General features: G+C 44.1%; 1 protein-coding gene across 1 annotated transcript; it reads left to right on the forward strand.

The window, feature by feature from the left end:
* The first annotated feature begins 14,335 nt into the window (after window positions 1-14,335).
* TMEM233 (transmembrane protein 233) lies at window positions 14,336-52,160 on the forward strand. The gene is made up of 3 exons (XM_004753335.3): window positions 14,336-14,698; window positions 41,768-41,904; window positions 50,156-52,160. Exons 1-3 carry the CDS (start codon window positions 14,513-14,515, stop codon window positions 50,160-50,162), a joined length of 330 nt encoding a protein of 109 aa, XP_004753392.1. The 5' UTR covers window positions 14,336-14,512; the 3' UTR covers window positions 50,163-52,160.
* Window positions 52,161-53,985: the final 1,825 nt, after the last annotated feature.

Genomic DNA, 53,985 nt, shown 5'->3' on the forward strand with positions numbered 1-53,985 from the left:
AACAGCTTCTAGAATTAGTCAACTAATTCCATTATAAATATAAATGGATAAAAAAAGGTCCCCAGACATTCAAGGTTGAACAAACAGCACAGCTGACTTAGAGTCAAAAAATATTTTAAAAATCTCTGAAATTATAATTAGTATCTTCACAGAGATTCAAGAAGACATTCACTTCTAAATAATATTATTAAATATAATAATAATTGTAGGCTCTAATTATACTGAAGTTTTCAGTAAATAGTGAGGAACTCTTAGAATTTAAACTTGAGGGGCATCTGGGTGGCTCAGTTAGTTAAGCATCTGCCTTCAGCTCAGGTCATGATCCCAGGGTACTGGGATCGAGCCCCATGGTGGGCTCCCTGCTCAGTGGGAAGTCTGCTTGCCTCTGTCCCTCTGATCCTCCCCCTGCTTGTGCTTACTCTCTTTCTCTCAAATAAATAAAATCTTTAAAAAATAATAATAATGGGGGAAAAAAAGAAAGAAAGAAATTAGGGCACCCGGGTGCCTCAGTTAAGTGACTGCCTTTGGCTCAGATCATGATCCCAGAGTCCTGGGATCAAGCCCCATATCGGGCTCCCTGCTCAGCAGAGAGTCTGCTTCTCCCTCTCCCTCCCCCTGCCACTCTGCCTGCTTTTGCACTCTATCTTTCTGTCAAATAAATAAATAAAATCTTTTTTAAAAAAAAGAAATTAAAACTTTATTGCACCAAAAAAAAAAAAAAAAAAACTTTATTGCCTAAAATGTTTAATTAAGTGGACATCCTGGAAAAAATATCTGAGAAAATCTTCCAGAACATAAAGAAAGAAAAAGAGATGCAAAATATGGCATGAAAACGAAAAGACATAAAGTTATAACCCAGGAGATTCAAAGTTCATCTAGGAAAAGATCCCAGCAATGAGAACAGAAAATGAAAATGAGAAAATTTAAAAAAAAACAAAACCAGAATCATCATCTTGATCCATATAAGAAGGGCATTTAATAAAATCCAACATCTATTAACCATTTAAAAATCAATACACTAATGAAAACTTCCTTAAACCAATAAAAGATATCTTAAAGTAAAAAACCTAGAGCAACTGATTAGAAGGTATCACTCTGAATTACCTAGTTTTATTGAATTCTATTCCACCCAAACCTGAATGATATGCATATAAAGTTAAACTTTAGAGGGTTTTTTTTTAAGATTTTTATTTATTTATTTGAGAGAGAGAGTGAAAGAGAGAGAGAGCATGAGAGGGGAGAAGGTCAGAGGGACAAGCAAACTCCCCATGGAGCTTGGAGCCCGATGCAGGACTTGATCCCGGGACTCTGGGATCATGACCTGAGCCAAAGGCAGTCACTTAACCAACTGAGCCACCCAGGCGCCATAAACTTTAGAGTTTTAATAAAACATAACTTCCATTTAAAAATTAACTTTGTCTTTAAGTCTACCACAAACAGATTTATTGGTGAAACTTTAGAAGCATTCCCATTAATATTAGTAATAAAAATATAATACTTGCTAGTTATTGCCAAAATTGTAATTGAGATATTAGCTACTCCAACAAGACAAGAAAAATAAATGATGTTTAAGAGAAGAAAGGTCTACACCAATATGAATGACTGAAAAGAAAATTTAATGATAATCTATGGATATAGTATGAGAACCAATAAGGGAGCTCAGCAAGGTTATTGCATATAATAACAACATACAAATATCTGTGAAGTTTCTATATTTTAAGAACTACCAGTTAGAAAATGTAATAGGAAAACTATATATCCATTCAAATAGCTATAAAAATTATACCTAGGAAGAGAAGATCTTTATGAAGAAAACCATAAAACATCTAATATCTATAAGAAGTTCTAAATGTAAATTTGGGCAGACTTGAAAACGTTACAAACTTTGTTCCCTATCCAGGAAATATATTATGTGTATGTTTCAGAAAAATTACTTAAAGTGAATGTAAATTAGCTAAGCCAATTTTGCAAATACAAGCAATAAGGAAGTTTTGCCATCCCAAATTTTACCACATCATACAGAGTAATAGTTATAAAAATCTTGAAATACTGGTATAGGAATTGGTTACCAAAAAACCCCATAATCATAAATGATTTGGTGAAATGAGCTCATTATTTGGACAAAAATGAAGTTGGATTCCTACCTCAAGTCTTTTACAAAGGTGAACACCAAATTCCCTGAGGACCTAATTGTCAACCATAAAACCAGAAATCTAACATAAGACATTATCAGAGAATTTTTGCCTTCTATTAATGGAGGCTTTATTAAATAAAATCCCAAGTCTCATATCATAGATGGAAAAGTGGTAGTTCTGAGTACATCAAATTAAGCATTCCTATTTGAAAAATAAATCGCGTAATTAACTGGGAGGTAGTAGCCTGAGAGAATGTGCTTGCAACATATGAAACTGATGAGGGATTAACATCTAGAAAATAAAAGAAACTCAAAATCAACAAGAAAATATGTAAACTCCACTAGAAAAATTCAGAAAAGGACAGTGACAATTTGCAGGTGGAGAAGACTGAATGGCTGACAAGTAAATGATGAGATGCCCAAACTCAGGAGTAATCAAGGAAATACAAATTAAAGCAGCCAGATACCACTTTACTCCCATGAGACTGGCAAAAACTGGAAAGTAAGGTAATAACTGGGAGTTCCTGCATTCTAGAAAACCGCCTGTCAGTATTTTGTGAAAGTATATCAATTTATGCCCCAGGACCTAGCATCCCCCTCCCCTGAACATAGGTACTTCATAGGAACCCTCACACAGAACCACACAGTGACATGTAGGAGGATATGTCTTGCAACACTGTTTGCATAGTATGGAGCTAAAGATCACCAGATGCCCATCGCTGGCAGAAATGTAATAGAAAACTGTAACCAGGGATGCCTGGGTGACCAATCCTTTAAGCGGCTGCCTCCAGCTCAGATCATGATCCCAGGGTCCTGGGATCGAGTTCCACATCGGGCTCCGTGCTCCATAGGGAGCCTGCTTCTCCCTCTGCCTCTACCTGCCACTCTGTCTGCCCGTACTCTATCTCTCTGACAAATAAATAAATAAAATCTTTTTTTAAAAAAATTTTAATTAAAAAAAGAAAAGAAAACTTAACCAATGTGTGCCTTGAAATACTGTGCAACAGTTCAAAAGAATCAACTCGATGTACACACCATGCATAACACATCTGAAAATCCTGATATTGCTTTTAAGAACTAAGAAACAATTCCATCTGTTGCATAAAACTGTTTGCATCACTTGAACACATTTACACCCCAAAGAACAACATCCATTTTACAATGATACACAGGTATCCAGGCAAATATAGCAAACACATTTGAGCAGATACCTATGGCAAGGGTAGGTGGGCAATATGCAGGAGGGGATAAAGAATATAAAAATGGGGGGGGGGTGCCTGGATGGCTCAGTGGATTAAGCCTCTGCCTTCAGCTCAGGTCATGGTCCCAGGGACCTGGGATCGAGCCTTGCGTCGGTCTCTCTGCTCAGCAGGGAGCCTGCTCCCCACCCCCCACCTGCCTCTCTCTGTCAAATAAATAAGATCTTTAAAATTTTTAAAAAATAAAAAGAATATGAAAATAGGGGCTTCTGGTGGCTCAGTTGGTTAAGTGACCGACTGTTGCTTCAGGCTCAGGTTGTGATCTGGGGTTCTGGGATCGAGCTCTGCCTGGAGTTTGCTTGACATTCTCTCTCCCTCTCCCTCTGCCTCTGCCCCTGATTTCTCTCTCTCACTCAAAAATAAATAAATCTGGGGTGCCTGGGTGGCTCAGTGGGTTAAGCCTCTGCCTTAAGATCAGCTCATGATCTCGGGATCCTGGGATCAAGTCCCACATCGGGCTTTCTGCTCAGCGGGGAGCCTGCTTCCTCCTCTCTCTCTCTCTCTCTGGCTGCTGCTCTGCCTACTTGTGATTCCTGTCTATCAAATAAATAAATAAAAACTTTAAAAAAATAAATCTTTTTTTAAAAAAAGAGTATGAAAATGAAGTAAAAAAAATAAAACAAAGTGGACCAACAATAACACAGTAAATGAACTCAGGAGTATGATTAACTCAGCTCTTGGCACTTGAGATCAAAAAACATGTTTCATGAGGAAGAACAAAGGGCCAAGAACTCCCAAGGGAATTTTATAAAAAGGAAGCAAGATAGTTGGATTTGTCCTATCAAATACTAAGACTTCTTATAAAAGTATAACAATTAGGGGCACCTGGGTGGCTCAGTGGATTAAATAAAGCCTCCTCCTTCAGCTCAGGTCATGATCCCTGGGTCCTGGGATCGAGCCCGGCTTTGGGCTCTCTGCTCAGCAGGGAACCTGGCCCCTCCTCTCTCTCTGCCTGCCTCTCTGCCTACTTGTGATCTCTGTCTGTCAAATAAGTAAATAAAATCTTAAAAAAAAAAGTATTACAATTAAGGCAGGAGTCCAATAAAAAGAAATTCAAGGAACAATAGCTGTGCAGGGGGCATGAAAACCAATGACCAGAATTTTAACAGGAAGTTAGAAAGCTCTAAAAAAAATAGATCATCTAAAATATTGCCCCAGAATCTAGACGGACTTGATGAAATCAGATCGCAAGTAACAAAAGTAACCAAAAACAATATGGTTACAATATGCTGTATCCTTTCCCCTTTCCATCATCCCTCTTCCCAAGTTTTATTAACTGTATCTCCTTTAAAGGACACAACTGTAATGACACCTAAGTCCAGTAAGTCCAATTACACAAAGTCATTCTTCGGTAAATGATAAATCTGTAAGACTTTGAAGCTGTCAGTTGATGATTTCAGTTTAACCTTTGGACAGAGCCCAGAAGAATTAATTCTTCTATATGATAGAGAACAAAATGTAAATGTTATAGATCTTGACAATGTGCAAATAATGACAAAAAGCAGTTGGGAGGCAAAACGATTTGGGTCTCGCCCTTCAGAGGAGCAGATGACAGCTGTCCAGCCCCTGGGGGGGAGGGGAAGTTGGTGCTTTAGGGAAAGTGTCCATCATCATTCCAACCAGTGGAATATGATACAGAAGTTCAGAGGTAAGAGACAAGAGGGAAGGGAAGAGAGCCTTCAGAGATCCAAAGAGCAAAACCAGCCAGAAACAATGAAAAAGCATGCTCTCTCCACTGAGGTTACAAGGTAGCAGAAATCCAGCCCAAAAGGGTTCCTAGAACTCAGGTGACCCTGAGTTTGGGTGTTTTTGCTTCAAAGTATTTCAGAAACCACAAGAATGAGTGTGGGGAAAAAAAAAAAAGTTCTGTCTTCTTCAAACTCTGAAGCGCTTAAAATCAGTCATGAATGGCCTTATTTTTAGAGTTGCTGATCTGGTCATTCACAAGGCAAGTCAAGTACTTTACAGTTAGTCCACTTGAATCCCTGAAGTAGAGATTGTCACCACCATTTCCTGATATATTTGTTGAATTACATCCCTTTGGAGGGAGTGTGTCCAGTTCACATCAATTCCCCCTTTAAGATGTGTGTGTGTGTGTGTGTATAAGTACTTTCCCACTCCAAAGCCTCTGCTTGTGCTATTCCTTCTACTCTGTGGGCTCATACTCTACCCCTCACATGGCTTCTCCTTCTCATGCTACCCCATCTCAACTTAAATGTCAACTTCTTAGTGAGGCCGTCCGTGACCCTCCTACTCAAGTAAGCCGCTTGCTATCATCTGTTTGTCAGGCCACTAATAGTCATCAAACACCTCTTTTGTGCCAGGCTCAGTTCATTCTCTGGCCATAGAACCGGGACCAGATAAAGGTCCTGCCCACAAGAAGCATTTTAAAATAACTTGTTTACTTTTTTCTAAAAGGAGGGGCTCTCTTCCCTTGAAATAAAGGCTCCATTAGGACCTGGAGGACAGGTCTGCTTAGCTCATCATTATATGCATCCCTGGCACCTACGATGGTGCAAGGCATATATTTGGCACAGTGTTGGAATGAATCAAGGAATAGATGACTTCTTCACTTCACCACACTGGCCATCAATTACCTGGAGCCCAAGGGACACTAGGCCTGAGTTAAGCCAGATGCTCTCTCACAAGAGTTTGGGATCGGATCCACAGATATAGATGGTCTGGAAGCCACATGAGAAGGTCCCCAGATCTGCTCCGGATCCTTCCTGCCCCACAGCTGCATTGCATCACTCTTCTTGGAGCTCTGGAAATAAAGCTTCCTTTCAATAAATTTCCCAAAGTCAACTGTAGTCACTCTCTGCATCTGGCAACTCACGAGTGCAACTGATTAGCACAAAAGAACATTAATTGGCTCACATCAAAATCTAGTTCAGAATGCTTCCATTTCCCATTGTTCTTGGAATAAAACCCAGACCCCTTACCAGTGGTGGAAAGGTCCTGCCTGGTCCGGCCCTGCTCACCTCTCCTACTTCATCTCCTACCCTCACTGGCTCTTCTATTTCTTAAGCATCCTGAGTTCTTTTCCACCTCAGAGCCTTTCCACACACCATTCACATGGCCTGGAATGTTCTTTGCTCAGGTTTTCAAACATCTGGCTTGTCTTTAACTATCAGATCCCTACTCAAATGTCATCTCCCCAAGGAAACCTTCTAAATCTATCATGGGCCCCGTCCCGCAGGACTCCATTGGCACATGCCCGTTAGAATTTTAGGACTACATAGCAAGGTGTAGGGAGCGATAAGGGATAGCAGAGTGCCCCCCCCAAAGCAACAGAGGGGCCAGTATCCATCCTAGGCCTCAAGGGAAGAGGGTCAAGGGCCCTCTGGAGCCCCAAATGAGAGTTCCTTGGAGAGGCCGCCTTGGAGGAGCTGTCATTTCAATCCAGTGATTCCCCAGCTCAAGGAAACTCAACAAGGAGAGAACCAGGGAGGAAAACAGACTGACAGCATCCTCTTCCTTCCTCTGCTCTCCTGCCAGGGTTCTCTGTTGGTTCAACCCACCTGAAACCAGAAGGCAAAGAAGCCTATTGAAACAGAAAATGTTTGATTTTTTGTAAAGGACCAGACAAGAAATATTTTCAGATTTCTGGGCCATACAATCTCTGTCACAATGACTAAACTCTGACATCATAGCATGAGAAAAACCACAGACAATACACAATACACAAATGAATGAATGTGGCTGTGTTCCAATAAAACTTTATTTATAAAACAGGCAGTGGGCCAGAGTGTGTTGGGCCTGGATGGTCAACATGCAAGATAGTCTGCTGAGTCAGAAGATGGGGTAGACAGAGGTAGAAAGTGTGTCTAAGATTCAACAGGATTCATCTAGCATACCTTCTCCAGCCACCCCACCTAAGTTCCCGCCTCCCCCAAGTCACTATCACATTGTCCTATTGTTTCCTTTCACCACAAATCATAAGCATCTTATTTGTTTGTCCATAAGAGTAGGGATCATGGCTTTCCTGCTTGCCACTCTATCCCCAGCACCCAAAATAGTGTCTGACACCTGGTAGCTTCTCAAAGATTTTTGAAGGAATAGGAAGACTTAATGAATACAGCATGACACAGGTTGACAAGACCAAAGCATCTGGTCTCCTAACTCCGGTGCACCAAACGATACCCTCCAAACATAAGAAAGTCAATTCTCCCCTCCAGCCCACCTGTGAGTGCAATTCTTGTCTATTCTGATTCAGTCTTCATGACTCCCTCTCCAGACCAGGCCTGCTCACCGATCACCCCAGTTACCCCCACCACCCAAGCCCCCAGCTTGCAATTCCACACATCAACGTTCAGCCCTTCAGAACCTAAGTGGTTTGCAGTCACATTCTTTGGAAATGATTCTGCTTTAAGAGATTTCTCCCTCACCTCCAGCGCAGCCAGCTGCTTTCAATCTCCATTTCATCCTACCTTTCTGGGTAGGGCAGTAAGAGGAGGAAGGAAGAGTTTGGGAACATTTCTAAAATAAATTCCCTTCTTCCTTATTCTTAACACAAAAGATGACAGAGCTCCAAAATTATCCAACAAGAGGGGGGAAACCAACTAAATTATCATAAAATTATTAAAATCATCAAAGACAATTCAGCAGAGGATCACAATGTGGGAAGGGTTCCGTATAGAGCATTAAGTTTAAAAAAAAGTTAAGATACAAAATGGCGCGTACAGTGTGACTGCAAGTGTGTGGAAAAGCACTTGGATATACACAAGGACTGGGAGGTTGCATGGGAACCATCAATGGCTAGGATATTGGGGTGTGGGTGACTTCTTTCTGATTTCTAGGATCACTGTTAGAACATTTGCTATTTGGTTCATCCAGGATTTGCACAGTATAGTCCAAAACAGCATTACATTATTACATATGATCAATTATTATATATATGATATATAATGATATAATATATAGTAATAACATAGTATCATTATATATACATAATAATGGTGCTTGCCATTCACTCGGCAAGAAAAATGATAGGATAGATACTGCTCTCTGGTACAGTGGAGGACAGATACATGGGAAAAGGATTGCATTTTAAGTTTGAGAGAGTTTGTGTTTTGTGCCCCTCTATCCGGAAATGCTTTCATTAAAAGGCGTGGCTTTTAAAAATGAGCAGCACAGAATCTGGTTCCCCCTCAGACTTCCCCTCTCCAGGCTTGCTCCCCACCACCACCACTTGGGATTCTTGTGAGAAGATCAAAATTGTTGGAAACTGGAAAGGAAAATGGTTTTCTAACAATATTAGCCAACAAGACACTGTAGCAAACCCCTGAGACCATAGCAGTTGCTTTATGACTGCCAAAGGCTGGTACTTGAGACTAATGCAAAATTTGGCAGGAGATACGTTCAACTTTTTATCATTCCTAAAGATCTGGAACCCTACTCTTGTATTTTCACAGATCAGCATAACCTCTCCCTTTCTCTCTCTCTCTCTCTATCTCTCTCTCACCACTTCCTCTCTCTCCCCCTCCCTCTCCTCTCTCTCCTTTTCCTTCCTCCATCTCCCCCTCACCGCCTCTCCCCCTTCCTACCTCCCTCCTTGTATTTTGGAATCCTAGACATGGCTAAGATCAAGAAGCACAGATTAAAAATCACCCCACTGGGGGCGCTGGGTGGCTCAGTGGGTTAAAGCCTCTGCCTTCGGCTCAGGTCATGATCCCAGGGTCCTGTGGGGAGCCTGCTTCTCCCTCTGCCTCTGCCTGCCTCTCTGCCTACTTGTGATCTCTGTCAAATAAATAAATAAAATCTTTTTTTAAAATCACCCCACTAAATATCATACATCTGGGGATCCATTTGGCATTAGGAAGTTCTTTTTTTTTTTTTTTTAAGATTTTAATGAGAGAGGCAGGCAGAGAGAGAGAGAGAGGGAAGCAGGTTCCCTGCCAAGCAGAGAGCCCGATGCGGGGCTCGATCTCAGGACCCTGGGATCATGACCTGAGCTGAAGGCAGAGGCTTTAACCCACTGAGCCACCCAGGTGCCCCGAAAAGTTCTTTGAATCCATCTCATTTCATCTCATTCAAATCACTTCATTTCTGTAGCCCATTGAATCTATGATTGTTCCCCTGGCCTACATTTTACTTTTACATTTGATATGTATCTTATGCTACAAGTTCTCAACCAGCCAATCTGAGGTTTTTTTCCTGCCCTTTCAAAGACAGACATCTCCTCTGTAAGATCACAAGTCACAAAGAAATGATCACAAATGCTCATAATTGGTACAAAGTCACAGCATTATTCATGTCTCATTTAACAACGAAAACCCACCAAAAATAACCTAAATACCTAATGATCAAGGAGTGGGTTAATAAAACAGATAATAATAAATAATAATCCATTGAATCGATGGGAAATTATGCATACTATAAAAATGTCTGCAAGGAGGGGCGCCTGGGTGGCTCAGTCATTAAGTATCTGCCTTTGGCTCAGGCTAAGGTCATGGGATCAAGTCCTCATCAGGCTCCCTGCTGGGCTGAAAGCCTGCTTTCCCTCTCCCACTCCCCTGCTTGTGTTCCTGTTCTCACTATCTCTCTCTCTCTGTCAAATAAATGAATAAAATCTTTTTAAAAATATCTGCAAGAAATGTTAATGGCGACATAACATTGAGTGACAAAAACACAAAACAAAACTATAATCTCACTTTATTGGAGAAAAAAATATGTATGTGGAAAGGGAACAAAAAGGAAGTATTATTTTATTTTTGTTGTGGTTACCTCTGGATGGTGGGATAAAGGTGAGCTCTCTTCTTATTTAGACTTTTTTTTTTCTAACTTTTGAAGAATGAATATACATGATTTTTACATTTGGGAATAAAATGTTTTCAAATGCCAAAAAATGTAAGTTGCTACATCAGGATCTAGAAAGCCCCAAGAAGTATTCCCTCTCATTTAAAAAGAGGGAAGGGACTGCCACACTATTAAGCAATCAGCCAGCAGGCTTCATGCAAGAGCAATAAGCTGACCTCTCAAGAGAAAATTAGTGACGCTCAGGAAATTAGAGCTGGGAGCCCCTGAGTGGTCTAATGCGTCCCTCAAGAATTAGCACCATATACATTACACTTTCTGGTGTGGGCACTTGCTTTTCAATTTAATTGTAAATATTTCAAGTGCTTGCAATTTCACTGCAACGTTTCAGACAAGTCAACAGCAATTAATCCACCTTCTCTGGGTGGAATATAATATCTCCAGCAAAATTCAGAGATGTCCACGGAACTCTCTGGCCTGGACCTGCTAGCTGAGCAAGGATCTTAGATCTGGTTTGAATCCCGGCACCTCCATTTGGCTGTGAGACCTAACGTAAGTCCCTTCACCTATCTGGTTACAGGTTCCCTCATTTGCACAAGGGAAACCTCTCCACCTACCTCACAAATGGTGCTGTAGGAATTATTATTTTTTAAAGAGATTTAAACATTTGAGAGAGAGAGAGCCCGTGAGTGAAAACACGAGCAGGGGGAGGAGCAGAGAGAGCAGGAAAAGCAGGCTCCCTGCTGAGACCATGGGGTGGGGGGCTCCATCCCAAGACCCCAGGATCATGACCTGAGCCCAAGGCAGACACTGAACCCACTGAGCCACCCAGGTGCCCCAGGGTGCTGTAGGAACTAAATGAGCTGAGGCATCTGGGGAATGACGACCGTAGGTACTCAGTAAATTTTGGTGATTCCGGAGTGTTGGGCCAATGTTGAAGGGCTGTTTTCCTGGCAAAGTCAACAATCCCTTCTTTTGTATTTCCCTGGATGGCACAAGTGTGTTGGCATGAGAGGTACAGTTCATAACCCTGAATCAGCAAAATTCCATTTGGTACCCAAACCTTGGGCTTAGCCACGCCAACTAAATTCACCAGCCCCAGACCACAAATACGGCTCCGACAGCACCTGTTGGGCCTTTGCGCTGTTGATAAGAACTGCAGTGGTAACACTAGCCTTGGGGAAGGGAAAACAAGGACAGAGTCAAGAGTCATATCCGCCATCCGATCAGTAGGGTCTGACGGATCGTTGATGTAGAGGCTGGGGAAGGAGAAGAGTTCCCAAATTAGATGACTAAATGCACAGGTCATCAACTCGATGAATGTCTACAGAGCACCTGCTGGGACCAGGAACTGTTCTAGGCGCAGAAGACATGGCAGCGAACCAGAAGGGGAAAAGATCTCTGCTTTTGTGAGTTTACCTTCTAGTGGGGAAGACAGACAACAAACAATAAACAAAGACAGTTTCTGGTGGTGAGAACCATGATGAAGGACAGAAAGAAGGTAATGGGATGGAGAATGAGAGGACCACACTTTAGGTCTGAGCCTGGGTGGCTCAGTGGGTTAAGAGTCTGCCTTCGGCTCAGATCATGATCCCAGGGTCCTGGGACAGAGTCCCAGGGCGGGGGGCTCCCAGCTCAGTGGGGATCCTGCTTCTCCCTCTGCCTGCTGTTCTCTCTCTCTCTAACAAATAAATAAATAAAATCTTTTAAAAACATTTTTAAAAAGAGGACCATACTTTAGATGGTCAGAGAAGGACTCTCTCAGGAGGTAACACATGAGGTGATGGGGCCTGATGTAAGAGACCTGAGGAAAAGGACCCACCAGGTAGAGAAGAGAGGAAGCATTCCAAGAAGAAGAAGGAGAAGGTACAAGAACTTGAGGTGGGAAACGACTAGGTGTATTTGAGAACAGAGGGGAAAAAAACCATCTTTGTAACTGAAGCATAGTGAGAGGAGAGAATTAGTAGAACAGAAGGTTGGAGGAGTGGACAGGACTTAGCTAAGGACCAAGCCTTCAGGAGCAGGTTCTTGGGGGCAGAAGTTTTACTGTCAGCATGCTGAGTTTGAAGAGCCGGAGGGGATCCCTGAACTAAGGACCCAGCACTTGGTCCTAAGAACTAGAAATAGTAGTGAGATTCGAGAAAATGTTCACTGTGTCAAAACCACTAGGGAATGTTCTAAAAATACAGATTTCTCAGACATTAAAATACAGGTTTCTGGGATATCACCCTGGGAGATTCCAGTTCAAGTAGGTCTCGTCTCAGTTAAGATCTGGACATTGTTTTTGCAGTCCTCACAGGTAATTCTGACCCATTCGTCCCAGAAATGTTTCTTGCATTCCTATTATGTGCCAGAAAAACTCCAAGTGCTAAAGATACAGCTCTGAACAGGTTACAAAACTTAAGGTGTAGAGAAAGAACTGATAGAGAACACATAAAAAAACAAATTACAATAATGATACATGTCATTTAAAAAAGCTGCTGAGGGGTGCCTGGGTGGATCAGTGCGTTAAAGCCTCCGCCTTTGGCTCAGGTCATGATCCCAGGGTCCTGGGATCGAGCCCCTCATCAGGCCTTCTGCTAGGCACGGAGCCTGCTGAAATGTAATTACTATGGGGATCTACACTAAATAAATATAAAGAGAAGATCTCTCTCTGAGGAAGTGACAGAGCTGATAGCTGAGAACTAAGAAGGAACAGCCACACGGCAGTCCAAAAGAACAGCATCCTAGGCAGAGGGAACAGCCAAAACAAAGGCTTGGTTGAGAACTCCATAGCTCTAATTCTTTGGCTTATTCCCACTTGATCAACCAACCAAAACGGGGGAGAAGACACTACTTCGTCTTTATGTGTTCACATACTAAGCACAGACTTTGTACCAGGCACAGTACCGGGTGCTGATACAAAGATGAACAAGAGGTTCCCCTTTCTCAAAGTCTGCCGTCCAATGAGGAAGGCAGGTAACAGAATCAGGATGGCCCCATCAGAAGTGAGAGCATCCCAGATAATCAGTTCACATTCTGAAAAAGTCAAGCAGATGATTAATACTTCTGCTGCATTATGATGTGAGCAACTATTCTTGAAACTATGCATCATAAAATTACTTTGTATTTCCCTATGGCCCTGCCAGCTCAGAATATTGGGATTTTAGGGGACATATTTGCACCAAGGGATACTGGGTCTGAGATACTGCATAATGACTATACTTTGGGGAAATAGCTTCCTCATAAAAACTAATGTGGACAGAGCACTTAGATTCACCTGGTTTGGTCCGCAATTTTATAATGTTCACAATGTCCCTATGAGGAAGGGATTCCTATTATCTGCCTTTTTTTTTTTTTTTTTCAGATGAAGGAATAAGAGCTCGGTGAGGGGAAGGGACTTTCCTGATGTCATTCAACTCAAACGTGACAAATTCCCATCTCTGTCTGGGTTTGGAGCATCAGTTCTGGTGCATGCACACTGTCATGAATTGCTTAGCGATATAATTGCTGGTTGCTGCAATAGACCCTTATGTCTTCCCATCCCAATTATCCACCTGGGTTGTCTACACCAGCCAGATCTACCTGCTTCTCCCTCCAGGGGCTCTGTAGATGGAAAAATGGAGAGGAGAGGGTTCCTTGTTTGTACACTTGGGAAAAAGTGAACCAAACCCAGACTGTCCGCTACTGGCTGTCTCTACTGGGGGAGGGGCGGGGCGGGAGAGCAGGTGTCTGGAGAGGACCCCGGTGCAGGGCACAAAGGGTTGGGCCCAAAGCTTAGCGCCTTGCTCCCTGCCCACCTGCCAGGGAAAGAGAAATTCCTGGGGCTCAGGATTCAAAGTCTGAGAAGGGGCTGGATGAGGGAGGGGGTGCAAACTGTTAGTCAAGAGGAAGTAGTCAGTCTGTGGCCACTTGCATGGAGTTGGGATGCCTTCTGTTACCCGTAATGAATTCAAAATCAGTGGCTTGAAAAGATGAGCTGGTCACCTGGAGACCGCAGGCTGGCCAGTGTGCAATGTAAAGGACCTTCGCTCTCCCCTGCCCTAAGCCTCCTTTTATTTTGGGCTTAGAGTGAGTCTGTGCGCCTGTCTGATGGTCTCTGGGTGTGTCCTTCAAGGAGCGTCTTTCCTCTGTTTCTCTGGCCGGCTGGCTCCCTCTCCTCCCGGAGGCCTCCCCTCACTCCCTTGTTCCCTCCCTCCCTCTTGTGCTGAAGCTCTTGGCCCAGGTCCCTCAGCCCAGGCGAGTGCACGCGGAGGACGCAGGAGAGGTGAGGTCACGTCTCCCTTGAGCCCTGAGCCACTGGCTTTTCAGAGCCTCACCAGGAGCCGGCAGCCTCAGTCCCAGACCGCGCGGACCCTGGGCTCCTCTGCCGCCGGCCTCGCCCATGTCTCAGTACGACCCCAGCGCGGACTTCAAGAGGGCTCTGGATAGCAGTCCAGAGGCCAACACCGAGGATGACAAAACCGAGGAGGACGTGCCCATGCCCAAGAACTACTTGTGGCTCGCCATCGTCTCGTGTTTTTGCCCCGCGTACCCCATCAACATCGTGGCTTTCGTCTTCTCCATTATGGTGAGTGAATGAGGACCTGGAGCAGCCAGGGAGGGGAAGACTTGGGAGGCGTTGCCAGAGCGCAGGGGACCCAGCGCGCTCTCCTCTGCTCCCTTACGCGCCGCCTGCCGCACCCCGGGTTTTCGGTCCTTTGCGCCTCCTCCTCACTTGTCTCAGGCTCAGCACTCTGCCCTCAACCACCAGCGCCTCCACTGCGCTGCCTGTGGCGCCCGGAGCCCCGACCCAGCCTCTCCCAGGCCGGCTTTCCACCTCCTTCCAGCACCCATCGTGCACTCTGCCCAACCCGGGGAGTTCTTCCGTGGACTCTGCGGCTTCTTTCCCTGCCTGCCTCCTCGGACTTTCGCAGGCACTGGTCCGGTTCTTCTCAACCTGCTTTTCTAGAAGCTCAAAGTCACCACCCTTGCAGGCAAAAGCCCGCCCCTTTCTCTGAGTGCACGGGTTCCATGGCCCCCTCAGTGCCGCGTGGGATCCCCCTCTCCAGCGCGAGGCACTCTTTTAGCATACAGTCTTTGCTCTGCTGAGCCCAGGGCGCCTCCCCGGCCACTTTCTGGAGGTCCCCAAGCGATTTCCGACGCCCTCTCCTTGATCCTGGTCCCATGCCGTCTTAGGCAACCCCGTTCTCCCGGGCAACAGCTCCTTCTTCCTTCTCTTTACGCCAGCTCCCCTCCTTGGCATCTCCCGCAACCCTTCCGTCCTTTCTTTCCAGCGCGCCCGCTCGCTCTCAAGGCTTTTCTCCAGCGCCGGTTTTGCCCCTCTCACCTGCAACGTGCGCCCGGGCCTCTCTTTTACTCTTTCTGCCCCAGCACGTTGCAGTTCTTCCCTCGTTTGCTGCGCGCGGACCCTATCTCCGCCTCTCTTGGCGTCCCCCAAGGGCTCCCAGGCTCCCCTCCACCGCTCAGTCCCGCGCTGGGGGCGCTCCAGCTAACGCACTGGCGACTGGGCGCGCCCTCAGCGCGTCCGCCTCTCGAACGCGCGCCTCTCCCGAGTAGTGGCTGTTGGTCTTCAGTCCGCTCTCCCAGGGCTCGGCTCCGCAGCCTCCTTCAGCCCCGGTAGGAACTCCCGGACGAACCCTACCAGGAGGGCGGCATGCACCCGCGAGGCCCTCGCCTTATTGACTGGAGCAGCTGGCCCGGGGGTGGCGGCGGGGTAAGGTTCCGACCGGCGCTGTCCCGGGACAACCCTTGCCGCGATCTCCCTCCCCAGTTAAAGACCGAGAGAGTCCGATTCGGCTCAGGGAAGATCGAGAGTCACTGCCCCCTTCCTCCATTCAGGTCCCCCCACACTTGCCCACGGGTGGCACCATATTTGCCTCGTTGGTGCAAAGACCTCATTTGTACGCGCGACCCTCCCGTCCCCAAACCCCGTTTGTCCGCACCAACATGCAAGCATGCCACCGCTTCCGTTCCGACTGCCTGGGTTCAAACCCCAGTTCCGACCGCTGACTAGCTGTATCATCTCCGGAAATCACTGCATCTCTCTTCAGTCTTTTTGTCTGTAAAATGGGAAGAATCATAGCCACGGTTTCTTGAGGTGGTTGTATTAATGATTGTAAAACGCTTGATGCGGTATTCAGGATGATGTTATTATTAGATCTTTACTCAAATGTCACTTCCCGAGGCCTTCCCTAATCCTGGTTTCCAATCAAAATCCCTATAAGCTCTACTCCCCTGACCTTGACGTTTTCCCCCTAGAGCACTCCTCTTCATGAGATAGATTGATTGATTTCTTAATATACTTACTGTCTATGTGCCCTCCTTAGAGTATAAGCCCTATGAGGGTAGGAGTATTTGTGGGTGTTTTTTGTTGCTGTATCTTCGGCACCTAGGAGAGAATCTGGCAGGTGGCAGATACTCCATAAATACACGAAATGAATGCAAGCATGAGTGAATGAATGGTGTTAATGGATCATGACGTCTGCTTCACTCCTGCTGCCCTGTTCCACAGACTGGAGCCAGGAAAACCTTGGTATCAGGTTCCTGAGGACCAGCCAGCCAGTTTCCTCTCTTCCTTCCTCACCAGAGATATCCGGTCTTGGGTTTTCTGCAGCAAAGCTAGAGAGGATGCTGCAGCCAGATTCTCCAGGCAGCAGCAGACACTCTGGCTGGAACTGGTGCCCACACTCCATCCTGATTTATTAATGAATCAGCAGCCCGTTTGCCCCTTTCCCATAGTCAATTATAAAACTGCCTGCAAAGGCTTTTTCCTTCATTGATCTGAGATGAGCTAACACTCCAGCTGGTGGTGACAGGTTGGATACTAATGATTCCACTTGGTGTGTCTGGTGGGACAAGACTGGTACATGCTTTGAATGGAAACCTCTTTTTTCTGACCACCCTCTTCCCCATTTCTTCCCTCAAGACTTTTCCAACAGTTTTATAGCAAGACACCACTCTCACGCCAGAACACAGACACTGGACTTGGAAAGTTGACTAGAGGCCAAGTTTCACACCTTCTTAAAGACTTGGTTTCTTCATCTAGAAAATGGGACTGTGAAAAGCATTTTTTGTTGTGCAAAACTGTCAGAAAGATGGAACAGGATAAAGCATGTCCAGCTCCCAGCATCGGGCTAGGTATGTGCAATAATCTTTGCACAGATGGATAGATTTGGAGCCTGGGAACAACATATGTCACATATGAAAACAAAAAGATCATCAACTAAGTGAAACCCAAATTCTGAAGAGCAGCCCACACCTTCCCCATCGCACACCCTCTAAGGTGTTTTCCCACTGACACTACGCAGATCTGGGCTTGACACGTTTCATGATAAAGATTCCAAAATCCAAAGAATAAAGAGGAAGAGGAAGGGTGTGTAGGAAGAACGGGGCTGACCAACCCTGACAGCTGTGCGGCTTGCCTATGGTGTCTTGTGGGGTCTGTCTCTTTTCAAGTCTGACTTACCTGTAATTTGTGGTGGTCAGGCACACCGTTACTCAGTGTGGTGCCATTCCCCATGGAGGCATTTAAAAATGTTGGGGAGCATCTTTGGTGTCACAGTGCCTTGGGGCCCTACTGGCATTTATTGAAAAGGGCAAAGAGTACTAATGTCTTGCAGTGCTGGAGTCTGTCCTCCAGTGGAGAACGGACCTCACCCAGACATCAACGACACCCCAAGCAAGAAACACTGCAAAAGAATGCAGAGTGATATAAACATGACTGTATGGGAAATACTGATAAGGCTCAGACAACTAGTTCCCAGAACTGTAAAAAGAACCAGCAATCTCAAAACAATGAGATCTTTATTTATTAAACCAAGCCAGAGAAGACTTCTATAAATGACCAAGTTGGAGTAGATGCTAGGGAATAAGAAAAGTACTTTGAGAAATATACATCGGAGAAGAATGTTCTTCCAACTGTGGGCATCTATGGTCTTGCGCCACCCCGTGTGGAGGTAGGGAAGTCCTGCAGGTTGGGGGGCAGTCAGTGCCCTACAGATGAGAATCGGTACAACATGGCTTGCCGTACTGGAACTCTGGTGGGTTGAGCATTGCCAGTGGCAGAGACACGGAAATCTTTGCCTCTCTATTAAAAGTGTATTTAAACTCTACTCAATTTCAGGGATGGGTATCTCAAGAACTTCTCCCCAGGCTGGGCCACTTCTAGCCCATATCACATGTTCAGGGAATTTGAAAATGGCATCCCTTCTCCATGCAGATGCAGCCCTGCACCAGGGCACATGGCTTAGAAAGTAGAGCTCAGCCTGGCTTTCAAGCCTCATTCCCCATGCTCCCTGGTTATCTCTGTTTATTCCATATGAAAGGAACTCCATAATTTCCATATGGCATTTGATTCAAAGAAAGAATGTTGGTTCATTCAACAAATATTTACTGAGCACCTACTATACACCAGACTCTATCCCAGACATTGACATACTCTCTTAGCTCTATCAAGGGGTAAATAAGATCAACAAGGTTTCTGCGCTCTTAGATGAAGAAGGAGAAAAGTTCTAAGCAAATTGCAGGAGTATTGGCAATTTTAGATTGAGTTCACTGTCTGTTGGTTGTGTACACGGAATTTGCTACCTGACTCAAGAGACTGAAGTTGAGTCCACGCTGAGCCTCCATTCTAAGGAGGTCATGATACAATCATCTGCACAGCTGAACCAATCTGGTCATCCTAAGTGTGGATATGAAATAGCCAATGACTTTGGGCTGGATAATCTATAAGCCTTCTTTCATCAGAACAACTTTTCCTTCGCACTTACAGAACCTGTCTAGATACCAAGCACTGGGGTTCAAATCCTTTTCCGCCATCTGCTGTTTGTGATTTCGTGCCACTGACTCAATCTTTCTGAGGCTTGGTTTTTCAGCCCTGCAAAACGGGGGTCATGATAGTACCTACTGAAGTATAGCCTTGGAGACTGAATGATAAATGTTTTCATCCCATTGCCTAGGACGTTGCTAGAACTCACTAAGTATGATGATGATGATGATGGTGATGATGGAGATGATGATGATGGTGGTGATGATGGAGATGACAATGATGTGTGTATTTCAGGGATACAAGCCATTGCCTTTTCCAATGGCAGCTTTCCTCTTTTTACTGAGACCAGAAAATTCAGTAAGATCAAAAGCAGTGACAAGAAAATACGTCACAGGAATAAATAATTGTTGTAGCCTAAAAGTAAATATTAATGCTAAACTGGGATGTGTACAAATAAACAAGGAATATGGAACAGGCCTATTTTTCTCCACTCCCTTCTGCAACCACTTAAAATGATAGTAAGTGAATCTGAAAGAGTACAAATATCCAAGGACATATTAGGAGAATAGGTGAAGAGAGGAGAGAGGGGACAACATCTTGGAACATGGAAAATGGTTAGTTGAGCATTGACTTGACCTTGTAGAGTAGATAATACTGAAATTTAAATCCTGCAGAAGGAGGATCCAACAAGAATAAAGTCCATTTACCTTGAAAACTCTAGAAAGGCTCAGAAATTGGAGATACCAATTGATGATATCACCTCTGAAGCTAGGAATAAAGAGTAGGGTTGAAGAGTGGAGGAGTCTTTGAAAGTCTGTTTAAGAAGTTATTATTACCAGAGATCATCAGCCAGCCCCTGTGGTAGGCACCTGACAGAAGAAGGAGATTTGCTCTCTGGTGAGATTGAACAGAATGGCACCAGATACAGCTGAGGGTAAAGTCAAGGTATCATTGAACAAGAAAGGCTCTAGCCCCTGTCCCCACTTTGTACCCTGACCCTGGCATCCAGGCAGGAGACTGGAGAATTTCTCTCCAACAATGGGATCATACCAAAAGAAAATCACATACAGACAGAAACATGTAGAAATTCACCAGAGAAATGATGAAAGCCCCACCCCATCATACACATTGCCCATATGTGGACAAGCCCCATCCTCATCCACAGAACTTCCAAGAAGTTTTTCAATGTCTTACTTTCAAATAGGAGCAAGCAGTGGGAGGTTATCAGATGTTTGAGAAATTCTTCTGCATTAAGAGACCTGTGGTTTACAGGAGAAATTAAGTGTAAGGAGATAAATAGTGCCAAAAGCAGAAGAAAGGTTAAGGGTAGCTGATGAACATGATGATGATGGTGTCCACAAAAAAAGAACAGACTGGGGAAAAAATAAACCAGAGAAGCAAAACAGAGATTTGGGGAATTTAAAAATGAGGGCTGATTTTAAAAAAAAAAAAAAAAAACAGCAGACAGATTAGAAGTCAACATTGAGGGAAGCTCAAGGAGATAATACAAAAATCAAAAAAGATGGAAAATGTGGAAGCAACTCAAATGTCTATCAACAGAAGAATGAATAAATAAAATATGGTGTACACATACAATGGGATATTATTCAGCCTTTCAAAGAAAGGAAAGTCTGACACATGCTACAATTTAACCCTTGAAGACATTATGCTAAGTGAAAGACGCCAGCCACAAAGGGACAAATACATTATTCCACTTACGTGAGGCACCTAGAGTAGTCACATTGATAGAGACAGAAAGAAGACAGTGATTGTTAGTGGCTAGAGACAGAGGGGAATGTGGAGTTATTGTTTAATGGGTACAATGTCTCGACATGGGGAGATGGAAAATTCTGGAAACAGATGGTGGCTATGGTTGCACAACAGTGTGAGTGTACTTAATGTCACGAACTGTGCCCTTAAAAAACAGTTAATATAGTAAATTTTATGTCATATATATCTTACCACAACTCAAAAAATGAGGAAGGAAATTTTCCTCCCCCAAAAGATAGAAATAATCAAGAAAATTTGAGAATTGTTCCCAGAAATCCAACATCTAATCAGAAAGTTCATAAAAGGGGCACCTGAATGGCTCAGGTGGTAAAGCGTCTGCCTTCGGCCCAGGTCTTAATCTCAGGGTCCTGGGATCGAGACCCACATCAGGCTCCCACCTCAGTGGGGAGTCTGCTTCTCCCTCTTCCCCTCCCCCTCCCCATGCTTTCCCTTTCTCTGTATCTGTCTGTCTCAAGTAAATAAATAAAAGTCTTTTTAAAAAGAAAAAAGAAAGTTCAAGAAAATCCAAACAGACAAAGAAAACTGAAGGGAGGAAATTATTAAATAAATAATACAGGAAAAATGTCTGGAACAGAATACTTGAGTTTCTAGATTGCAAGAATCCCTTGATACCCAATAAAATGAATGAAATTATATGTGTACCAAAGCACATCATCATGAAATTTCAGATATTTAAGGGTAAAATTTCTCTTGAATCCCACAAACTTATAAGAAAAAAAAATATGCCATGGATGCATTTGTAATGGCTTTGGAATTCTCATAAGTAACGCTGAAAGTTTTTTTTTTTTTTAAGATTTTATTTATTTGGCAGAGAGAGGGATAAAAAGAGAAGAAACACAAGCAGGCAGAGTGGGAAAGGGAGAAGCAGGCTTCCTGGGCCACCCAAGTGCCCCAGTAATGCTGAAAGTTAAGCAGTGGAACAATGACTTCAAAATCCAACCGGAAAATTATTTCCAACCTCCATTTAGACCCATCTGAGCAATCAATCTTGGGAGAGAAAAGAAAAAAAGACATTTTCAGATAATCAAGATTTAAAAAAAAAAAATCCGAACATCAGCAGCAACAAAAAACTACCTGCCATATATCTTTCCTCAGAAAGTTACGGGAGGATGTGCTCCCCCAAAACAGAGCAGAAAATCAAGGAAGAGAAGGACACAGGATCCAGCAAAAAAGGTCCAACACAGAAAAGAGGCGAAGGGAAGTCCTCCTGAAAACAAGGCAATGGGTCTCGTAAACCTGCAGAGGATACAGTGGATAATGGATCCATGGTCTGAAAGCCACTGTCAAAATCCATTATCTGGTCATGGGCTGGCACAGTAAGCTACAGCCCCACCCTGTGCCTGACCACCCCTGCTCTAGAAAACAAGGTTTGTGGTCAAAAAGAAAGTAAATGTCCACAGGATGAAAGACAAACCAAAGCGACTCTTCTTTCCATCCGACCCAGGCTCCACTGGGGTCGGCTCATCCATCCAAACTATATTTCCTTTTTTTTTTTTTAATTAAGATAGATTTATTTATTTATTTGACAGACAGAGATCGCAAGCAGGCAGAGAGGCAGGCAGAAAGAGGTGGGGGGAAGCAGATTACCCACTGAGCAGCGAGCCCAATGCAGGGCTGGATCATAAGACCCTGAGATCATGACCTGAGCCAAAGGCAGAGGCTCAACCCACTGAGCCACCCAGGCGCCCCCCCCTTTGTGATTTATCTGTTATAAAATTCTGTACATGAAGCTCTGATGAGTATTAAAATGGTTCCAGATGATAAAGACGTTACCTGAAGTATGCCACTGTTGGAAATTTCTGTCAGAGACACATGCCGATTTTCTAGATGCGCATATCATCCAAACTGCTGCTGCTTTCTCAACTACTACATGGCAGAGGGTGGCCACTGACATTTGGTACTTGGGAATCTAGAATTCAAACTGCTGTCGGTAGAGACTAAATCTATTTCAAGATACCAATCTGTGTGTTCCTATTTAAAAAAATACCTTTTTCCCCCCTTTCAAGTTCCTATGTAAATCCCAGTTACTTAACATACATGGTGTGGACTCTAGTGATTCAACACGTCCATACAACACCTGGTGCTTGTTACAAGTGCCTGCCTTATTCCCCATCACCCATTTCCCCCATTCCCCCACCCACCTCCCTTTCTTTTATTTTTTTACCTTTTTTTAAAAATTTTTTTTAAAATTTCTTTTAGCGTAACAGAATTCATTGTGTATGCACCACACCCAGTGCTCCATGCAATACATGCCCTCCATAATACCCAGCACCTGGCTTTTACTTTTTTAGAGACCGAGCGAGCCCGCATGTGCGCACAAGCATAGGGGAGAGGGGCAGGGGCAGAGGGAGAGAGAATCTTAAGCAGGCTCCACGATCAGCGCCTCCGCAGAGACAGAGCCCAACACAGGGCTCGATCTCATGACCCTGAGATAATAACCGAAATCGAGGGTCAGACCCTTTACTGGCTGAGCCACCCAGGTGCCCCTGAAAATACATTTTAAATACCATTTTAATTTACTAATAAAATGATATAATGGCTGTGTCATAAGCTAATGTGGGAAATATAGATAAAACAAGATTGGCTGCTAATAGTGAAACTGGACTATGGGAACAGGAGGAGTCATTATATTATTTTTTTTTATTTATTTATTTGATAGAGAGAGATCACAAGCAGGCAGAGAGGCAGGCAGAGAGAGAGAGAGAGGAGGAAGCAGGCTCCCTGCTGAGCAGAGAGCCCGATGCGGGACTCGATCCCAGGACCCTGAGATCATGACCTGAGCCGAAGGCAGAGGCTTTAACCCACTGAGCCACCCAGGTGCCCCAGTCATTATATTATTTTGCTGATTTTTTTTTCACGTTTAAAAAATTCCATGACATTTTTTTTTTTTTTAAAGGAAAAGGATGGGGCCCCTGAGTGGATCAGTGGGTTAAGCCTCTGCCTTCAGCTCAGGTCATGATCTCAGGGTCCTGGGATCTAGCCCTGCATTGGGCTCTCTGCTCAGCAGGAAGCCTGCTTCCTCCTCTCTCTCTCTCTACCTGCCTCTCTGCCTGCTTGTGATCTCTCTCTCTTTCTCTGTCAAATAAATTTTTTTAAAAAATCTTTATAAAGGAAGGAAGGAAGGAATGCAGGAAGGAAGGAAAAAAGAAGTCCGGCCATAATCTGTCTCCCAAAGTGATCAAACACTGCCCAGATAACAACAGCAGCCATTAAATGAGCTGGCAAAACGGGGCCATGGATGAGGTGCAGTTCGTCATTAATTAGTAAGCAAATAATTTCTCACTTATAATGTATGAATTTTAATGATAACTTTGGCGGAAACCTGCAAATAATTATCAAGAGGAGACCAGGTAGGAGGACTCATACCCCAGAACAATGCTTCACAAACTTTAACCACTTGAGGATCTTGTTAAATGCAGATTTCACGCCTCTTTCAAAGCTCAGCTGGAAAATCACCTCCTCCATGAGGCCTTTCTTGCTTGCCCTTACCCCGGGTTGTGCCCATTATACTCTCAACAGATTTCTCTCAGGGAACCTTTACTTCCTTGCACAAATTTGTGTATGTGAACTCCTTGAGGTAGCACTGTGGGCCTCATCACCTAGCACAATGTTGAGCACATGGTCAATAAGAAACATATTGAATGAATGAATGAATGAATGGCTATGAAGGCCCAAGTTTGTTCCTACCTTTATCTCTGAGGATTCCCCTCCCTTCCCAGCTGTGTTCTGCATTTCTGCCAAAACTTTTTTGAAAAATACCCAGGAGACCCAGGCTAAAGCCACGGGTCCCTGAGAGGTTGGCCAAGCCTTTGTTCCTGATGATAACTTTCCAGGCTGTTCTAGAGCTCACGAACATCTTCACGCTGCCATCCAATGGGTCCGTGTTTGGAAATTGGTCTTTCTTCTCCATGTGCTAGGCCACGGGATGGATGACACTCTTCAGTGCAGAGCTACTTTTCCAGAAATGTGATGCCTTCAGAGTGTGAGCCTGAACGTACCTGAAAACGTCCAGTTACCTCAAGTTCAAGAAGACAGTCTTTCCAACACCATGCTTCTCAGACAACTGGTTCTACCCAATGTTACAAAGTTTTGCCAAAAAAGGGGTGGGATGGGGGAGGTGATGCTATTGAGAAGTCAAATGCTGAGTTAAGTAAAAGTAAACTGCTTCCTTTCCTTTGGGATTTCTCGAACCTTTGGCCAAACACTGGGCGTTGTGGCTCTTCAGGGGAACAGTATAACACAGAGCATTTATTAAGCATATTGCCTGGGATCCTTTGATTCTAAGGCTAATACACCACAAAGCACATTTTGGTTAATACCATTCTTAATGATTGTGGTTCTCGGTCTTAATGGATTGAGACACGTTGATAGGGAGCTATGGCAAGGAGCTCCATCCCTAACATTCTTACATTATAGACCTACCTCTCCCTGCGTTCTTCCAATGGAAGTTTGTTTTTTTTTTTTTTTTTAAAGATTTTATTTATTTGACAGACAGAGATCACAAGTAGGCAGAGAAGCAGGCAGAGAGAGAGAGAAGAAGAAGCAGGCTCCCCGGTGAGCAGAGAGCCTGATGCAGGGCTCCATCCCAGGACTCTGGGATCATGACCTGAGCTGAAGGCAGAGGCTTTAACCCACTAAGCCACCCAGGCACCCCAAATAAGGGTGAACAACACAAGTATTTTTAATGGGTCTCCCTAGCCGAACTTCATGCTCTTCTGCCTTCATTCTCTTTTTCTGTAGGTGAAATTCAGAAAGTCACCTTTCCCTTTCCTTTACTCTTTATATGTCCTATCCCCCTGCACTGAAGGTGACTTTCTGTATTTAATGTCCTCTTCTCGTAACTTCATTTGATCTTTGTTCCGGATAATTTTGGTAGTATGCTATTGCCATTATCAACACCACCACCATCATCATCATATTGTCCACATGTCCTTACTTCTCGAAACATCTTAATATGGACACAGTTTCACTTTTTCCTTGCAAATTCCCAGGGAGGTATGCAAGAGAGCCGTCTGTCTGCCCCATGTATCCATGAGGAAGCAAAGCTCGGAAAGCTGACATGGAACAATGTGTAGAAATGTCGAATCACCGTATCATACACCTGAAACTGATATAACACTGTATGTTAATTATACTGGGATTTTTTTAAAAATAGAAAAGAAAGAAAGGTGACCCTAGTAGATAAAATTAGACACGACAGTCCTTACCCCATGGAGTTTAGAGTCTAGTCTCTTAAGGATTATGTTCAGGTGGCTATGCCTCGCCCTTTGCTAGGAATACAGCTTTGATGTTCTGAAAGCTTTCCCTTTTAATAGATCTGCCCCACCAATAGAGGAAGCATCATATAATGCTCTCAATCAAGTCTGGCAGAAGTCCTCTCTAGCGTTTTGTTTTAATGATAGGCAAAAGGACAATTCCCACTTGTCCTTGAAGATATTTATGGAGAGGCATGGCCCAGAAACACAAGAAGGAGAAAGATAGGCATGAATGAATGAAGTATTGATGGCAAGGAATTGTGCCTCGTGGTCTGCAAGCCCCATCTCTGAACTCCCGGCACTACCTTTAGGCACAGAAACTTAGGAGCAAGCAAAATCGAAATGAGAAATCCCAAAGTCAGCTGAAAACTCAGACGTTGTTACTAAAGAGCCCAGGTCTATCAAGCTGTTTTGATGGGAGCCTTGCTATGGAGGAGTTAGGGGTCCAAGACAATGCTGATCTATCTAAAGAGTTCTTACAGCTGAACAAAAGTATCTGAGGCTGTGCTCAGGCATTGATGTTAAGTCTGTATAGGTATGTGAGTCTGTGTGTGTGTGAGACAGTAGAGAGACAGAAACAGAGAGGCACAGAGAGATACACACACACAGACAGACAGAGAGGTAACCTCACTTCCCATTGCCCAAATACATACTAGAGATATAGGGACGGTGAAGAGGAGTATGGTTTTGAGAGAAGAGGTGACTTTTGTTTTTTCAAGATTTATTTATTTATTTGAGATATATAGAGAGAGTGCCTGAGTGCAAGAACAAGCCAGGGGAGGGGCAGAGGCAGAGGGAGAGGCAGACTCCCCACTGAGCAGGGAGCCCAATATGGGACTCAATCCCAGGACCCTGAAATCATGACCTGAGCCAAAGGGAAATGCTTAACTGACTGAGCCACGCAGGTAACCCAAAAGAAGACGTGTCCTATAGAAAAGGGAACATGTTCTAAAATTAGGATTTAGGTATGGGCAATTTAATAGATCAAATCATAGCAAACAAAAATTTTAAATACCATACTGTTTTCCATAGAAAGCCCACTTTTTTGTTCTGTCCCTCAACCACAGAGAGGGTACCTGATGCTCCTGAGGTAAAGTTCTTCATGCTTTTAGAGGTCACGTGGCTCACAGTATCTCCCCTTGAGCCACTCTCTCTCTTAGATATCTACCAACAAAAAGAAATGGACTCTGGCAAGAATGTCTTCATTCACCTCAACATCCCATGAGCCCCCAGAAAGTCCCTTCCATATTTGTGCTTGATTGTGACAAAGTCCAAAATCCATTTTCAATGAGAAGGAAAACAGAAGAGGCAGGGTGAGTATGGCCAAAGACAGAGAAAGCCCAGGTCACCAGGCTTTTCTTCCAATTACAGCATCCTTGGTCCTGGCCGCCATGGTAGGAAGCTGGCTGGGCAGCATGTAGCTCTGAGTTTCAAAGAGAAAAGCCAGGAAAAGGAATTCAGATGGGAGAAGAGAGCTTTAAGACAGCCCAGAGAAACATCACTCAAATATGCCTGGTCCCCCTTGGAGGAGATGCCACAGGACGTGGGAAACCTCTGGCCACTTGTCAAGGGTAGGAAGTGGGGGGCAGTTCTCTCAAATTCATTCACTCATTCAACAATGTTTGAATTCTATGGACCAGACATTATGGTGACCCTTAATACAGCTGACATTTGGGGCATCTGTGGGCTAACTCATCCTCTAACTAGAAGAGACCTACATGCTGGGTCAGTGAATTAACCCCACTTCCCCTCAAGATTTCTGAACCGGTTAAGAAATAAGACACAGGAAACAAACAGATGATCTGTTTGCAGAATGTGGCTTCAGATCCACAGCCAAACAGACCCACTCTGCCCCAAACTGGGCACAGGACAACCACAGCTTTCACTTGCTTGTTGAATGACACAGTCAAGGTCTTGGCTCTCTAGGAGCTTGTCTTAGTGGGAGAAGACAGACCATACACAGGCTAGCACATAAACAAGATCATTTTCAGAGACTGGTAAGAGAAAAAACTGTGAAGAGTTTATTCTGTGAGGAGAATAAACAGGGAAATATGACCAGTGGTGGCAGGTGGTGGAGAAGAGATTCTGCTTTAGAAAAGGATGGCTGAAGGATGAAATCAAGCCAACCATGGGAAAAGCCAGGCAGAGCCAGGCAGTGCAAAGGCCCTGGGGCTGAGTAAGCGTGGTATAATCCAGGCACATGCGTGAGGATATCTAGGTCATCCACTTAAAATGGACCTAACTCCCCCAGGAAGGAACCCCAGAATAGGCCACAAAATGGAAAGCTAGGGCTTCTGTTACTCGGGTTGGGGTGGGAGGTCACACAAGACCTCTTCACAGACCATTACTGTGCCTTGGCCTCAAGCCAAATTGCTCCCATATGTGGGACCAAATTATTGGTTTACTTTTACTTCAACCTTCATTCCAAATTAGAACAATCACTCAGAACTAATTTGGTCACTGAGGAAGCAATACCCATTTTTGCCTGGGTCCCAGTTTCCCTAGGCATTCATGACCTGTGAGTGCAAACACATGACCGAACAACAGCCCAGGCTTCACTTGCTCTTGCCGCTCCCTGCTACATCACCCCCTCCCCCCGCAAAATTCCTTTCTGTATTTCTGAGAGGTGTTTCTCACGTGTTCACACAAAACCGTAATGCGCCAACTGTTAACACCAACAGGGCCTGGCAGCTGCTTCCAGGGGACACTGGGGTAACTATCAAATATACCTCCCGAGCTACTTGTGAGCCCTCACATTATCTCTTGCCTGACACCACCAACTTCTCTGGCCTCCATCATTGGTCCCCCTGGTCTTTTGCACCTTAAGGTGCAAAAGCTCTGTCACCAGGCCTTCCTTCCTTAAAAAAAAAAAAAAAAAAAGTGTACAATTCAAGTGATTTTTAGTATACTCACAAGGTTGTGCAATCATTATCAGGATTTAATTCCAATAAATTTTCATCACCCCAGAAAGAAATTCCATACCCATTAGCATTCACTTGCCATGCCTCTTCCCCCTAAGCCCTGGCAACCACTAATTGACTTTCTGTACCTATGGACTGACCTATTCTAGATGTTGCGTATAAACGGAATCATACATTCTGTGATCTTTTATGTCTGGCTTCTTTCACTTAGCATAATGTTTTCCAGGTTCAGCCTCTTTTTAAAGCGAAGTCATATTCCATTGTATGAAAAGACCCTATTTTGTTTCTCCATTAACTTGTGGATGGACACTGGGTTGATTCCATTTTTTGGCTGTATCAGGAATGTTCTGTGAATGTTCACGGACAAGTTCTTTTGTGTGTATGTTTTCACTTCTCTTGGGTATATACTTAGGAGTGGAACTGCTGAGTCATACCGTAACTCTCTGTTAACTTTTTTAGAAACTGCCAGGCTGTTTCCAAAGCAGCTATGCTGTTTTAAGGCTTCATGCTGGAAGGCTCCAATGTCTCTACCTCTTCAATAAAACTTTTCTCTTTTTTTTTTTTAAGTTTTTTAAAATTTTTATTTGTTTTAGAGAAAGGGAATGTACACGCAGGTGAGGGAGGGGGCAGAGGGAGAGGGACACGGAGACTCCCCACTGAGGGCAGAGCCTGACATGGGGCTCATCCCAAGACCCTGAGATGCTGACCTGAGCCGAAATCAAGAGTCTGACACTTAACCAACTGAGGCCCCCCACCCCAGTGCCCCTTGTCTGTCTTCTGTATTCTAGCCATCTTAGTGGGTATCTTTTGGTTTCGGTTTGCAGCTCCTTAATGACAAATGATATTGAGCATCTTTTCAAGTCCTTATTGGCCACCTGTAGATCTTTTTATTTTTAATTTTTTATTTTTTATAAACATATATTTTTATCCCCAGGGGTACAGGTCTGTGAATCACCAGGTTTACACACTTCACAGCACTCACCACAGCACATACCCTCCCCAATGTCCATAACCCCACCCCCTTCTCCCAACCGGCCACCTGTATATCTTGTTTGGAGAAATGTCTGTTCAGATCCTTTGCCATTTTTAATTGGGGTCTTTGTCTTTTTGTTGTTGAGTTGTAAGAGTTCTTCATATATTCTGGATAGAAGTTTCTTATCTCATATGTAAGCAGCATATTGTCTCCTCTGTAATAGGCTCTCTGGCCCTTGTTTATTTCACTTGCTTTGTGATCCTTGTTGAGGGGGTGTCCTATGTGTTTCAGAGTTTCCAATGAGAACTTCTTTTTTTTTTTTTTCTTGTAGGCTTTCTCTTTCCCCCAGCAAGAATTGGCAACAGAGTCAAAGGCAGAAACTAGTGGTTTGGGCTCTGCACTCAACTCCAGTTTGAAATCCAGCTCTGCCCTTTCACCTAACTTCTCTGAGCCTTGGTTTTCCCACCTATACAATGGGAATGCTGGTGCAGATCTATCCACATTATTTTCTTTTTTCTTTTTTCTTTAAGATTTTATTTATTTATTTATTTATTTATTTGACAGAGAGAGAGAGAGAGAGAGAGCACAAGCAGGCAGAGAGGCAGGCAGTGAGAGAAGGGGAAGCAGGCTCCCCGCTGAGCAGAAAGTCCAATGCGGGCCTTGATCCCAGGATCCTGAGACCATGACCTGACCCAAAGGCAGAGGCTTAATCCACTGAGCCACCCAGGTGCCCCACTGCATTATTTTCAAGATTAAATGAGGTAAGGCTGGGCCCTTCACATGCATTATCTCAATTAAGCCTCACAATCAGCCTGTGCTGTAGACATTATTATCCCCATTTTACAAATGAGGAAAACTGAGACTCGGAGCCATCCCTAGAAGGCCTTATTTTCCTTTGAGGTCAGCTACTACGGTATCAAAGATCCAAATATCTATTGTCTGCAATAAAATGAGGCATAGGACAATTCACATACCCATGGACAAGTACTGGGGGGAGGGAGCTCCATTTAAGTGAAAAATTGTCAGTGACTCTGACTTACGAAGTGAAAGCATCTGAATTTCCTTCATGAGCACTTGACCTCAAGCCAAAAATTCCTTATTCTGGTCATTCACACAGCAAACACATGTCTGCCTAAGGTAGAAGCCCACTCTTCAGAACTCCGACACAGAAGTTAGATGACACAGTTTACCCTCTGTTCTCTCAGTACCAAAATGACTGGTTGGTCACCTTGGTCAGAACGTTAAGTTGGCCAATGGCTTCATTTTCAGTGTCTGTTTGCACTGTTTGTGCTACTGGTTTGCTTTTCTGTTGATTCAACCTCATGTAAGGGAAGTAAAGGCATACTAAGTGTCAGACCCTCCACCAGGCACTGGAAAAAGGGTGATGAGTAAAAAGAGACATGGCGCCCACCCACACGTAGCTCAATCAGGTGACGGAGTCAAACACTCAATGAGTCCATCAGCAACAGAGTAAAATGACCGAGTCGCACCAAGAGGAGACTATAAAGGAAACAGATGCAGACTGAGTCAGCACATAGGTAAGGGAACCTACTGAAGATGGGGTGACCTGAGAAGACTGACTTGAGGAAGGAGACATGAAAGCTGAGACCACAAGAATGAGCAGATCCTGGCCACATGAGACATCAAGGGAAGTGGGCTTCCAGCAAAGGAAATGAACAGGACAAAGATGGGGGGAGCAGTTTGGAAAGAGGGAGGTGGAGCAAGGATGAAGGCTCCAAATGGGGCTGGAAAGGCAGGCAGAGGTCAGACCCTGCAGGACTTGGAAGGTCATGATTAAGAACATGCGTGTCTCTCCCAGGGCAATGGGGAGCCAAGGACAGGTTTCTAGCCAAGGTTGCTAGGGGCTCCCAGCCAAGGTCTCTAGGGCTCCCATCCCATCCCCCCACACAAGTGATTTATGTTCTCTTCTCTTATGGCATTTTCAGACAACAAGAAATTTCCAGAAAAGCTACTTCCCACTGTGGTGTCACTGGCTACTAAGGCTTCACTGCTTACCTGTCCCAGGTAACAGAAATGTGCCTTCTATGCCCTGTTAAAGGGGAAGAGGACTCTTGGTTTTTACCCAGGTCTTTTTTTCTTTTTTCTTTTTTTCTTTTAAAGATATTATTTATTTATTTGACAGAGAGAGATCACAAGTAGGCAGGGAGGCAGGCAAGGTGGGGGACGGGGGTGAAGCAGGCTCCCCACTTAGCAGAGAACCCAATGTGGGGCTTGATCCCAGGACCCTGGGATCATGACCTGAGCTGAAGGCAGAGTCTCTAACCCACTGAGTCACCCAGGAGCCCCCCAGATCTTTTTTTTTTTTTAAGATTTTATTTATTTATTTGACAGACCGAGATCACAAGCAGGCAGAGAGGCAGGCAGAGAGAGAGGAAGGGAAGCAGGCTCCCTGTTCAGCAGAGAGCCCGATGCAGGGCTTGATCCCAGGACCCTGCGATCATGACCTGAGCTGAAGGCAGAGGCTTAACCCACTGAGCCACCCAGGTGCCCCCCCTTTTTTTTTTCTTAACAGTAGACATAATCATAAGGAAGAGCAATTGGGCACGGGGAATGTGGAGCACACCAAAGTGTATTTAATAGCTCATTTGTTTTCATCTTCGTCAATCAGCATATGGTATAATTAATAATAATAATAATAATAATAATAATAATATCAATGTAATAGCTAATGCTTACTGTGATATTTACCAAGCGCTGCTCGAGGCATTTTACGTGTATTAACTCATTTAATGCATTATGACCAGGTAACCAAAATATAAAAACAACAACTGACTATGTCTTCCATTGTTATTATTTTGTGTTTGGCGGCTAATTTTGTTTGAGGGTAAATGTGGGATTACTGAGCACGTTTGGTGTTAGACAAGAACAATGAAAACGAACCCATTTTTGACAGGGAGATCAGGAGCACAGATTGGAGGCATATTTGCCCTATTTTTCACATAAGTGGCCCAGTTTTTATTAAATTGGAATCAAGTCAGCTATGTGAAGCTGGGTTATCAACAGTGTATTAAATCTAGCTCTTGGGGTCTTATGGACATAAAGACGTAGTTACCGTAAGAGCTTTGTTGATTAACTTACTATCATTTGGTGATGTCTGTAGCCCCCTTAGAAAGCTGCCTTTGAAAGCAGACACATTATCTGCTTCTCTGTCTCTGAGTCTCAGTTTTCTCGGTGGATACAATTTTTAACCTCCATGAGGATCAGGGTGAAGATTCAGTTATATGATGGCATAAATGGTTAGTCCAGGACCTGGCACAAAGTAGGTACCTCGTGAATATTAACTATTATTTTGCCATAATTATGACTGTGACTAACATAGCCCCTGGTTTACCCCAGCCTCTTCTCATCTCTCTCTCTCTTCCCGCCTTCACTCCTGCGTTTCCTTCTGGGTTTTCTTAAATGCCTTCAGTAAAAAAGCTATTTCCTACCCCCTAGAACTTTGCACATGCTGTCTTCTCTGCCAGCCTTCCTCTTCCCCGCCAGCTCTTTGCAGGCCTGACCCCTTCTCAAGTCTTCACGTGTCAGTCTGCCTACCACCACCTCACTGAGAGCTCCCTCCCTGAGCCCCATTATTCTTGCCTTAATAATGTTCTGTCATCATCTTGTTTATTAACACGTTTACTTATTTTTGGTCTTCACCAGAATGTAAGCTCCACGAGGGTGATGGAGAGCACTGTCTCGCACATAGTTAGTGGTCGACAAATAATTTTTGGATGGATGGATAGATGTCCATCTAGGATAATGGCTCCCAACTCTTCTTGAAATAATCTGGGAAGCTTCCAAAAAAGTATTGATTCAATTGGTCTTGGCGTGGGCTTGAGCACAGGAATTTGTAAAGTCCCTCCAGGTAATTCTAAGGTCAGCTGGGGCTGAGAACCACCAACCCAAGGGAATTTAAAAAAAAAAAAAAAGTACAACTTGGAAGAGCTGCATCTCAGGCCCGCACATGGCAGACACTCCGTAGTGATGCAGACTCATCTGGTAACATGTGGGACATGGCAGGAGCTCTGCTCTAAGAGCAGAGGGAAAGGACAAAGTACTTCCCGTGTTTTTCTAGCTCAGGACAGTGGTGTTTTATCATGTAATGTAAAGTGTCACGAATTTCTAGAATGTTGGATCCCCTCATGTTCAACTTCAGTTAACAAAATTCATGGAGTCACATGGAGTCTCTCCTTCTTGGAAATGTGGATGCCAGGAGTTGCCTGAACCCCCCAATAGGCAACCAGGAGTCGGGGCTGCATAGCCTTGTGACGCAGACTTGCTGCTCCCTGCAGCAGTTTTTGGTTTGGGTTTTTGGTTTTTTAGGGATGTTTTTGGTTTTTGTTGGTGGTGTTATTGTTGCTTAGTTGTTGGGTTTTTGTTTTTGTTTTTGTTTTGGGGGTTGGGCATAGAAACAGTCCCCCTCATTTCCGGTTCCTGACCAACATTCTTTCTGTGAGTATTTGAGTGTCATGTGTCCCTCCAGGGAGGGGATGTATAAATATGCTTGAAACAGCTTGATGCAGTGACCATGACATCGTTAGTATCCATTGCAGGAGAAAGGAATTCGCCCACGTTTCTGTCAAAGTGTGACCGTCGCTGGCTCGGGGCAGCTCACCAAGACCTAGATGCTCTCCTTAGGTTCTGTGATGATTATTACCTTTTGTCACCATAAACCCATGCTTGGAGAAAAGAGAAAATACACTGCTGGGGACTCTTGGGCACCTTGAAAAATGTGTGAAGAGGCCTCATCTGTTCCACATCCTGAGGAAGGTTCATGTGCCTCACAGAAAAAGAGAAAAACTGGAAGGAATCTAAGGTCCCTCTTTTTAACATACTTTGCGTGGTGAGCAGAAATGGCAACTTGCTGTCCAGCATCTTAAAATAAGGGCAGTTGGGCTGGAAAATTAGAAGGTCTATAGCTCAGAAGAAAGCTCCAGGCACCATCCAAGCACCACATCTATGAGTTAGAAGACAATGAACACAGACACAGGGGAAGGATGTGATCTGAGAGAATTTCTGTATGTAGACACTCCAATCTAGATGAGACAAAATTTTATGAGACTATATACATCCCCCCCCAAAAAAAGAGTACATGTAAAAACTGTGAAATGTATGCCTGAGTTAATAGTGTCATATTAATGTTGGTTTCCTAGCTTTTTTTGTTTTAAGGTTTTATTTATTTATTTGACAGAGAGAAATCACAAGTAGATGGAGAGGCAGGCAGAGAGAGAGAAGAAAGTAGGCTCCCTACTTCCCGACGCAGGACTCGATCCCAGGACCCTGAGATCATGACCTGAGCCGAAGGCAGCGGCTTAACCCACTGAGCCACCCAGGCGCCCCGGTTTCCTAGCTTTGACAAAGTACTATGATGACATAAGGCATCATTAGGAGAAGCTTGAGGAAGTGTTTGTGAAAACTCGTGGTATTATCTCTAGTTTGCAACTTCTCATGAGCCTCAATCTATATCAAAATAGAAGCTATAATTTGGAAAGAAAATGAACTGGGAGAAACCAGGAGAAAATTTTGCAATATATGTAATAGATTAAGGTACATTATCTGCTGTGCTATTCAGTACAGTTGCCACTAGCCATAGGTGACTATGGAGTATTTGAAATGTGGGTAGTCCCACAAGTCTTAATGATATTATTTTGGACATGCTAGGTTAAATCAAATACATGTTATTAATTTCCCCTATTTTTACTTTTTTAATGTGGTGACTGGAAAATTTTAAATTACATATGTGGCTCCCATTCTATTTCTGTTGCACAGGGGTGATCTATAATATATAAGAAGTTCTCACAAATCAATAAGAAAAAGACAAACTGATCGTAAACTGGACAAACGTTAAATAAAAAATTCATCAAGAAGAAACACAGTTGACCAATAAACATTCATCCATATATTAAGTATTTATTGATTTCCTATGTTTCAGGCACTGAATTAGTCACCAGAGAGAGTTTTAAACAAGCTGTTCTTAGAAAGTTTCTCTAAGAAAGCGAATGTGCGAGTAGAGGTCTCAAGCACATAAAGATAGCTCAATCTCACCACTGAATCAAAGAAATGTCATTTTGAGATTCTTTGTCACCTGTCAAAATGGCAAAAAAAAAATACATTGATAACACACAGTTTTGGCAAGGATGTGGGGGGAAGGGCGCTTCAATACTATTAGTGGCAGTATAAGTCTGTCTAGCATTTTGGTGGGGCAATTAGAATAAGGATGCCTCCTGAAGCCCACTGTGTAACTGTAACAAACTTTAAATGAGTGACATGGGTAATGGTGAGGAGCAGCCATGTAAGTGACTACTACAGAGCCATTAAAAAGGAGACAACTATGCTCACAAACTGTACGCCTGAAGTTATTTGAAAACAAAAAGTTACCTAAAAACAGTAACAACAAGCACAATGACAATTGAAGATTTCCCCCCAAGGATGCAAGAATTAGGAACTCTATCAATATAACTTGTTATTTTAAATCATGCCTAAGCGGGGCATGGGGAGATGAGAAAGAGATAGATCTAGAAGCACTAGCTTGAAAAGGTACACCACCTGTAATAGAGGAAAAACATAAGTTGCAGAACATATATAATGTAATGCTATTCATATCTTTGGGATAAAGAGAAAACAAAAACTCTGAGTGTGTATGTGCACATAAAATTTATGTAAAATACTGACGTTAATTTCACTATTTATTTTTATTTTTTAATGGGGCAACTAGAAAATTTAAAATCACATACATGCCTCCCATATTACTATTGTACAACACTGATCTACAATATATAAAAAGTTCCCATAAATCAATGAGAAAAGGACAAACTAATAGAAAACTGAACAAAAAATAAATATATCAAGAAGAATTATACTTGGGGCACCTGAGTGGCTCAGTGGGTTTAAGCCTCTGCCTCCAGCTCAGGTCATGATCTTGGGGTTCTGGGATGGAGCCCTGCATCAGGCTCTCTGCTCAGCAGGGAGCCTGCTTTCCCCTCTCTCTCTGTCTGCCTCTCTGCCTACTTGTGATCTCTATCCATCAAATAAGTAAATAAAATCTTTTTAAAAAAGAACTACATTTAACCAATAAACATTCATATACATGTATACATACTTTACCAAACTAGCTATGTGACTCTGTGCAAATCACTTTAAGTTCTCTGTACCTCAATTTTCCCACCAGTAATATGGAACAAAAAAAGCATCTACCTCACACACTTATTATGAAGACTACTGAGATAATTCTTAAAAAGTATTTACCACAGTGCCTGGAACATATAAATACTCAGTAAAAGTTACCTGTTATCATTATTAATTTTGTCAAAGAAAGACTCACAGACCAAAACATTTAGAAAAGAAAAGATTTCACTTAGAATGAAATGCAAGGAAGTCCAACTTCGAAAAGACCAGCTAGCACAACACAAAGTATTTCAAGGAAACAAATGCAAAATTACCAAGGCTACCAAGATTTACAGCAGTCTGTTCATGATTTAAAAACTTAACAAAGCAAAACAGTAACTTTTTCAAGAGATTACAATAGCCACAAAGGAAGTGACCCATGTTTGGGTACCAACATTGCACAAGGCAGAGATGAGGCGGTCTTTGCCAAGATTGATGGGAAGTATTCAAGGGTTTACTATTGGAGCGACGTGGGGTCAAAAAACTGACTCTGTATTCTTGGGTTATCTCAGGGTACAAACTGCTGTTTCTTTATCTTGACCAAGATACATGATGTGCTTAGCCATAACAGAAGCAAGAGAAAGTGTCAGTTTTCCTTTCATGTTATTTGTGGGGGGGGAAAAAATCTAGAAACAAATCTACCAAGCTGCAAGTAATGGTTACCTCTGGGAAACAGGATGGGGAGAAGAGCTTACTATTTACTGGATGTTTCTGTAGCATTCGAATGCTTTATGTGTTCGCAAATTACATCTGTAATATGTAAAAGAACTAATAAGATGATCTAAGCCATCCCATTTCTCTCTGGTTCTTGCACAGCAGATGGGATAGTTTGCTTTCTAAGCTCTTCAGAGAAAGATTTATAAACTATGCGTTTTCTCTACAACCCATTTCCACCACTTCAGTCTGTAGCATCTGTCAGGAGATCCTCTGCAATTCCAATGGGGAAGGGGAAAGAATGATGCCCACCGAATGGAGGAGGGGAGCACTATCTCCCTCTCGTGTCTTCGTTAGATCTCCACCAAACCCTAAGATTCCCCAACGCCTTCAGAGTGAAATCTGGGAGTTCAAAAGTCTCCCACCCTCTTCTCTCCATATCCTTACATTTCCCCCGTAGATGCGCCCCTGGGCAGCCCCTTCTTCTGTGAGTCCAGAGGAGGAAACGGATTCCTTAGAAAACTCCCGGGTGGAGCAGAATCCACAGTGGATACCAAAAAGAACTTCTGTCTGTTTTTCAAACCAACTGAGGCTTCATTCCTAGACAACCCAGGATGTCCCGTAGGAGCCCTGGCGAAAGGGTAGTTTGCAGAGAGAAGGGTCGCATACAAGATGCCAGATGGTCAGCAAGCGATGTAGGTTGAGTAAGACTCACTCATGGCTTGGACCCAAATGCCCCTCGGCCAGGCCACCAGCAGAGCCCTGCAAAGAAGAGACTCTAGAAGCACCGATCTCCCTTGTGCTTACGGACACAGAGAGAGATGTGTCTCTCAGCATGTCACCGACTTGCTGTCCTTCCTACTCGGGAACATGAAACTGGATTTTTTCACCAAACAGCCAGGAGTTGATGATATTTGGGGAAAGGAGGGGTCTCGTTATTTTTCCACTGATCACAACAACACGAGTGGATTGCCAGGATGGAACACCTCTCAGAACTGGGTTCTCCAAAGCAGCATGTAGGGTAACAGTCACTTGAGGAGCATCTGAATCTATATCATTTTAAACTGGACTGTGAAAAATATGAAAATTAAGAAATAAGCTGGATTGTGAGCTCAGCATTCAGGGGGCTCTAAGATTCTATGCAGTGACTTTGATCTAAAACAAAGCTTCTCAAACTTGGTTCCTCAGAGATGCTGCTCCAAAAAGGGGCAGAGCCTGATCATCTCTGACTCTGGTAAATAGCCCAGATGAGTCTACCCCGAAGACCTCTCAGTGCTGGAGGAAGAGCAAGACAGACAGCGGAAATTCACAATAAAAGCTAACATTTGTTGCACATTTAGTATGGACTGGGGCAATGCTCACCATTAACTCACTGGCTTTAACTCATAACTCGCTAACTCCTCCACTGTGAAGAAGGTGCTTACCACCGTCTCCAGTTTACAGATGAGGACACCAAGTCTTGATAAGTTGCTCTCATTCTCATAGCGGCTAACACATGGAATTTGAATTCAGCTCTTTGAGATTAGAGCCCATGCTCTGTTGCACACTTCCTTGGAATTAATCTTAAATTGGTGGGCACCTTGACCCTCAGGGCATTAAATATATCTATCTGGACCAAAGGGTTTCAATCCTAAGAAGCTTAAAAAATATATACTGTACAGCAACACAAGTGTCCATCGACAGATGAAGGGATAAATGTGACAGTTTACATACAGCGGAGTAAGAGTCAGCCTTAAAAAGGATGGAGATTCTGGGCGCCTGAGTGGCTCAGTGGGTTAAAGCCTCTGCCTTTGGCTCAGGTCATGATCCCAGGATCCTGGGATCGAGCCCCACATCAGGCTCTCTGCTCAGCAGGGAGCCTGCTTCTGTTCCTCTCTCTCTGCCTGCCTCTCTGCCTACTTGTGATCGCTCTGTCAAATAAATAAATAAAATCTTAAAAAAAAAAAAAAGGAAGGAGATTCTGACCCATGCTACAACACAGATGAACCCTGAGGATATTGCTAAATGAAATAAGCCAGACACAAAAGGACAAATACTATATGATTCTTACATGCGGTACCTAGAGTGGTCCAGTCCATAAGACAGAAAATAGAATAGCAGTTGCTGGGGGCCAGAGGCTGGAAGAATGGGAAGTCAGGATTTAATGGGAACAGAGTTTCACTTTGGGAGGACAGATGGTGGGGACGGTGAACAACAACAAAGTGAACACCACTTAATGCCACTGAACTATTCACTTAAAAATAGTAAAAATGGTACATTTCATGTATATTTCACCACTTTTTTTTAAGATTTTATTTGTTTATTTGACAGACAGAGATTACAAGTAGGCAGAGAGGCAGGCAGAGAGAGAGAGAGAGGGAAGCAGGCTCCCTGCTGAGCAGAGAGCCCGATGCGGGACTCGATTCCAGGACCCTGAGATCATGACCTGAGCCGAAGGCAGTGGCTTAACCCACTGAGCCACCCAGGCGCCCACCACTCTTTTTTTTTTTTTTTTTTTAAAGAAAACTGGTATCAGGCCCCCATATCAATTAAATCAGAATCTCTCCAGGACATCTGTATTTAAAACAAACCAACACTAGCCAGATGTTTCTAATAAATACTCAGGGTTGAACACACACTCCAGAATTCAGGGCTCAGAATTCTGGAATTCTTCCTGCTAGAAGTTCTGGATGTCACTGCAGGTCCCTGCCTTCCCATTCACACCTGATACCTGAGCACAAGCCCCCTTCACGGCCGAGACCTCCAGCTTGTTGCAAAGGTGGCCAGAATCCAAGAATTAATGGAAGGCTCTAGAAGTGGGAAGCTCAGCTGTACACTAGGTGTTTCCCTGGCTTGTAATTGTCTGCATGTGCCTAATCCTCCTTCACAGTCCTGGAAGAGGAGCAATTATTACCAACATGCTGTGATTTCAGGCTCGGGAAGAGAGGTTCCACTGAAATCGAAAATTACCCGCACTGATCAACCTCTGTCCGTAACTCATGAATACATATTTCCAGTCTTCCTTCAGCAGCACCAGAACCTCTGGGGGAGCCTTAGCAGTAGGAGTCATGATAAAGAGGGCTTATTGTAAGATTGTTCAGCTGTCCCGGCCATCCGCTCAGCAGCAAACATTCTCTGAGCACCTCCTCTTTGCCCCCAAACAAACTCACATCCAGTAGAGAAATGGGTATATTCATTCACCCCCTCAGCCAGTCCTTATTTCTGGAATTCTACAAGGTAGCAGACACTGCTCTAAGTACAAGCAACAAAGGCGATATTTAAAATATTCAACAAGTATTCAAATATTCAACAAAATATTCAATGAGGAAGGACGTTCTGCTGGGCCCAGTCGTAAGCCTTAAGTTGCTGGAACGGTGGGGACTCGGAGGTGGCGGACCAGGATGGCTGGGATTTGAGGAGGGGTAACTGCTATTTACCAGCCAGTATAGAAATAGTCGACTATTTTACCAGCTGGGAAAGCCATATGAATAGGTACCCACTGATAGTGTGGCTTGGGGAGAGAAGGGGACAATTCAATCAGAGACCTCATGGATTGAAGATCTAGGGCAGGAGAAGCGAACTTTTTCTGTAATGGGCCAAGTAGTCACTATTTCAGGCCTCAAGGGCCATATGGCCTCTGATGTGGCCACACAACTCTTGCAGCATGAAAGCAGCCACAGACAATAGTAAACAGATGAGTGGGGCTGTGTTCCAAACCAAGTTCATTCATAAAACAGCAGGCTGGATTTGGCCCATGGGCCAGGGTTTACAAAGCCCATTCTGCTGGATGAGATATGCACACTTGTTCGTTATACAAATATTTCTTCAAGCATCCTCTTCATGACAAATACGGCACTGGGCAGGGTATACCTTACTGAATGAAAGGTAAATGGTCCCACATAGCAATATTCTAATGGGAGAGGCCAAAGCAATCCTTTCAATGTCGTATAGTAAATACTAAGATGAAGGTAATAGAGAAATCCAGAAGGGGAAGAAGTCAACCCAGGAATCCAGGGAGGGCTTCCTGGAGGAGGTGACAACCATGTTACCTGCGCAGATCAGTCTGCGAAGCACGTGTCTTTCCCTGTGGGTCATCTGTCATCACCAGCTTTTCCTTTGTGTCTCCCAGTCTCTGAACAGCTACAACGAGGGAGACATCGAGGGATCCAAGCGGCTCGGGAGGAATGCCAAGTGGGTGGCCATCGCCTCCATCATTATCGGCCTTCTCATCATTGGTATTTCTTGCGCAGTTCACTTCACAAGGAAGTAAGTCGGCTTTTTTGAATCCCTCCCAATATAGAACGCCTTCTCCTGAGTGCCCACAGCCATCTGTGAGGACAGGTTAGGTTATGTTCCAAGAGCAAACAATCCCAAACAAAGGAGTTTTCATTTTTATTTCACTGGTGGCACATAAGCCAGGGAGCTTTGTGGAGGGTCTCTCCTCTACCCAGTCACTCGGGGTCCTGCCTATCCAAAGCCCCACTGTCCTTCAGCTGCTCTATCTAGAACCCAGATCAGTAAACTTTTTCTACAAAGGACCAAAGAGTGAATATCATTGGTGTCTATCACCATCACATGTCACTACTTAACTCTGCCCTTTCAGCACAAAAGCAGCCATAGACAGTATGCAAATGAATGAGTACGGCTATGTTCAATAAAGTTTTATTTACAGATATTTAGCCCAGGGGCCACAGTTTTCCAACCTCTGAGAGAGGAGCGAGGAGGACCAGTGAAACCCACTTGGATTTGCAATGCCTCGGCCCTGGAGTGACAAATGTCCCTTGGGCTCACAATGTATTAGCTAAAACGAGTCACACAGTTCCACCTCTTCATGAGACAGAGGGAAATGTGGGGGAATCAATGGAATATTAGGATTTTTGCTTGCTCTGCCTTGCCATCCGATCCGCTAAATGATTTCATGATTTAGACTACCAGTTCTGCGTCAGGGTAGAAGGGTGGCCACATATTTTTGGTATGGCCAACATGCTCTCATCTCATAAAGAGGCGGCTGCCATTGCTATCTCTCTCCCGATTTGGACGAATTTATCCTCATTTCTCAAGCCAGCTGAGATGGGTTGAATCTGCTACAATCACTGACACTTCCCATTGGAGGCTTGACAGAGGGCAAGGTCATGTGACAGATGACCAAGGCCCAGAAACGACAAGCCCAGATCCATCTCTGTCTCACCGTGTCCCTCCTGGCAGGGAAGATAAGGATTCTGAGATGTTCTTTAGCTCTTCAGCCAGAGCAACACAGTGAGCTGCACACCATTTCCCTCAAGCTGAGAAGGTCGGCCCCTTTGGCTTAGTTTCAAGAAAGGCTCACATGGTGGGCAAGGGAGGAAGGGGACACCCGTGAGCCTGCCAGATGGGCCAAGGCAACCTGGGCAGCCAAGAGGGTAGTGCAATGTCACAGGAGCTCAACTTCCTATCAGACAAGCCAGACCCGGCGGCAATTGGGACAGCTGGATGGGGCGCAGATAGGAAGACAAAAGTGTCACAGAGGAAAAAATAGATGTTTTAGACCAAAGAGAGAAGAAAAGGACAGTGGAACTTCAAGAGAAGCACAAGGTATCTCGCCTACAAGACGGAAAATGGACGATGTTGGCCTATGAAGATGGTCAGAGAGCAGGTATGCACACACTCAACTTCATTCTTTAAGGAAGGCATCGCGTGCTTGTGTGTGAGCACGGGGCTGTGGAGTGCGGAGCTCAAGGTGTTATAGGTATTATAATGCAGGTTTAGTACCAGAAGTCCTGGGTTTCCCCCTCTGCCACTTACTGACGGTGAGACTCTCAGCCAAGTGCTAAACTTCCATTTCTTCTTCCGTAAAATGGGGATTATAGTAGTATCCTTTGAACAAAGCGATCGTGAAGGTTCGTTAGATGACCAGCACACATACAGCACAGTGTCTGTTCCTTAGTTAGTTCCCCAAAAAGGTAAACCATTTACTAATGCTATTATTACTACTGTTACCAGTTATCAACCTGGCTGGGGGAGGACCTCAGAATTTAAGATGCTACCAAACAGAGTTCAAGGCTTTGTTAAAGCCTTGAGCTCAACAACTGCTCATGAGCTCAGTTCAAAGGATGGTGTTCCAGGGGAACGAGGCCAAGTCTTGGCCTAACTCCCAGGGACTTGGGAAGATACTTACTGCCCAGATCAGTGTTGAGCTGGGTTCTAATAATAGTAGCTGACACTGACACAGAATTTAGCCCAGGCCAGCTACTGTCTGAGCTCTTAGGTGAGTTAATCCCCACTGGATCCCCACAGCAACCCCATGAGATGGGTATTGTGGGTATTATGCTCACTTTGCAGATAAGGAAAATGAGACATGCTTGATGTCTCACACCTCACACCTGGTTAGCGATAATGGCAGGGTTGAACCTGGGATAATCTGGCTCCAAGAGCTGTTTAAGCTCTTGTTTAAGCTGTGTTCTTTACCACAATGCCACACTGCCTCTAGGCCAATAACTAGTGTCCGTAACAAAAATCAGTGGATAGTACTCGCCTTGTGGCTAGCTCCAGAACTGATATATACGGGGGGGGGGGCGGGGGGGGTTATGGGGAAGCTTCAACTTGAAAAATAAAAAATGTGTGATAAGACAGCACCAAGGGTGGGCGCCTGGGTGGCTTAGTGGGTTAAAGCCTCTGCCTTTGGCTCAAGTCATGAGCCCAGGGTCCTGGGATCAAGCCCTGCATCGGGCTCTCTGCTCAGTGGGGAGCCTGCTTTCCCCTCTTTCTCTGCCTGCCTCTCTGCCTACTTGTGATCTCTGTCAAATAAATAAATAAAATCTTTTAAAAAACAAAAAAAGGCAGCACCAAGGGTAATAAAATCAAAACACTGCAGGAGGTACACAAGAAACATACATGAATGGAGTGGCCTGGTTGTGGAGCTATAGGGAGTGGTGGGGACTGTGGTGTTCCAGAGCATGGTTCAGCTGATTGTGACCACTTAGAATGCAGACCCCAGGAAGCCCATTTTTCAAAAAAAACACTGGAAAGGTTTTTCATCTCAGATCTCCTGGGTTTTGGATCTTGGCAACCAATTCACAGCATTTAAGCATAGGATGAGGGTCAAAAACAAAACAAAAGGAAAAAAATTACAAAACCACATTCCAGCCTGGACATTATCTACTTTGCAGTCTCTGGCAGGCAATGTGGCTTTCAGAGATCAGTATGTCCATTAGATACCATCCAAGAAGTTTCACAAGGGACCCAGAAGTCCTCATATGTGGGGACTTTCTCCATTCTTAATATCATTGTTTCCATCTGGAGACCAAGCATCAATGTGGATAAGCTTGGGACTGAGGTTCTCTTAACAGCTGTAAATGATGGAGAGGAAGTCGCCCCTTCCATCCCTTCTTGCTAAGAAGCAGTGTTTCACAGCAGTTAGAGCCTGGCCCTCATCTCTGGCTTCACCAGAATTCAAATCCTAGTCCCACCACACAGATCACCCTGGCAAGTTACTAAACTCTTGTCAGCCTCAGTTTCCATATCTGTAAAGTGAAGCTAGAATTACTTCCTCACCTGTATGGTTGGTTCTTTTAGATACCCTTCTCTCTCTGTTATCCAAGAAAACAAAAATGTTTTCCAGAGTTAGAATCCCATGGAGAATCTCAAATTTAAAGGCTTTGTCGTGTGTGTGTGTGTGTAAGAGAGAGCAAGAAACTAGCCCTTAGAGAATGAAATCAATTCTATCTTCTTAAGACCAATAACAGGCGAATTTTTCAGTAATCCTTTGAAATAAAATTTCCCAACCCTGGGAGGAACTGAGCAGCAATGTGGAATTACTATGGCAGAGGTTCCCAAACTTTGAGCTGCATGCAAGTTACCTGGGGAGATTTTAAAGAAGTGGACATCAGGGCCCCATCTCAAAGTACTGAAAGTCATTAAATCAGCAGTGAGCCCCAAGAATCTGCATTTGCCAGCTCCCCGTTCCCTGGGGAGCTCCCCCTGGGGAACGGGTCTGGATGCAGGAGGTCCCCACCATACTCTGCCCAACCTCCTCCCTCCTGAACGCAAAAGGAAGAATGTGCTAACAGCAAATAGCCTTTAACAGAGGGACCAGTCTTCATTTCCATCAGCAAATTCATCACCCAAAAGGTGTTATGTCTCACTCATTGCCAGGGAAGGGAGTCAAATTATGGCCAAGGAGTGGGACATACCCACGGAAAGGCTCTTTTGCAACAATCCTCAAGGCAGTCAAGGTTTCCGCTGAGGGGATCTGGGGAAGTCTGGTGTTAGAGGAGCCCAAGCCCAGATTTGAGGCAAAAAGCTTTGAGTAGGTAACTTTTCTGAATTTCACTCAAAAGAATTAAGTAAACACTGGCCTTTTAAAAACTATGAGGTCCTGCCTTTATTTTATGTTTTTTAAGATTTTATTTCTTTATTTGACAGAGAGAGAGATCACAAGTAGGCAGAGAGGCAGGCGGGTGGGGGAGCAGGCGTCCTGCTGAGCAGGAGCCTGATGCGGGGCTCGATTCCAGGACCCTGGGATCATGACCTGAGCCGAAGGCAGAGGCTTTAACCCACTGCACCACCCATGCGCCCAGAGGTCCTGCGTTAAAAAAAAAAAAAAAAAAAAAAAAATTCTTTATCCTAATCAACAACACTGTAACTAATCCCAAAGTCCCTGCCTTTCAAAAAAAATTTCTCTGTATCCTTATCAAGAGAACTGCAACCCATCTCTTCTCCCCCAGATGATGGAAATTCCAGGTGGACAGACTGGGATCATCTTTACCCAAACTCAGAAAAATGTCTCATTCATCCTAATTTCACAGGATATCTCTGCAAGCCATGTGGCGGTTGGAGCAAAGAAAAATAGAGTGTCGTGACATGAAATCCACAAGGACTTGGAATCATTGACCCTAAAACATTCAACAGCTTGGGATAGGAAGCAGTGCTCTCAGAAGAGAAGCATTCTGGTGCCGACTGAAGCAGAAATCTGCAGGCTCTCAAAGCCAGAAAATTCCCTATTCTCCAGCTGCTAGGGAAAGAGGAGAAATGAATCGCACGGAGCCCAAACATTTAAATATTGCTGTGCTCTCTCTATTGATCGAATCATTCAAGTTCCCTGCCTAAATCAACCTGTCTATAGGCTTTCGCTTTCTGCTGGTGTCTTGAGGATTCAAGCAAAGTGAGGTTGTTCCCGTCGTGTTTCCCAAAGACTTGGAAACATCTATGACAGATTTAACTGGGATATTTGTAAAAAATGCAGATTCCTGGTCTCCAATCCAGACACCAAGTATACCTGAAACTCCCCTCCCAAATAGTTTTAGGTATTCTGAACTTCTAGAGCCATTCTTCTAGGGCCTCGCATATAATGGAGAACATTCTTGCCTGTGTGAACATATGTCACAAAACAGGACTTTTTTACATCCTTAAGCCTGGTAGAAGCTTCAGACCCTGCTGCTTCCTCCCCACTCCCTAGAAACTTTACATGACTCCCAGGTTTGTTCTTCCCTCTCTTCTCATGATCAAGCTTATGGTCACATATCTGATGCCTTATAGAATTCTGTGGGACTTCCTTAGCAGCAAAAACAGTTGACCATGATAAAGCTTGGATATAAGGTAGACGAGTGTTGCCCACCACAAATATGACAGTTGACATTCAGGGCACTTTTATCTTACTCAGGGGAGTGAGGTTCAAATGTCGGGACATCATAGGAACTTGGAGGATCATCAAAATTCATCTTGGAAGCATCCCTAGTGGGATGCCCTCTTAAGAGATTCACACCCTGTATCCTGGTCAGCCCAATACAGCCAATGTTCCCACCAGTGTTGGAAGAGACGGCATCCCTTGGGTTGAGCATGGGCTCAAACAGCTGGCTGTTTAGGGGTCATGGCATATGTTCAACACTGGAACCAGGCTCTAAGCTCACACAGAAGAAATAGGAATCAAATGCCCATCTGTGCTCGTGAGCACTGACCCTGGTGATGGCCAGAATCTTCAGCTCCATTTTCTTTTGGAGAAACATGAATGGTCCTTTCACCATACGTTAAATGCATATACAATGCAACTCCGCTGAACTTATACCTCTGGATGGCCTTGTAGGTCTCTAAATAGCCAAGCATACACTTACCATGTATTAAAAATGCTTGTCTGTCATTCTTAGCAATGAAAGCCTTCGTGCTCCAAAGTTTCCATTAAAGAAAAATGTGACCTCCTAACTGGATTAAGGATCCCATGGCAGTCCCCCATTAGCCCACATAAAGTTAGCAGATGTTAACCCATTATGCACTGGTAAAGCTTAGGTCTTACAAACAAACTGGCATAAGTCCTTTGCTGGCCACAAAATATCCTTCAATTGTATTAGGATTGGAAGCAAGCATATGCATCAAGGTGGGCAAGAAGCAAGAAGCTGACCTTTTTGCAAAAACGTAAAAGCAAATCTATCTTCTTTCCTACATGATGGGTTGGAGTATAAAACTTCCTGCATAGTTGTGTCTTCAGATAATTCTTTGATCTTATGATGAAAAATGGGGAACATTACCTACTTCCAGAAGTCACACCTAAGTCATCATCAACAATGGAAAGATTTTGGCTTTGAAAAGGTTATAAACTGGTGGACTCTGGCAAAGAAATCAAAATAACCATGAAAAAGATGTTTGACCTTCCCAGTAACCAGAACAATACAAGTAAAAGTGACAATGACACACTTCTTTTTTTTTTTTTTTTTTTTTTGGTCTGCCAGATTGAAACAATTAAAAAGATGGATAACATCAAGGTTTGCAAGAGTGTGCAGAATTAGATACAACACTCTTGGCAGAAGAGTAAACTGGGACAGTGTTTGGGAGGTCAAGTTGGATACGTGTATTAAACTTTAAAATCCATCAGCCACCCACTCAGCAATTCTACTTCTGGATAGCCTCCCTAGATACAAGTGCACAAAAAGGATGTAGAACAGTGGCTCTCTTCCCTAGCTACACATTAGAATCGCCTGGGGAGCTTTAATGAACAAACAAAAAACAAAACAAAAAAAAACAAGAAACAATGTCCAGGGCCCACCCTGAATCAGTTAAATCAGAATCTCCAGTGATAGGGCCGGGCATTGGTAGGTTTTAGGGCTCTCCAGAGGATTCTAATGCAGACAGGGTAGAGGACCAAAAATGTACAGGAAAGTTCATTGCAGCTCTGTTTGAAATAGGGGAAACCATGAAACCATCAATGGCCATTGATGGGGAAATGATTAAATCCACAGTGGTTTATTCATAGGATGGAATGCCACACTGCAGCTTACACATGGATAATCTCCCATACTATGGCTTATGAGGCCTCACATGATCTGGCTGCTGCCTCTCTGTCTTCATCTCCCAGCACACTGCCTCTCCCTCCCCCACTTCAGCTACACTGAGTATGCTCCTGCCACAGGGCCTTTGCACTTTCTGGTTCCTCTACCTAGAATGTCCTTCCTCCTAATATCCACATGGCTTGTTCCCATCTTTCCTTGAGATGCTTGCCCCTTTGTTAGCAGAGAGGCTACCGCTGACCATCTTCTCTAAAATAGCACCCACAGCCCCGCCCTCCTTCCCCTGGTCCCCTTATCCCAACTTTACTTTTCTTCCTAGTACTTACCACTCCAGGAGAAACCAAATATATAATATAAATTATACATAATTTCTATAATATACTGATATATAATTATCCATTTTATATATTAACATACACATAATCATATATACTTTTATGGTCTCTCTCACCCTACTGGAATGAAAACCAAAAACACTTTCATTGCTGTCACTGTCCATAATAATAGAGCATAAAGCCTCAGGATGTTCACTTTGAAGCTAATCTGTCGGGTTTTAAATGCAGGTCCCACCTCTAAGTAGATGTGTGCTCTTGGGCACATTTTTTTAACCAGTCTGTGCCTTAGTTTTCTCATCCATAAAGTGGGGATAAAACAGTACCTAGCCCGCAGAACTGTGAAGATTAAATTGTGCCTGACACAGTGCCTGGCACGTGGTACTCACCATGTAATTGTGGGACACCTGTCCTCACCAGCATCTAGAACACTGCCTGCCATGTAAATATTTATTGAATAAATTAATGCATGAATATATATATCATATGTATGTTACATAACATACATGACACATACATACAGTATACGGGCATAACATTATCCCATTTAGATAAACGCACACAAGATGAATTTCTGAGTGCACACTTATGGATTTAAGTGCAGAAAAAAACACCTGGAGGGCGTACACAAAATCCTAACGGTGCTACTAGCCCGAGGAGGAGAATGGGGTTCAGAAACGCTCACGAAGCGTTTTGTTGCATCTGTACCATTTGTGGGTTTGTTTTTTTTTTTTTTTTTTTGCATGCACCAAGTGTAAAAGTAAATACGTTTCCAGATAACGATGTTTCTCAAAAGGAAGCCAGTGCTTAGACTCAAAAACACAGATGTGCCGGACTTCTCCTAGAGAGAATGGAAGCCCTTGGGCCAAGAAGGCTTGGGCCTGTGCACGTGCTCTCTCTCTCTCTTTCTCACTATCTGTTTGTCCCACACAGAGCCTGAGAAGTCAGCAGTCTACTGCGAGCACGGAGGACAGACCTCATCCACACACACACCCACAGGAGTTTCCAAGGAATGGACCCTTGACTTCAAGACTATGAGATCTCCTCCTCCAGCAATTTCCAGAGGCAGGTCCCTGGCAAATGAACTTTGAAAAAAAGAAAAAGAAAAAGGAAAAAATCTCCAAAATGAAGGAAAACCAAGTAGTACTGCTAGAACAGCCAGTCATTGATTAGAAAAAGAAAAGAAAAACTCAAGTCTCACTCTCTGAGTTTAGTGAAAGCCTCTGTGTCCATTCCTCTCTGCAGAGATGAGCCTCGGGAAATCTCAGTATTCTAATGGGGGGGGGGCACGGGGGGTCCAGATCTGGCGGGAGGCAGGAGGTCCTAGGAAGAACAACGGGTACCGGTGTCTGCAAAGTCGGGCACAAACACTTGCAGCATGTTTCAAGTTGTCCGACAGAGTGGAATCTGTGCTTTTGTTTTTCCTTTTATTTTTGCCTGTTGGATCTAGTGGGTCCTCCTCCCCATCAGCTGCTCCCCGCCACAACCCCCAGAGTTCAATCGCTCCCCAAAGAAACCAAGGAAAGGGCTTTTTGGCCTTTTGTCCTGACCTCGATCTTCCTACAGTCCCCTCCCTTGCTTGCATCCACCTCTGTTCCCTCACTTCACTTAAAGATTCTGAGAATGTACTTCATGGTCAATTCTAGGTATAGGAAAACCTTTCCCTTTCCCAGTTTTGGGAATAAACTGGCTGTGTTTTAGGAATGTGCTTTTTTCAATCTCTTTCTCTCTCTCTTTTTAACAAGTCTCAAACACGATCTTTGATTTTCCCGGATGCCAACCTGGAAATGCCATGCACTGTATTTCCTTTTTGTCAAAGGTAACCCCTTCAGGTGTGATCGTACTGGTTTAATGATGCCATTATTCTGCCCGCCAAAACACGCCAACCCAGAGTTTCACAGAACGCAAGGCATATAGCTAGTGGTACTCAAGATAATTTTCAAGACAGTTCTAAGACCCAACATTAAGTGATACCAATTGCAAAGTATGTTTCCCCTTTCCTAGTCTTGTCCAATGCCGATTACACCAAAGAGAAAACTTTCATTTAGTGCTCGTGGGTCCTCAACACCTTTCCATGACTATAGCTCTTTTCCCTTCTTCATAAAGAAAGAGCAGGCCTCAGGTTCAAAGTCGAGATAGAACTTAAGAACATAGTCGTGTTTTCGTTGTATTTCTTTTATTAATCGCCTTCTATTTACCGTTTCCCCATAGGGATGGGATCTGTTGTTTCTGTTCAAATACACTTACTTAAGGAAAATAAGTGTACTCAAAGAATATATCAAGGAGTTAACACAACGGGTGATATGTATACATGGCAAAAATAACTTCAAGAACTCATATAGAAACACAGTGGTAATGAACTTTCCTAAGCAAAAAAATGGCAGCTTATTCTAAGGAATAAACAGAGGCTGAGAAAACACTTGCATCCCGATGCCTTTTTGCCACTAACTCGCTATGTAAGCTGATTTTAGGCAAGTTTCTTAGCCTCTCTGTGCCTCGAGTTTCTTCACCTGGAAATGGACATAAAAATACCTGCCTACATACCTCAGAGCGTTGTTACGAGAATGAATCATCGTCATCAATGGGAATGCCCCTGGAGGGAGATTCTAAGTGCTATCCAAATACAAAGCATTGTTCTTAGATTACTATAAATCTCAGGCTGTTTGTTAAAATCCTGGACCCTAGCAAAACAATCAACGTTGATGGATGTCAGATACCGTCTGTCCCTTCACCTGGATGTCTGCCATGAGCCAGCACTTGTCCCAGGAGGAAATGGAATCAGGGCCATGAATCTCTCAGCACGCAGGGACCCCAGCCTCATTCCAGTGTATTGGGTCCTGATTTGTTTCAGACACCTCGGTTCTTGTCTGTGTTTGGGTCCCCGATCTTTTACCCAACTCAAATGAGAAGCGTTGCTGAGAGGCAGAATAAAAATGGTTTTAAGTAAGTCTGTTTACCATGGTGTGTAAGTTGTGTTTTCTTGGTGCTCCCAACCTTCTAGAGATTCCCATAACCACAGTGGGCTCCCTGTAGGAAGGAACACAGAGAAGCTGGGGGTGGGGCTGGAGAACAGTTGACTCAGAAATGCCCTCCCAGGAGGCACTGAAACTGTTCCTTCCACTTAAGTCACTAAAGGAGTTCCCTGGGACCCACAGGGGCCTGATTTTTGCTGGGCCCTCAGAACCCGGCAGAGAGCTTTCATACTGATAAAATAAGGTGAAGGTCTTCTCCAGGGCTTCCTGCAAGGGTGAGATCATCCCTGCACCACTCCAAAAAGTAGTGAGAAAAAAGACTGACCAAGGGCAGGGGACACGTTCAGCAGCCATGACCACCCCCCTCTCCCCCTCAAAAAAAGGCTAGACCAAAAAGTAGAGTTTACTGGTTCCTCTAACTGAAAATTCCAGAAATAACTTCAGGCATGGCTGGATCTCGGCACTCCGCATTAAGAAATTCTCCCTACCTATTTCTCATCTTCAACTTCCTGAGTTCATTTTGGTTTCGTGGTGGCTGTAACGGCTGCCAGCAGCTTCCAGCTTCTCCCACCAGCTCAGCAATGTGAGCTGTCTTTCCCCTAAGAGCTACGGGGGTGGGGGGGGGTGGTGCGGGGAGCAGGTATGATTTGAAATAATGCAAAATTGATTCAGAATGAGAACCAGTCCATCAGTACGGATACTAGCCATCAACAAACAGGTGTGGCCACCCTTTCAACACAAACAGAATCCGTGACCAAGGGAGTGTGGCACTCTCACTGGCCTGGCCCGGCTTGTGACTCAGCTAGTACAACCAATGGTGAGGTCAGCTCTGCCCAAACTTTATGGATTGAGTGGGGAGGATGGTTTCCCAAAGGAAACCCAAAGTGCTTTTACCAGAAGAAGGAGAGACAGAAGCTGAGCAGAAGAAACACCGCTGTCTGCATTCGGCATGATGCTTCTTACAGACCTGCCCCAAACAAGGGCAGAAGCAATAGAAAGTCATTTCGAAACGTTTCCCCAGTCTGTTGTCTCATCCACTCCCTCGCCTGATCGTTATTTACAGAGCACCTGTTCACCCATGGGCCAGGCTTTGGAGATTCCAGCAGGATCCAGAGAGACCCTGTGAGGAGCAGACACATCGCGTCAACAATGCGGAGAAAACGTGAGAATGCTAAGACAGGCACGAACGGGGTTCCACAGTCACTTTGCAGGACGTGTCACTGGCTGCATCCAAGGCGAGCGGGAGCCTCAGGAAACAAATGTCCCTTTTCCACGGCTCTGTGCCTTGCTCAGGCTGATACGGCTACAGTCCTTGAAGTTGCCCTATGTTTACCCAAGAGTTATGGGCAGAAGCAGATGCAGACATAAATTCGCTGGCCTCAGCTCCTGGATCAGCAAATTATCTCTGGCCTACGCTAGGACAGCTGCATTCAGCAAAACAGCATTATGCGTGTATCTTGATATGTAATCCTAGATCCATGCTTCTAAATATAAGAGACGGTTTTGGGCCACTGATTACAAAAAAAAAAAAAAAAAAAAAATATTCTAAGACAGCATCCACCTTCATCGACTACTACCAATCCGTAAAAAACACTCATGGATGTTAGATATTTGAGCCTGGGGAGTTACGCTATAAAAACAGGTCCCTGAACCCACACACTTTGAATTCTGGTTTTGACACAGGCAGAAGGAGGCATCAAGACTATCCAGGCACCACCCACCGTTCCTGGAGAAGCCACAGAAAGAAGACTTCCCTTTCCAATACAGATGTATGTATTATTTATTCTGAGG

This window comes from Mustela putorius, unplaced genomic scaffold, assembly GCF_011764305.1.
Source record: "Mustela putorius furo isolate JIRA1106 unplaced genomic scaffold, ASM1176430v1.1 tig00537248_pilon_pilon_pilon, whole genome shotgun sequence".
NCBI classification, from domain to species: domain Eukaryota; kingdom Metazoa; phylum Chordata; class Mammalia; order Carnivora; family Mustelidae; genus Mustela; species Mustela putorius.

Excerpts from the sequence above, each read along its gene's own strand:
- TMEM233 (XM_004753335.3), top strand. The coding sequence starts at position 14,513 with ATGTCTCAGTACGACCCCAGCGCGGACTTCAAGAGGGCTCTGGATAGC. Across the intron at positions 14,699-41,767 it reads CTTTCGTCTTCTCCATTATG|TCTCTGAACAGCTACAACGA; the intron begins GTGAGTGAATGA and ends TGTGTCTCCCAG.